General features: G+C 43.6%; 1 long non-coding RNA gene across 1 annotated transcript; it reads left to right on the top strand.

The window, feature by feature from the left end:
* The first annotated feature begins 21112 nt into the window (after positions 1 to 21112).
* LOC110578073 lies at positions 21113 to 46600 on the top strand. Its single transcript, XR_002480165.1, has 3 exons — positions 21113 to 21170; positions 46378 to 46407; positions 46589 to 46600. It is a non-coding gene; the product is annotated as an uncharacterized LOC110578073 (long non-coding RNA).
* The last annotated feature ends 25489 nt before the right edge of the window (positions 46601 to 72089 follow it).

Consider the following 72089-nt stretch of genomic DNA (forward strand, 5'->3'; position numbering starts at 1 on the left):
AAACTGAGTATAAGGAAAATCTCTGTACTAGCTTTACAATTCAACTACAAATATTAAGGTATTTCAAAATAAAAAGTTAACACCACCCCCCCACCCCCCCACCCACACACACATACACCTACAATACACTGCAGGTTCCACCTGAGAGTTTCTATTTCTGTAGGTGTGGAATGGGGCCTGAGAATTTACACTTCTCTACTCCCCAGACAGTGCCAATGCTGCTGGTCCAAGGGCAGAACTTGGAGAACTAGTGCCCCAGATCACTCAGATCCAGCCACAATGATCTCTGTGGTCCTCCTAGAACAGCCCCGCAGACTCCACACTGGGGCATCTGCACCTGCTTTTCTCTCTGCCTGAAATGCAACTCCCTTCAGAACAGGGCTTATGAAGTACCCTCCTCGCCTCCTCCAGGTGTCCATTCAATAGGGAAGACTGTTTACCCAGTTGAAAATGGTCAGCCTGTTCATGTCTTCTGCCCATTTCCTGACTGGATTATTTGTTTTCTACATGTTGAGTTTGATAAGATCTTGGATACCAGCCCTTTACCTGATATGTCATTTGCAAATATCTACTCCCATTCTGTAGGTTGCCTTTTAGTTTTGTTGACTGTTTCCTTTGCTGTGCAGAAGCTTTTTATCTTGATGAAGTCCCAATAGTTCATTTTTGCTTTTGTTTCCCTTGCTTTTAGAGACATGTCTTTTTTTTAATTTAATTTAATTTTGTTATGTTAGTCGCCATACATCATTAGTTTTTTTTATTATTATGTTATGTTAATCACCATACATTACATCATTAGTTTTTGATGTAGTGATCCATGATAGAGACATGTCTTGTATGAAGTTGCTGCGGCCGAGGTCACAGAGGTTGCTGTATGTGTTCTCCTCTAGGATTTTGATGGATTTCTGTCTCACATTTAGGTTTTTCATCCATTTTGAGTTTATCTTTGTGTATGGTGTAAGAGAATGATCCAGTTTCACTCTTCTGCATGTGGCTGCATGTCCAATTTTCCCAGCACCATTTGTTGAAGACACTGTCTTTTTTCCATTGGATATTCTTTCCTACTTTGTCAAAGATTAGCTCACCATAGAGTTGAGGGTCTACTTCTGGGGTCTCTGTTCTGTTCCATTGATCTATGTGCCTGTTTTTGTGCAAATACCAAGCTATCTTGATGACTACAGCATTGCAATACAGCTTGAAGTCGGGCGTCATGATGCCCCCAGCTTTGGTTTTCTTTTTCAACATTCCTCTGGCTATTTGGGGTCTTTTCTGGTTCCATGCAAATTTTAGGATTGTTTGTTCCAGCTCTGTGAAAAATGTCAATGGTATTTTGATAGGGATTGCATTGAATGTGTAGATTGCTCTGGGTAGCATTGACATCTTCACAATATTTGTTCTTCCAATCCATGAGCATGGAACGTTTTTCCATTTCTTTGCGTCTTCCTCAATTTCTTTCATGAGTATTTTATAGTTTTCTGAGTACAGATTCTTTGCCTCTTTGGTTAGATTTATTCCTAGGTATCTTCTGGTTTTGGGTGCAGTTGTAAATGGGATTGACTCCTTAATTTCTCTTTCTTCAGTCTCATTGTTAGCGTATAGAAATGCAACTGATTTCTGTGCATTTATTTTGTATCCTGTCACATTGCTGAATTGCTGTATGGGATCTAGCAATTTGGAGTGGAGTCTTTTGGGTTTTCCACTCCAAAGTATCATGTCATCTGCAGAGTGAGAGTTTGACTTCTTTCTTGCCAATTTGAATACCTTTTATTTCTTTTTGTTGTCTTGATTGCTGTTGCCAGGACTTCCAGTACTATGTTGAACAATAGCGGTGAGAGTGGGCATCCCTGTCATGTTCCTGAGCTTAGGGGAAAAGCTCTCAGTTTTTCCCCATTGAGAATGATATTTGCTGTGGGCTTTTCGTAGATGGATTTTATGATATTGAGGTATGTTCCCTCTATCCCTACACTCTGAAGAGTTTTAATCAAGAAAGGAAGCTGTATTTTGTCAAATGCTTTTTCTGCATCAATTGAGAGGATCATATGGTTCTTGTCTTTTATTAATGTGATCTATCACATTGATTGATTTGTGAATGTTGAACTACCTTTGCATCCCAGGAATAAGTTCCACTTGGTCATGGTGAATAATCTTTTTAATGTGTACAGCTGGATCCTATTGGCTAGTATCTTGGTGAGTATTTTGGGAAAAAAAAAAAAATCAGCCTACTCCTCCCCCCTAGGATCCCCTGTCCATCTTGGCTGCTTCCTTTTCTTCTCCACAGCCACTCACCACCATGTGACACACTATATATTCTGTTATTTGTATATTTTTCTGTCTCAAATCACCTCTGCCCAGAAATGTAAGCTCCACGAGGGTGGCTTCTCTGTCTCATTCTCTTCAGCACTTAGAACAGTGCCCCATCACAGTGTGAGCTCATTTATTAGATGAGCGAAGGGGTGAATATAGTAAAACAGTCCACGAGAAATGGCATAGCAGCATCCATGAGAGCTCAGATTCAAGAGTCTGAAAGATTTGGGCTCAAATACCTACTCAGCCCTATACAATTTGTTTCATCTTGGGCAAAATTCTTTCCTCAACAAAAATTGAAGGAAGTCCCAGTTATATTATCTCATAGGGAAATGTAAAAATTCAATGCCATAATACAGATAAAGCTCTCAGCACAGGGCTTTGCAGAATAATCTCTCAATAAACGTCAGCTAATAGTGTTTTTGCTCTACAAATTTGGTCTTTGTGATAATTCAAGCAGGGCCTTGGTTAAAATTCAATTTTTCATGGGAAACCAGTTCCTTACAGTTAGTGAAAAGTAAATAATGCTCCTATTGACTATTTGTGCCCCGCCCCGCCCTGTCCAAAGAAGACATACAGATGGCCCACAGATACATGAAATGATGCTCAACATCACTTATCATCAGGGAAATCAAAACTACAATGAGATATCACCACACACCTGTCAGAATGGCTAAAATCAACAACATAAGAAACAATAGGTATTAGTGAGGATGAGGAGAAAGGGGAACCCTCTTGCACTGTTGGTGGGAATGCAAATTGGCACAGCCACTCTCAATTTATTTATGAATGAGTAAATCATGTTCCATGTCTTGAAGTTCAGGTGGGGTTGTCTTTAGTCTTTTTTTTTTTCTTTTTTTATTATGTAATGTTAATCCCCATACATTACATCATTAGTTTTAGATGCAGTGTTCCATGATTCATTGTTTGTGCATAACACCCAGTGCTCCATGCAGAACGTGCCATCTTTAATACCCATCACCAGGCTAACCCATCCTCCCACACCCCCTCCCCTCTAGAACCCTCAGTTTGTTTCTCAGAGTCCATAGTCTCTCATGGTTCATCTCCCCCTGATTTCCCCTTCATTCTTCCCCTCCTGCTATCTTTTTTTTTTTTTTTTTTAACACATAATGTATTATTTGTTTCAGAGGTACAGGTCTGTGATTCAAGTCTTACACAATTCACAGTGCTCACCATAGCACATACCCTCCCCAATGTTTATCACCCAGCCCCCCCATCCCTCCCACCCCCCACCACTCCAGCAACCCTGTTTGTTTCCTGAGATTAAGAATTCCTCATATCAGTGAGGTCATATTACCTTTAGTCTTAACATAGCTTTTGTGTAGCTCCTTGCAATCTAACTAACAAGCACTTCCACATTACTTAACAGGTGCACCAGATAATCCATTTCATCTGAGGGCAGATGTATCAATTTGGACCTTCTTACCTTTCTCCACTATGCTCCTTCCAACATTCATATCTGGCCACCAACTCTTTAATAAAAGCTTCATCCATGGGTGGCACTGTGGTCAGCAACCTCAGAACAGGAAATGGTGAATAATAAACTGGCTACCATTGGCTTAATAACTGACAGTGGAAGACTTAGAGACATAAGTTTAGTAAAGAAAAGAAGTTGACTTGCAAGAAAGGAAGGGAGTCAGGCTTCACTAGAACTGGCTTTCCAAATATGAAACACAAAAGTATTTAAAGAACAAAACCACAAGATCATCAAGGTCACCAAGTATGCGTCAGTCTGTTCATGGTGGGGAAAAAGCAGCATTCTTGCATGATTATCATATGCAGAAAGGTTGTGACTATCTTCAGCTATCAACATTTCAAAAATCAGGAACACAGTTATTTTTGGTAGGAATCTCTGCTAATGTGGAAAGGCTCAAGGTTTCATTCATTTGGGGGACCAGAACAGGACACAATTTTTTATTACTTTCAGGGTGCAAAGTTTGTGTGTCTGCTTTCCCCCAACTGTGGAATATGTGGTGCGTGTGTATTAATAATTTTGACGAGGCAAGGTGTCAGCTTTGCTTTCAGAACATTTCCTTAGTTACAAAGTTCAACTGCTCAGGATACAGCCCTCATTCCTGCTGTTTTTAATGGGTTTCCTGTTCTCTTCAACTGACCACCCATTTAATTAACAGTAGCTGTCATTTACTGAGTGCCCACGAAATGCCAGGGACCAAGCTCACCCTTTCTGTGATAATAGCTAATATTTATTGAGCTTTACCCTGTTCCACACTCATCTATTCTAAACACTTTACATGTACTCTCTCACTCAATGTTACAACAACCCAAAAGCTAGGTGCTATTATAATCTCCATTTTACAGATTAGGACACTGAGGCACAAGAAAAGAAGCAACTTGCCTGTCGTCACACAGCAGGTAAGCAGAAAAGCTGAGATTTGAACCTGACCTCTGAGCCCCAGCTATGCTATGCTATGCTGCTCCTACTATACTTGCATATATTTTATTAAATCCTCACACAACCCTATGGTTTGGGCATTATTACCCTCAGGTCATAAATGAGCAACAGAGTTTCATTCATTTGCTAAAATTGTACGGAAAATGGCAGCAGGGATTTAAGTCTGGAATTTTTGTCTCCAAAATTTTCCAGTATACTCTCATGATGCCTGTCATGAGATACCCAGATTCCAGCTGGCTACTCTATGGCCTTTGGACAATCCACATGGGTTGGCCGGGTAATGTATGACTCACTTGGGCCCTCACTCCAGTGCTCAGATCCGTGAGATGGGTGGATTCCTTGAGCGTGTTGGGAGTAAGGATGAAGCACTTCTCTTTTCTTAAAAGAAATCATTATCTTCTCATGATCAGTTTCATATTTGGATTCAGTTTGGTCTTCACTAAGAGACTTCTGTGTGCCCAATCCTGCGTTACAGGTGTGTTTTGGGAGGTCAGGAAGAGAGGAGAGCTTTCCTCTAAGATATAGCTGCCTCCTTCATAGAACTCATGATTGGACTGAGCAAATAAAAATGACACTGAGACAGAGGTGTGTACCGAAGTGTGTGTTACTGATGGAAGGCTTTAGGGATTCACAAAAAGGGTGCTAGAGCACCTGACAGACTTGGGGCACGAGGACCTTAAAGGTCATGTGGAATCTGGATGTGAATGGGAAGATGTACCAGGCTTGGACAAAAAGGTTGAAAAGGAGGCCAGTGCAGAGATGTTTTTGGTAAAAGGGAAAGGGAAATTGGCATTTCCTGAGAACCTCTATATGTGCCAGATGCTGTTAGGCAGTCAATATATAATATTTCAGTGACTCCTCAAATTAGCCCTGCAAAGATGGATGGGGTTGCCTCCACTTTACAGATGAGAAAACAGAGGCTCAGAGAGATTAAATAATTTGGTTTTGGTCACACAGCTCCTAAGTCGTAGAGTGCAGTTCAAATTCACTCTTGACTGGGTGCCAAAATGCATGCTCTTCCCATACTGCTAGGATTTTATAGGATTTCCACCCTCCTGGGAGCAAAGATCTACACAGGCAGCTTGATTCTTATGATGGCTAATTTTATGTGTCAATGTGACTGGACCGCGGGATGCTCAGATATTTGGTTAGCTATTATTCAGAGAGTGTCTCTGAGGGTGTTTCTGGATGAGATTAACATTTGAACCGGTAGACTGAGTCAAGCAGATTGCCCTCCCAATGTGGGTGCCTCATCCAGTCTTTTGAAGGCTTGAATAGCACATAAAGGCTGAGAATTCATTCTTGCTGCCTGTCTTTGAGCTGGGACATCAGTCTTCTCCTATCCCTCGACTCGGGTTAGAATTACACCATCAGCTCTTCTGGCTCTCAGGCTTTTAGACTTGGACTGGAAGTACACCCACAGCTCTCCTGGGTCTCCAGCTTGCTGACTGCAGATCTTGGGACTCCTTGGCCTCCATAATGACATGAGCCAGACCTTTATTCTCTCTCTCTCTCTCCCCCACTTCCCTTTTCTCTCTCTCTCTTGATATATATATCCCCATTGGTTCTATCTCAAGACTACTACATTCCTTTCTAATTTCATGGCAAAGATACTCTGCTTCTGATGAGGCCCAAACCCGGGCCATGGCATGGTTTGGTCAGCTGCTCCCAGCAGAAGACAGAGAAGCAGGGCCTGGCAGCAGAGTCCTAACCCTAAGGATGTGGTTCTAGGAAAGTGTGAAGCTGGTGCTGCCCAGAGAATGCAGCCAACCTCTTGAAGCCTCTGGGGGTTACCATCAGTTTGATTCCACCAACTGTATGACAGGTAGACCCTGTGCTAGGGGAGTAGAGATACCAAAGTGAATGAGACACAAAGCTGGCCCTCATCTGGCTCACAGTTTGCTTTGCATGGATGGGCAAAGAGATCATTTCAGTACCACTTTACATGGGCTACTACTCCTTCAGCCAGGCAGCCTCTGCCTCCAGCCTCTGTAGGCTTGGCTTTGCCTGTAGAAAATCACCAGTTGCTGAGTGCCTGCTTTAGCGTGGTCTCTGGCATCCAGTCGTGTCTGTGTGATCTATGCTCTCATGACCTTGCAGGTTACAGCATGTCTCCCCAGTGGAATAGTCAGTCACATGAACCAGCATGTTGGAATAATTGTTCATTCCTGAATACATATGTTCAAATAGGGGACCACAAGCTAAGTATATCCTGAAGTGAAGATTCTTCTTATGTGCTTCATGCATTGAAATTCCATCAGTTTGCTAGAGCAACTCAGTCCTTGTTATTGCAAAATACGGTCATAATTAATGACAGCAATAAAAGCTATTAATTTTAAATATAAGACAGTTATCAAACCTTTCAAGTAGTAAAGAGCGTGATGCTAATCTAGATATTTTAAGGGGAATGGTCAGCTAGATAAGTTTAAAAATAAGTTAATAGCCTTTTTGAGCCAACAAATGTTCATAAAGTTTGAATACTAATATACGACAGAATAATCAAGATAACAGATTAGGTTAGAATGCAGATGCTTGTAGCATTACTTGGTATACTAGTGTTCATCACACTACTTAAATGGCCTTTAAGAATCAGATTTCATTTTTTTAAGATTTGTTTCCCGTTTAGGCCATGGGTCTTCTGAGAAAATGCTTTATTTAGAATGCTTCACTTCTTGTGAGGATGAGTTAAAAAAAAAATGACAATTTTGCCTCCTCAGACGGGAAGTATCTCCAAAAGCATATGAAGCAACGTTTATGATAAATCCTCTCCAACCCAGACATGAAGAATATACAAAACAGGAAGAAAAGAGTATGCAGGAGAACAGCGTGGTACTCAAACTACGTTTTGTTCTGGTGGGTCAAACCGTTAACAAAAGCGATTTTAAGGAAGTCCTCGGCAGCTCTGAGGCAGCAGAGCCTTCGCTTTGGTTAGTCCCTAGCAGAAGAGAAGGGCAGCTCCCAAGTGTGACACCCACATTGGTGTCAGCAGCCTCTCTACTGCCACCACCAGCCCGAGGGAGCCGTGTTCCTCCACTACCATTGTTGAGAAGGTCTCAAGTAGTCATCGTGGTGACAGCTGGAGAGCACAGCGCTGAGAATTTACTGGGCCACACTGTCATGCCAAACATTTAAAATTCAATGGCAAATATATATATATATTTTAAAGATTTTATTTATTTATTTGCGAGAGAGAGAATGAGAGACAGAGAGCATAAGAGGGAGGAGGGTCAGAGGGAGAAGCAGACTCCCCGCCGAGCAGGGAGCCCGATGCGGGACTCGATCCCGGGACTCCAGGATCATGACCTGAGCCGAAGGCAGTCGCTTAACCAACTGAGCCACCCAGGCGCCCCAATGGCAAATATTTTTAATAATAAAATGGAATAGTAAGTCAGTTGTTGATTGAACTTCAGATTTATGGTACAGACTGCTATGTTCCACTTTAGGTCCTCACTTATCTTGTCCCAGGCCGCGTGGCCGTCAGCTCTGCGAGGTTCTGACCAGTAAGTCCTGACCTACTTCTTGTAGGTGCAGCCCGATGGTGCCCAGCCTCAGTCCCATGCACGAGACTCTCACCTCGCCCCTGGATGCCTTGCTTAAGCACCCTGGAGCCCAGGGCAGATAATGCTCCCAGTGAGGGACCCTAACCAACTGACAATGGAAGCTGGTAAATCAATTCTCCTTTTCTTGTGCCACAGATAGTCCTGAGACTCAATTTATATGTCCTCAGAGGATGGTCCCACAGCAGTCAATAGCCAGTTACACTTAGCTTGTACTGATTCAATAATGCATCCTGCCCTCTGTTGATTTTTACAGATAGGTCAACAAGTTCTCTATATTCCTCCCCTCAGCAGACAGAGTTTCATTCTCCTCTATTTGAGTGTGGATTGGACTCAATACCTGCTTCTAGAAAACAGAAATCAGCAGAAGTCATGGGATGTCACTCTCAAGATGAGGTTATAAAAAAACTATGGCTTCCTTCTTGGGTTCTCTGTTCCTGGTGGAATTGTGTCTCTGCCCTCCCCGCACAAATTCACATGTTAAAGCCTTGGCCCCCAAGTACTTCAGAATGTGGCTAGATTTGGAGATAAGGTCTTTGAAGAAACAATTAAATGAAAAATGAAGCCATTAGGGTGGGCTCTGATACAATAGGACCAGTGTCCTTGTAAGAGGAGGAAGAGACACCAGGGATGTGTGTGCGCAGAGAAAACCATGTGAAGACACAGCTAGGAGGTGGCCATCTACAAGCTGAGAAGAGAGGTCTCAGGAGAAACCAACCCGGCAGACACCTTCATCTTGGACTTCCAGTCTCCAGAACTACAAGAAAAGAGTTTTTGAAGCCATCCAGTCTGTGGTCTGCTGTTATGGCAGCTGGAGCCAGCTAATACACCTTCCCTTTCTCCTTCAGATCGCTGACTCTGGGGGAAGCTGGCTGCCATGACACATGAGCAGCCCCACGGAGCCACCCCCATGGCCAGGAACTGAGGTCTCCTGACAGCAGACCCGTGGGTGAGCCCGGAAATCTTGGAGCCCCAGCTGATGGCGTGAAGAAAGCTCTGAGAGATCCTGTGCCAGAACTACCTGGCTAAGCTGCCCCTGGATTCCCGACTCACAGAAACTGTGTGAGACAGTAGTGTTCGTTGTTTTAAGCCACTGAGTTTGGGGTGACGTGTAACACAGCAACAGAAAATTAATGCCCCTCCTTTCCTGCCTCATTGCCCTTCCCTTTACCCCTATGCCCGGAGGTGGCCCCAGTACAATGGCATACTTGGCATGGACCCTCTGCCTCAGGTCCTGCTTACTGGGGGAACAGACTAAGACACTCCAAACTTTCATTCTGTGGTGGTCATAGTCTGCCCTGACCCTTGGCTCTGGTTGAATATTGCCTTTTAACATCTGACCATCTGGGATTTGGACAAAATGGGTATTTAGTGTACCTCTAAGGCATTTCATGATTCAAAGTGTATCAATAAGACACCTACTCTGGGCAGGGACTGTCTTAAACCTGAGATATGATAGCAAAAACAGACAGGCGCGTTTCCTCATGGGGAGGCCAGGAGTTGGGGGGCAGCCTTCAGTCAAATATGTCTGACCTGGTCATGGCAGCCCCTGAGGCTCCAGCCTCCCCCAGGCCCATGGCGTAGGTGCCTGGCAGAGTCAACCCTAGAACCTATGGTCCCTTCCTTCCAGCTCTTTTTAATGAAAGGACCACTCACACATGACACTGAAGACTTTAGTCCCTTGATTGTATAGTTATAGGTGCCTCTGTCTGCCTCTTCCACTTTTAGTAGGTGTTTGTTGAGAGTTGCTATTTGGGAGGCCAGGTGGGACAGTGGTTACAAGCAGAACTCAGGAATCAGGCTGCCCATCATGGCCCTTACTCACTAACTATGTGACTTGGGCAAGCCTCAGTTTGCTCATCTGTAAAATGGGGATAGTAAAATTAATAATAATAATAAGTAGGTCACACTTATTGAGCACTTACTGCATGCTAGGTCTATTTGAAGCACATTCCAGAAACTATTTTATTGAGATTCCATGGAAGGCCAATCCTCAGGGTGAGTCCTTGTATTGGCCCTATTTTAAAGATAATAGGACTTAACTCAGGGTGTTGAGTTGGGAGAATTCAATGAGTTAAAATTTGTAAAGCTCTTAGGGGCACGTGGTAAGGTACACATTAAAAGACATCTCTCCGCCCCCTTGCCCTCCCCTCCCCCCACTTCCCCACTGAGAGCTGGCTTCACTCAGATTCTTCTCTTCTTCTTGTGAGGAGTTTGAGCCCCTCCAAAGGTTGCAACATAGGGACTGTGAGTTGCCCAATGTTTTACAGCCTTGGTCTACTTCTCTGTGTCTGGCTCAGTACTGGGCACATAGTGGGAGCAGAGCATCATGTCTGGGCTGCACTTTTGGTGAAGAGTATGTGGCCCATGAAGCTTTTCTCAGATGTGCCTTTTTGCCCCTCAACTGACCCATGAAACCCAAGGGCTCTCCTGAATGATAAAGGCAGTGATCAGATTTGTTTTTCCTTCTGAGCCCAGCAAATGGCTTTTCAGTGTGTCTGTCCCAGGTGGCCGGGATGTCCAAAACCATGTGGCTGTGACTGAGTCTGCTGAAGCCCGAAGCTGGCTGGTGTTCCAACTACAAACACTGCACTCCCCTGGGAGCCCGGCCCAGCCACCTCTCAGGAATGCCTGCCTTCCCAGCGATGCTTGGTTTTGACTCAACAGTAGCAGAGCCCTGCCTTGGAGGACACTGGGTGTACCATTGATTGGAGCAAAAGTAATGGGCTGGTGAGCTGTCTGCGTGTCAAAGGATATTGGCTTCTTATAAGAATCCCTGCATGTGCCAGTCTCTTCTGAATGGGTCCCAGATGGAGCCCCACCATTCTGCTGTCCCCCAGAATCAGCAAGGCAGGCTTCACCCTCTCAGATGGGGCTACAGTTTGAGCATCTGTCTCCCCAGGGTTCTGGGCGAAATCCTTTTCAACCTGAATTCTTGTTGGTTGACAAACCATGTACTGTCATCCCTGATGGATAGAACTGAGAGAAAACCTACCACCTCATTAAGGGCACAGGTTAACTGAGGGTGATTGATTTTCCATAGCTCTGAGAAAGCTTACAAATCCTTTGTATAAACACTCGTTTGACAGTGAAAACAGTTTTCCCTTCCTCTGTTGAGGGCAGCAGACGAGTAAATATTGACAAATGGACAGGTTTACTTTCCTAAGAACCCTGAAGCAGGTAAATGGGACAGGGGAGAAATGCTTTGGTTGAGTCATTATCAACAGAGGGAAAACCATTCATTGGGCACCATCTTTGATGTGGTCTTTGGTGTGACAAGAGTTTTATGAGGCTGAGGGTGTAAGTTGGAACTCTGTAAGGCAGGGAAGGGTGTTCTGCCCTGACCAGGCAGCAAGATCATCTGGGCCTTTACACCCCCACCCCACCCCCAGATATTCTGATGTGGGAGGCCTGGGGTGGAGCCCTGGCATCCATCCGCATGTTTACAAAGCTCCCCAGTGGCTTTGATGTCAGTGGAGGCAGTGAGCCTCTCTTAAGAGAAAAATGTTTGTGCTTAGCATGACCCTTGATCCCCAGCCATCCCCCAAGTGTAGGCAAGGCAAAGATACTACCTTAAGCTAAAGCTTTCGAAATGTGCAGCTTGCACATTGCTGGGAAGAAAGCCCTATCAGGTATAAAGACAGAGGCCCAAGTTGACTTTCACAGACCCTCAGAATACAATCCAAATCCTGCCAGGCCCTCCTGTCCCTTGAATGATCCTGCCTTGCTTTGCTCTCCCTCGCTGGGGCACTTTAGGCTGACTGTTCCGACAGCCCCTTTCTCTCTGCCCCTCCACACACACAGTTCCCTCACCCCCAGAACTATCTCTGTCCTGCTCCCCATAAGGCCTTCTCCGAACCCCACCCCCAAATGGGTGCCCTGTTACTCTCTCTGCTCACACTCTGTTCCTTTCCTTATTGACCAACAAGCCTGGCTTTTTGTGTATTGCTTGTCTTCCCCATCAGACAATAGGTTCATGGGAGCAGGTATGTGGTTTTATTCCAGTGTTGAGGGACTCTCAGAGCCCCACAGAGTACCCAGCTCACCATCCACAGTCCCCACTCAATGTGGGTTTATTTGGTGACTGAAGAAACCCATGCAGAGCTGCATACACTCGCCATCTGCTCTCAGAGGAGCCCTGGGAACCACAGCTGATGTTTCACACTGGAAGCTGCTTTTCTAAGAAAGACCCATGGAAGGTCTGAAGATTGAGGCTGCATTCCTTCCTTCTTTCCTTTCTTCCTTCCTTCCCTCCCTCCCTCCCTCCTTCCTTCCTTCCTTCCTTCCTTCCTTCCTTCCTTCCTTCCTTCCTTCCTTCCTTCCTTCCTTCCTTTGTAAATGGCCCTCAAAGTCTCCTGGCATTTCTGTCTCCAGTTCTTTGGGGCTGCTCTCTCCTACTTTGCTCTAGGCTCCACTCATCTTCCCTTGCTCATGTTGCACTCCCCGTTTCCTTCTTTGGGGAAATCACAACCTGTGGGGAAAACCTCCCTCAAAGTTCTTTCCTTTTTTCCTTCATTTCTGCCTATCCCTTCTCTATGCTGTAGTCCCTCAGAGGGTAAGATGTTTTATGCTCAGGATAAATCCTGGAAGGAGTTGGAACCAAAGGCTCCCATTTCCCCAGCCACCCTTAGCAGCCTCAGCCTTCTGAATAGTCTTCCCAGGGGACTAGGGGTCCATGCCAGCAGGAGCCCCTGCAGATGATGTCTCCTTCACATACCCTCACCACTGAGTCCCACAGAAGAAAGATGAAAGCAGATTCACCTTCAAGGTCATTTGAGTCAGATTTTGGCCTCTCTTCTCAACTCAACACACACACACACACACACACACTTGCTCATACACACACTCTCCATTGGACAAAAAACAATTAATAGGAAAAAAGGGGAGAGTTTATTCTATCGTTAGATTGAAAAAATTGAAAATATAAACCAAGTGGCATTAACACTTCAAGGAAATAGCTTTTATTTATTTATTTATTTATTGTTTATTTATTTTTATTTATTTGACAGAGAGAGCACAAGTAGGCAGAGCAGCAGGCAGAGTGAGAGGAAGAAGCAGGCTCTCTGCTGAGCAGGGAGCCCGACGCAGGGCTCGATCCCAGGACCCTGGGAGCAGACACTTAATGACTGAGCCACCCAGGTGCCCCCAAGCAAATGGCTTTTAATTGCCGAATTAGGTTAGCATAGTAGCATGAGATGGCAGGAAGGACAGGAAGACAAGGAGTTTGGCATCAAACCTGATTTGTGTCCTGCCTCTGTTTGCTAGATTTTGGTAAATCACGTAACCTTTGATTTTTAGTGATATACTCTCAAAACTTGGAATAATTCCTAATTTTTCAGGATTAAATGATATTCTCAAAGTGAACATTTCTGGTACAGTATAAGAACATGGGCTAGGTAACATTGATGAGTGCGTACTATGTTCCAGGAGCTTTGCCTTTATTAACCCATTTAATGCTCACAACAGCCCGGTGGACGTTAGTCCCACTTTACAGAAGCGGAAATGGATGCACAGAGAGGTAGAGGAACATGCCAACAAGTAGGGATCCAGGACTTGTGCACAGAGGTTGGACCTTCGCTGTGTTTCCACGCTGCCCCTCTGTCAGGGAAGACAGCACTCTATGTATTCCCTTCAGCTCTTTCCTTGCATGGAAATGAGGGAAGAGATGGGAGCTATATCACTTTAAATCTTTCAGCATGAAACTGGCAGGTGAAAGCAGAAAGGTCTGTCCCAGGATTGCAAATATAAGTTGAGCCCGTGATGCCTTTTAAACTATTTTGCCGTAAGAGAAGTAGAGAATGTTTGAATTATAAGGGATGCCCTTGGACACGTAAGTTATTATTCCCCCTCTGCCAGAGGCCAACAGAAATGCCCTCCATTGGCATTTGGCCTGTGATGGGAGCTCCTACCTGTGGGGGCAGCCCGGTGTACTTGAGCTTCCTCATCCTTTAGACACGAGGCTGCTGTGGGTCACCGGAGCCCTCTGCACCTGGGGCCTGCACCTGGAAGTTGCCTTTCTCATCAGCAAATGCTAGAAGTTCAGACTTACACGAGTCAGCATTTCCAAACATTTATAGCTCTAGATATTTCCATTCATGCTCGCTTTACTAGGCATTTGCTGCCAGTGCCTAGGTCCAGGGATGACATTTTGATTGGGCAAAGCAGCTGGCCTCAGCTTAGCGTTTCCTGTCTTAGCCTCGTGTTTCCATTGCTCAGTTGCTGACTGTGGCAGTGTGGAGGGTTTGGGCGTCCAGACGACACCTCAGAGGGAGGATGTCTGCTTCTCCCCTTCCCGCCCCCAGGCTCTGAAGTCACTGACACCTTTGACACTATGCCTCATCTTTTGTAACTCTAAACTAAGTCCTTCAGACTCCAAAAGGCTAGGTTTTGATTATTTCATTCATTTCTCCATCCGTCATCCGTCCATCCATCCATCCGTCCATCCAGCCATCCATCCATCCATCATCCACTCATCATCCATTCATCATACACCCATCATAAGCACTTACCAAGCACCTATTGTGAGCCAATCCAATTCCGGGGACTCAGCAGTGACTCAGACACTCAGCTCAGGTCTCTAAGGGGTCACCATGTCACATCTGCCATCTTTTAGGTTGTACTTGCTCATGCATCATCTCCCTACCTCCCAAACTTCACGTACTCCCCATCTGCACAGATTCTGCCACATTCACATATAACTGGTATGATTATTTGCTTAATATTTTTCTTTAACCTAATCTAAAGAAATTTATTTAAATATAAATAATATAAAAAACCTTAAATAATTTATTTTGAATAAATGTATTTTGAAAGGAAGCTCTGTATCACTGGTAACATTATGCATTTGATCTTTGCGTATTTTCATAAAGAATAGAGTAAGCGCCTGCAAGGTACACCTGTGCATTACCTAAAACCATCCCAGGAACCACCAGTGGTCACTACACCACCCTGAGGAACTGAATTACTTCATGTTTCTCCTGTAAAATCACTCCGAAATAATTATGACGCCCATTTGCAGATGCAAACTCTCAAGTAGGGTGATTCTAAGGACAAACCGCTGGTAAGAGCCTGAAACACAGATCTCCTGGCTCCAAGTCCAGCAATCCAGGAGTTGAGGCCCATCAGAAGACTGTGAAATTAATTGTATTGGTTGCCACCAACATTTAAAAATTTTTTAAAAATTAAATAGAAAATAATAGAGTACAGACTATCTTAGAGTATATCACCCTAAGTGAGGTTAGGTATGGCTTTGTGAAGCTTGATCATGTAATAAAATGTGTATCTTTACTGTGGGGGTTAGGGTCAGACCCGTTTGAGAGTTACTGCTCTGCTTTGCCATGCTTTTCAAAAACGGGGCTACCTTGTAGGAACTACAGTGGGCAAGGACAGCTGCTTTACAAAATCCCAGGGCTGCCATTCGCATCATCATCAATCTGAGCCACTGCTTGCTTTTATAAAGAAAGTTTTATTGGAGCACAACCATGCCCGTTCATTTACATCTTGTCTATGGCTGCTTTCCCATTATATAAAAATGCATGATGTCCTATATTTTATCAAACTACCCTAGCTGTATCAGCAAAGCTGAGTAGTTGTGACGGAGGTCAAATGGCTCACCAGGCCAAATTATTTATTATTTGGGCAGAAAATGTCTGCCCATCCCTGATCTGCGTGAATGGCTCTCTCTGGAATTATGCAGTGCCCAGACTGTGCAGCTGTATGTGGCGGTACTGCAGCCAGCCACTGGCTCTTGGCAGCTGCACTTCCTTCCAACTTCTGATTCTTCCATTGCGTTTCAGTGTTTGCTTCCCTTCAGGGCTCCGAACCAAGGTTGTGTGAACAGAAAGAGCTGAGCTTTCCCTTGTAGGAGCTTTTCTGCTAATCTCTCCCAGAACTGCCCTTTATCCCTGCTCCTGGCTGCCCCCATCACCACTGCTACTCTTCCCAAGCCTCGGGCCCCCTAGGATATATGAATGGAAGCCTTTGGACCCTTTCTGTAATAAACCCTGAGTGACACCCTTAAAAAGAGGAGTGGGGTTTGGGAATAATGTGAAAAACTGTGAAATTCTCCCAGTGTGAGGGGCCCAGCCCAGTTTTGGACAGTGAATCATGGCCTTGGCCAAGATGTTCTCATTATAATCTCTGCTGACCTCCTTAGAGGAGTGAAAGCTGTTGCCTGCAAAAATAGGCAGCTTCTCAGCCTCCTCTGCCTCCATGGCCCTGCCTCCCTCCCTGGTGGTCTGATTCTGCACACTCCCTCTATTGCTCTGTCTTCTTCCTGAGCCACTGCTTATCTCAATTATTGGAGACAGGAGCCCAATCTGAAGCTTACCTATATACAAGAACTAGAATGATGGAAATGATAGCTCAGCCCCATTTTTATCTCCTTGTTATTTCCCTGAAGTGATACATTCAACCCTGGGGCCTCATGTCAAGGTGAACATCAGCCACTAGAATGGTCCAGAAGGAAGCCAGACTGTGGCCAAATGCCTGGACACTGGTTTAGGGGGCATGTTTGAGTGAATTGGGGTTTATAAAACATGAATGTTGGATGGACTGAATCTTTATTTATCATCATATATAGGTCCTTCATTTTATACTTGAGATCAAGGAATATAAAAAAAGGCACCCAAAATCAAAATTTTAAAAGGGGCTACATGGTCCACTGAGAACTTTGATGTGATGGCAGTTAGTCTCTCCACATCACCCTGGGAAGAAATTAATGAGCTTTCTTTGTTTTCCTTTTCTGGCTTTATCATCATTGTCCTTGACATCATCATCACCCTCAACATGGTGTGGTCTTCATAACTAACATTTATGGAGTGCTTGCTGTGGACTAGTCACTGCGGTAAGCACTTTACACATCTTTTTTTTTTTTTTTAAGATTTTTATTTATTTGACAGAGAGAGATACAGAGAGAGAGGGAACACAAGCAGGGGGAGTGGGAGAGGGAGAAGCAGGCTCCCCGCCGAGCGGGGAGCCCGATGCGGGGCTCTATCCCAGGACCCTGGGATCATGACCCAAGCCGAAGGCAGACGCCCAACGACTGAGCCACCCAGGCGCCCCAGCACTTTACACATCTTACCTTATTTAAACATCACAACCTTATGGGGTAGATATTATCCTTATTTCAGAGAGGTGGAAACTGAGGCATCGAAAAGTCGAGTCACATAGTAATATCAGACTAGTCCTTGACCACAAATTCGTTTGACTTTTGTGCCTTGCTTTTTTTCTGTTGTCTACTGCTGTTTTTTCTTGTGCCTGGAATGTGTCTGACACATAGTAAGTACTCAATAAATATTTGTGGCATGAATGAATGTATGGAACCAAATTTGGTGCTCTTAACCATTTTGCTGGTGGGTCTCAAACTTGGCTCACCATTAGAATTTCTTCCAGAGCTTTTCTGAATGCAAAGGCTACAGGACCCTCTGCAGATTCTGAGATGAGGCCCAGGAATCTGGTTTTTAATACATTTCCCACAAGATTCTGATGAAGCCAGCTCAGCCCCCAAGCTGCAGACAAAATTTGGCATCCACCACTGCCACGCTATACTGCCTCATGACAAATTTGCAATTTTTTAATACTTTTGCAGAACAAATAAAACCACAATTTATGTTTCACAATTCATGTGGCTGATCTCATGTCCTTCTGACAGACCTTTCACATTTAAGAATGTTACAAACTGCTTTCTTTTCTGGGATATCAGGACATAACATTGGATCTTGTAAGACAATTAGTCCTTCCCAATGTAGCCCCCAAAAGTCATAGCTATTTCTTATTCTCAGCCCAGTGACCTTTCTACTAAAGAAATTGGCCCCCTTATCCATTCTAGAGGAGAAAAGATCAGGGGGTAATTCAAGTGTTTTTAAATATGAGTGACTCTTAAGGAAGGGGAACTTGAATTATTCTAGTTACCCTTAGAGTAAACCTAAGACAGGGGCAGTCTTAAGTCTTGTTTTGCCAGGAGAGTTCCAATTTACTTCTATTGTCCTGGTATAATTATTAATAGCCCCCCTATTCAGTCTCAAACATAAATCTGGATTTGGACAATAAATAATACGGTCATTCTAACTAAGACCAGAAAGAAAAGAACTATAAGAAGATAAGTTTCTGTTCATTACAAGGAAAGAATCTCATGAGACATGAAAGATAAAACCCCCAAATCCCCCCAAATATGCCATCAGGCTGCCAGTTTCGGGAGTGAGTTTCCTGTTACTGGAGGTGTTAAAACAGAAGGCTCATGGCCATTTGCTGAGGATGATGGAAAAGAAGTCAGGCATCAGTGGATGACCTTGGAGGTCCCTTCTGACTAAATGTCAGAGGACAGCAGAGTCTGTGGTGCCTGAGCTGTTATAGGACCACGTGTCATGCCCACACCCACATGGAAAGAAGCTGGGAATAGCAGAGCTGGTCCCTCTTGGGTAGAAGGCCATCCCATGGTCAGCAAACACAAGATGTTTTCCCAGTACTGTAGAATTGGAGAAGGCTCAAGGTATTTAGGATTTGGCTCTTAACATTACACCCAATTTCCAAAGGCCTCTGCTGAACAGGCTGGGCAAATCCTCAGGCTGTGAGTGCACTAGATGGGGTTCCAATGGCCTCTGCTGAACAGGCTGGGCAAATCCTCAGGATGTGAGTGCACTAGATGGGGTTCCAATGGCCTCTGCTGAACAGGCTGGGCAAATCCTCAGGATGTGAGTGCACTAGATGGGGTTCCTTTTCTGGGAGCCAGAGCGACATCTGCTCCCATCCATCTTTGTGGAAAGTGTGGTAAGTTTAGGCCACCGCTCTGCTCCCCACCCCACCCACCCCCAGGTCACTGGGCAAATGTCCATTTGACTGACCTTTGGTGGAGTTTGACCCCGGTTCACGCTGAGTATCTCAGAGTTGTGAAAAGTGTTAGGGAGCTCCCCAGAATTCTTCAGGGGAGTTATCACTTTCCATCCTGCCCTGCTTCCTATTCCCTTACGTAGTCAGAAACTAAGGCACTGGCCTATGTGAATTTCCCCAAGATCACACAGAGCATTGGCTGTGGGGCCAGGGATCCAAACTCAAGATATCCGGGCGATGGGGTGAGGGTAAGGCTGACCGTAGTGCTACACATCTTTCCAGGTGGATCCAGAGGGGCAGAAGCAAACTGCAAATCCCTAGGCTGGGACACTGATTCTCTTCCTTCTCCTTCCTTTCAAAGTCAGTTTATCTTTCATTAGATTGGGAGAAAAATGAAGAACCCACTGGTAGCAGGAAGAAGCATGAGTCTTCTATGGTCAGACATCCCATGAGATTGATACTCAGTTACGGTGCATTTCCATTATTTTTCCATGGCAGAACATATGGCAGAGACTTGGGAATGCGCATGCCTGAAGCCAAGGTTCTCTCATGTTCCATAACTATGTTACTGGCAGGGCTGTTGTCACAGTAGTTGGCTGTGCCCCAGATCTCATATGAGGTGCATCTGTCCCACAAATCTTTATGCCAGTCTTCATCGAAAGGAGGGCACTGCCATGTGCTCTTAGAGTAATCTTGTCCAAAGTTCCTGGTTTGGTTGACAACATCCTGCTCAATACAATTTATGTCATAGCTTAAGATAGGATGGCTGATTTCTGCCAAGGAACCTGGTGGCAAGGACTGAAGGAACAAGTCTGCGACATCAAAATGATGTATAAGTTTCTGCCGTGTTTAGAACGCCGGAGCTCAACACAAGCACTCCCCACAGCCATCTTGGCCCCACATCTGCCCTTCAGCAGGGCTCCCTTCCAGCCCCCCATGTAGGGATGGGGCCCCTACTTCCAGTGACAGATGGTTTCCCCTCCAGATTCCTGGACCCTCCATCCTCCGGTTGGGACATTTTTTGCTCTTACAGAATTGAAGCTTCTAGTCCCCATGGCTGCACCAAGTTGGGAAAGAATGTAAAACAGGGTCAGAGTGCAGGTTCAGTTTTCGGACGGGAGTTGAAATGATGATCTGATTCTGTCTATTAAACACATACGTCACTGTTCTCACTCCTCAGAGTGAAATTTGAATGGCAGAAGAGAGAACAAACCACAGACTTGGAGTCTAACGTGCTTCCTAGTGTGGGGAGGTCTTTTACCTTAGCAGGTGACAGAATTAGGTTATTTTCTTCCACTGTAGATGACACTTTGTATTTTCAATATTTTATTGCTTTCTACTGATAAAAGGATTATATGCTCGTTGTAGAAAATTGAAAACTACAAAACATTATAAAGAAGCAAAAACAAAACCAAAACAACCATGCATATAATCCTGCAATTCAGAGTCAACCACGACTAATAACTTCACAAATAAATTTTGCCTTTTCAATGATATTTTTTCCTCATGCAAGTTGTGTTCTTAATGACTAAAAACTTGTTAATCTATATGCCACCTTTCTTCTGAACAATGCAAAGAACTTAGACTTTTTAACTCCATTTACTTCTTTCCAACCTATATACTACTGTTCTGTATTTTAATTATCTCTAAAAATATATGTTAAACCTCATGAGATGTTATTATTTTTCCTTTATATTCACTTAGTCTTGAATGTAAGTATTCACTTAGATTTACTCACATTTTTATTACTTTTGTGGCTCTTCAATTTTCCTGCATCTTTAACTTTCCTTAGGGGATCATTCCCCTGTCTGAATAATACACTTAAGAGTATTTTTAATAGTGCAAGTCTGTTGGTCCAAACTCTTAGTTTTGGTGTGAAATGGCTTTATGGATGATTTCCCAATGTTGAGAACTCTTGGCTGACCATTATTTTCTTTCAGTTCCAGTTGAGCTTATCCAGTTCCTTCGAGGTTATCATCACCCACTGTGCTCTGGTTTTCATCGTCACTATCAAGGAGTTGGCTGCTCATCTAACTGTTGATTCTTTGGAGGTAATCTTTTTTTCCTTCCAATTGTATTTCTGACCTTTTATTATGATGTCTCTAGATTTCTTTTTTAAAATCATACATTGAGTTTGTTTGAGCTTCTTGAATCTGTATATTGGTATTTCATCATTTTGGAAAGTTCTCAGCCATAAGTTCTCCAAATATTGCATCTGTCTTTTTCCATTCTTTTTCCCCTTGTGGGACTTCAATTAAACATGTGTTTGGCCTTCTTACTATGTTTTCTCTCTCATATTCTCTTATCCGTGCCTTTCATTTTTTTTTCTTTGTAATTGGCTCTGTATTGCAACCCTTACCACCACTCCTCTCATGTCTGCTGTGCCTGCTTCTCTTGTGGTTTATATGGCTTCCAAGAGGAAGTGCCATGCCAGTCCGTCTCGTGCTCTTTGCCTACTTGTTTGGTGAGAGTTTTGGTCTATGATTGGATTAAAAACTGGTTCTCATTTAGAGACAGGGAAGAAGAGTAAGAGTACAGTGACTAGGTATCTCTTAAAAGCATGCAACAGGAAGAGGGATCCCAGCTTATTTTCTGCTTAGAATGACTGTAGATGACAGGTAGATTTTAGCTTACATGCCAATCAGTTAATTGGTGGTGGCAACTGAAACATCGCTGACAAAGACTCAGAGGCTATATCTGAACTCAGTGGGAAGGAATGCTCTAATAAATTAGTGATGCCTGCCAGGGGCTTGGACAGGAGATGTAATGGCACTCACGCCATATATTTGCCATCTGTGACTCAGACCTTACATTTCTTAGCCAGAAATACGAAAGTTTTTGATGGAAACATGGTCTTCATGTATACCTTCAGGTAGACATGGTATTTGTGATGGTACTAATTTGTTGTTGATGTTCAAAATGTTGTCCACACCAATATCTGCATTTCATTAGCTCTTATTCATACTTTTATCCACCTCATCCTGACTTTTTCTCTCCGAATTTGCCCAAAACATTTTTCCTAAGGCCTCCAGTGCACTTCACATTGCTCAATCCAATGGACATGTGTCAGTCCTCATCTGATTTGACATTCTACCAGTAATCACAATCTTCAATACTTGTTCTTTTTGCCCTCGGGTGAGTCATTTAAACTTTCTAAGCCTTGATTCACTAATCTGTAAAATGGGGGTAAAAATAACCTATCTCCTACGATCCTGTGAGTGTTAGATAAAATCATACTTATAAAATATTTAGCAGAGTACCTGGCACATGGGTAAGTACTCAACAGCTGTTAACTATTGTTATTAATATAAATTCCTACTTCTTTTTTGAAACACTCTTGATCTTTACAGGCAAGTATTAAAAAACTCAACTCATAGTGGTTAAAATAATGAAGGGACTTATCAGTGCATTGAACTGAGAAGCTGGTAGGATGGGCTTTAGACAATGTTTGCAGCCCTGGCATTAAACTTCATTACCTGTCATTTCTACTCTACCTTCTGTGGGGTCTTCTCCATTACAAGGCTATGGTCCCTCATGAACAACAAGTTCCCAGAGATCATAGCCATCTAGCAGGAAAAGGGCTGGCTTCCACAGAAGTTATCCTAAAAAAACAGTTGGACCTCTCTCCCAGAAGCCCCCAGTACTCCCCGCTGAATCACATCCACTTAAACTGGATTATAAGCCCTGAGCCAGATTCTGGTCAGAGAGACATGGGATGAGGTGGTTGCCCATAGCCAATCAGGGTCCACAGCTGGGCTGGGGGTAGAGCTAGTGGGTGTGAGTGAGATGAATACCCAAATGCAAATTTATTTTTAATGTTATCAGAAGGAAGGGAAAATGGATCTTTGATGGCCCAAAGGAGCAAACATTATGGTTTACAGATGGCGACACCCCCAGTTTCCTTCCGAATCCTGATGTATATTTCTTTAGCCACACTGACTTTTCTGTACATAAATATTCCCTTATCCATCTTTCTCTTCCCATTAGTGAGTTCCTTGAAGGTAGGGTCCATGCCTTATTCATCTTTAGTTCCCCCACCCCTAACATAGATATTGGCATTTGGCAAATGAGCATCAAATACATCAATAAACACATAATTGAATGAGGAATGTTTCCTTCTTGCTTCATGGAAAAATCTATTCCCATAGCAGCAGGAACGGAATCCCAGCTAGAGACTAGAAGTCAATCTGTCTCTATAAATTCCAATCCCAATGCCCAGGATTTCCACCCAACAGATGCTTTTTGCATTGTGAAACACCCAAGCATGTGGGCTGCCTGAATTCACGTGTTTGCTCCATCCTTCATCACTCCATTTCCTGGGAAGAAGCAAGAGTCTGTGGGGGCCCCGTGCTAGCTGCACGTGTTTTCCGTTTCATGTTTCAGCCAATAAATGAGAGGGCTCTCTCATGGGCCACTTAACATGTATTACAGACATTTCCTCGGACACATGGTCTCTTCTCCTTCCTCTGGGAACCCAAAGCCTGAGTGATCTGCAGACCTCATAGGGATGGGGAGCTGGGCTTAGAACACCCAGTGGCTGAAGCTAGAGCATCTTTTATTTAACTATGTGACTTGGAGGTGAGCAGCCTGACCTCACATACATCACATTCCTATGTAGAGCACAGGTGGGTCTGCCTTGGGGCAGACAAGGTTGCACATCTGGCGGAGCTAACATCTGGATGACCGCACCCATGGAATGATGCTGGTATCAGCTGGGACTGGGCATTGGGACATTGTTTTTCTTCCTCCTCCTTTCATTTTACTTTGAAGATTTTAGCTCTTTCTGAAAATGAACAGGGACAATTTGAGCCGTGATGGAAGGGAGAATTGTCTCTCAGTGCTATTTCATCTTCCAGACTCATCGTTACTAGCCAAAGTAATATGAAATTAAAACAGAGGTTTGGCTGTCCACAGCAAGGAGCAGAAATCTAAGACTATAATACATAAAACACAACCTTTTACAGAAATAAAAATCTGCGCAAAGCCACAGAGCTCAGAAATAGCATTCGGTTCTTCTGCGAAACTACCACTATTTTTTCCTTGCCAGATCAAACCCCGGAGAGAACTGACTGCGTACTTGCTACTGTCCCTTCAAATGGAAAAAGAAGGGAACATAAAATAAGGAGAGTGAGCCCGATATTCTAAGAATAGAAAATACGGAGGTGTGGAAATTGTGGGGGGTCGGCCTAGAAGGGGAGAACTCAGAGGAAGAACAAGGTCAAAATGACAGTGGTGCCAGGCTCGCCTGGCAGTGGGGCTTATCTCAGGGGAGGCTTCCTTCCAGCCTTCGCAACTGGCTACATTTTGCCCCGGAAATCTCTTCACTTCATTCTAAAATAGAACTTGTGAAAGAGAAGTTTGAAGTAATTTCTACATGGCTGTTTTCTAAAAATCTCTTCTCTCCAACCAACGAATCTCAAACACTTTGCTGTAAGCAACAAAGTTGCAAATGTTATCGGATGTTTGTGCAAACCGTCCAAGCCTCCAGCGTTTATAAAAGCAAACTGGGAATATCCAAGAATAGTGTGTCTGTCTAGTAGCATGTCAGCATTTCCATTTTTGCCTAACTTTGGGACCACAGGTTAGGGATGTTGCTGCATCCATAAGTCTGTGTCACGTTGGAGCTCATGTCTCATTACTTAAAAAGTGTTCTGGAGAGAAAGATTGAGTTTCTAGCGCTTATAAAACTTGGGGCAGGGTTGAGCTTTGGAAATCTTGTCCAGAAATGGTTCAGTGGTTATTGAACGTACTGATCAATCAGAGCATATGTTAAGGATTTGATGGACTAACAAATATAAATCACTCAGCAGAGCACTTGGTAGACAATAGGAATTCAGTAACTTTTAGCTACTATTTTTATAATACAATTATGACTCCATTGACTGAAAATGCATGTGGGCCTTAAGCAATCTCATTTAACAGATACTATTCTTTTTTCCTTTTTTTTTTCTGTTTTGTAGTTTGTCTTTGGTCTCTGGCTTGTCTAACAGGCCAGTCTTTCATCTGATTGCCCATATTGACAATAGTGGTAATACTAGTTGCAATTTTTATGATTATTATTCTAGATAGATAGATAAATATTATGAAGGATAGAGGATGAAATTAGGCCTGGTCATTCATAAAAGAGGGATTTAAATATGTGACAAAATTCATCTTCTCTGGTAATCAATGAAATGCAGATTAAAACATGAAGATTCCAAATGGTAATTTTTAGTGTTCTCAAGCACTACCAGGAGGAGCAGAATTTGGCATAATTGATTTTTGGGAAAGCAATGTGACAATATAAATTAAGTGCCACAAATATGTATCTATTCATTGATCCACTTTTAAGAATTTATCTCCAACCTCCAGGAGGAAAATGGAATGCGGTCAAAGATTTAGATACAAAATGTCAATTGCCATGTGTATCTGTCAGGATCTTGTCAGGAAACAGCAGGCTCAAACTGAGTAACTGGAAGACAGTTTAATTCAAAGAGTGAAACAAACAAAAAGACAACAACTTACAAAGTTTGGACAGCGTGTGGAGAGATGACAAGGGACAGAGCAGGACTGTGGGGCCAGCCACGGAAATTCATGGATGCCAGCTGATGGCCAAGAAAAAAAGCAGGGAGTGAGGGGTTTCAGGAACCTGGAAGGAGATGCTACTTGGAGGGGGCCTCCATGTGACCAACCAGGGGAGCAAATGGCCCATCCCCACCCTCCTCCCAGCTGCTGGTCTCCTGCTGGCACCTCCCATTCTGAGTCCAAGCAAAGCCAACGGCAAAGGAACTCTGACAAAGTCCATATGGGCCCAGGGTGAACAGTGGCTCTGCAGAGACAACTGAAAAATATCCAGCACACTTTGCTATTTTTAAGAGCAAAAATAGAAGCTAATATAAATGTCCAACAATTAGGAAATGAGTCAATAAAGTGGTACATTTTGCAGCGGGATGTTACACAAGCCATTGAAATAATGCTTTTGAAGAAGGAACAACATAAGGAAATGTTTTCAATATAAAGTCAACAGAAGAAAACCAGGGTAGAAAATTATATATGACTCCAAATGTGAAAAAAAGAAACTACATATATGACCCATTGAACAAAGACTAGAGAGAACATGCCTAAACTTAAACTATGGCTATTTCTGATTTGGGGAATGATGGATCTTCTTCCTTTTTTTTTTTCCCAGTTATCTGAATTTTCTAAATTTTATATAAGTATATACTACTTACAATCAGAAAAAACATTATTCAAAATAACTGTCCTTTTGCCTTCTGCAGCTCCTAATCTAGTGGGACAGAAAGTTTCATTTCTAATGAATTACAGATAAACATAGTGAAAGAACAAAGGAGTAGCACACTGATTTCAACGGGCAGGCAGAATCCAGGAAACTTCCTGGATTAGATGGCATCAAAACCGAGCCTCGAGAAATGAGAAATAGTTCAACTGGTTGAGAAATGACAGAGGGGGAACCCAGGTGAGAGAACAATGAAAAACAAAGATTAAGAACTCTAGACAGTATAAATATCCAGGGCACAACCATAGATGGATGATTCTAGAGCAATATGCTGGCAAAATCAGAGGAACTTTTACAATATACCAACTTCTGTGTCCCTCTCCGGACATACGGTATTGGCATCTCTGCTGGGGAGGCCAAGACAGAGATTTTGAAAATGCTTCCAAGGTGATCCTAAGGCATGGCCAGGGTTTAGGAGCCTCGGTGGGCCATGTGTACAAGAGAGTATAGTGGGTCTGTGAAGTGGCTGCCAGCAATCTCTAGCTGTGTCCCCCTGCTGAGAACAAAGGGAGCCAGCAACCATCTTGTGAAGTGTGACCTTGCCCCATGACTACAGATGAGCAGGCTGGGGCGGGCCTGAACCTTTGGTGCTGAGGTGTAACTCTAAACTTGGCAGTGGGCAGCTTCCATCTGCTCTGTGAGCTGGAGGAGCAAAGGGGACGGAAGGAACAGAAGGAACGAGGCTAATATAAGGAAGAGAGAAGGAATGGGAAACTGAGAGGATCCTGCCACCTTCCAGTCCCTGGTTCCAGTACTTTCTGAGGTCCCACTGGATCCCTGGCCCAGAGTTCCCTGAGACCTCCTCTGTCCTTATAATAGAGCCTCGTTTGCAGTGCTGGCCTGGCTGGAACCGGCCTCTGTCACCTGCAGAGATAGGCAGGGCAAGCTGTATCCCCAGACACGACAACACTGCCTATTGCCAAGTCGCGGCGGGCGTCTCGGGAGCGTGGCTCTGTCACTACCTAACCAGCTAGTGCAGCCGTTCTCAAACTGGTTTTCTTTTTCTTTTTTTTTTTTTTTAAAGATTTTATTTATTTATTTGACAGAGAGAGAGATAGCGAGAGCAGGAACACAAGCAGGGGGAGTGGGAGAGGGAGAAGCAGGCTTCCCGCCGAGCAGGGAGCCCGATGTGGGACTCGATCCCAGGACCCTGGGATCATGACCTGAGCCGAAGGCAGACGCTTAACGACTGAGCCACCCAGGCACCCTCAAACTGGTTTTCTTAGAACAGTAGGCTCTGTGGAATTAAGGGGTGTCGCAGCACACACACGCACACACACACACGCACACACACACACACACATACACACAAGAGCCATTCTTGGTCAAGTAAGCTGGGACACCTCTGGACTAACAAAGTGAAACTGGTTTCTCAAAACAGAATACACTTTGAACTTAAACCATGTTATATGTCAGTTATACCTCAATAAAGCTATACAGGAAAAACAAAAACAAAAACACCTTTCAGGCTTCACCAGAAACAGAAGATAAAGGTTTCTTTCCTAGGGACTTCTTCTCAGAGCTTTTAGAAGCCTTGTGCATCGTGACTCCCTGACGGGGAGGAGAGAATGCAGTGTTGCTCATATTTATTTATTCTTTTGTTTGTTTGTTTGTTTTTTCCAAAACCACGTTTCAGAACTGGTTCATGGCCCATAAGAGCTAACTCATTCATTCATCTGTTTCGTCCTTCCATAAACATTTATTAGAGTAGCAAAAATAAGAACTATTTCTGAAAATGGCATGTTGTCTCGTGAGGAGGACACACCAGCCTCCTGGGAATGATGTGTGTGCATGTACATTTGTGTCCCTGTGTGTGTGCGCGTGCGTGCCCACATGTGTGTGCATGCTTATGTGCCTGGGGGTGTTTGCTAAGAAAGGAATAAAGAGAGGGAGAGCCAGGCAGAAAGGAAGACGGATCCTTGGCTTCAGTGCTGAGGTACACACTTCCAGATGCCCAGTGATAAAGACATCATCTCAATCTCCAAAATAGAATTACACTGTGTTGAGTAGACTCAGGCTGGTTGCTCTGATTAATCTGACTTCAGTTAAAAGAAACCTCCGGATCATTTATCCCCCAGTCCATCAGATGATACGGTGCGCCACAGCAGAACGTGCTTATGCCCAAGCTAATTTTTATTTTGTGACACTGGCCTCTTTCTGTAATCATATTCCATTTTCTTTCTTAAAAGGCCTTCATCAAAAGAGATTTCCCATATTAATGATGATAATGCTTTCATGGGGGAAAAGAAGGTGGAATGAACATTTGTAAAGCATCCCTTCCCAGCCATAGTAGGTGGAGCATTACACTTATTCTTTTTTTTTTTTTTTTGAAGATTTTATTTATTTATTTGACAGAGAGAGACACAGCGAGAGAGGGAACACAAGCAGGGGGAGTGGGAGAGGGAGAAGCAGGCCTCCCACTGAGCAGGGAGCCCGATGCGGGGCTCGATCCCAGGACCCCGGGATCGTGACTTGAGCCGAAGGCAGATGCTTAACAACTGAGCCACCCAGGCGCCCCCAGATACTTACTCTTATTTGAATCTCCCAGCGATGCGGTAAAGCGGGCAATTCTTTTTTTCTTTTTACTGATGAGAAAGTTCTGTGAAGGTGAGAACTCTAGGTCTTTTGCAGTCATTTGGTACCCGGCCTATTGTTGGGCCTCTGTAACATATTTATTGAATAAATGAATAAACGAAGGAGGAAACTGAACCTAAGAGTTGGCTCAGGATCACCCAGCTGGTCAATGTCTAAAGCCACATTTGAACTTAGGTCTGTCTGATTCCAAGGCCCTACTGGCTCCCTCGTCATCTTAGAACTGAACAAGATGCTTTTGTGTACATAATTTGCTTTAGTTCTACAACCCTGCAAGGTTGGGAGACCATGCAAAACCATTCTCATTTCCTAAATGAGGGCACTGGGGCTCAGAAAAATCAAGAAAGGTGTCTAGAATCACTCAGGTAGTAGAAGGAAGGTTCAAGACCCCATCCTAGGGCTTCTGATTCCCATCCCAGTGCTCTTTCAGCTACATCAGAGATTTTTGTTTTTGAAATCAAAGATGTTTTGAAAGTGGCTGGAGATTTCCCTCAGAATGAGGGGTGCTTGAGCTGATGTCCACAGGGCAGACACCTCACCACCCTCTCCTTAGATTTTATTCATCAGCCCCTACCGTCTCACATAATGCTCACACTAGTGGGGTGCCCGGACTGACACTGGGGAAGTCTCCTCAGCGGGAGGAGAGGAGGAGATTGCTCAGCCTTGTCCTCAGCTCCTCCATTTCACCTTTGGTCTCCATCAGGACAGCCGAATGAGCACCATCCCCTCCTGGCCATGCCACCTGCTGTCTTCAAGTTGCAAAGCCACTTCCTCCTGAGGCACGGGCATTTCTGTAGAGACCAACTCTGTTTTCCCATGAAAAATGTCCTTTAGAAGAGGATTTCTCCATCAGTCTCCACCGTAAGCACGGAGGCACACATTTCTCCAGAATCTTCTTTGCTGCAATTTGCCACTCTGCTGAGGGGGGCCCGGGATCTTCCTTCCCTTGGGACAGCGAGGGCCAGGCCCAGGCTCAGGCTGGAAGTTCTCGAGTCCATTGGCTGCGTTGTGGGGCAGAAATGGGTTACTTTTTACTTTTATCCTTTTCTGTTTTCATTTTTCATTTTGTTCCAAACTCATAATGTTTCTTTCAGCTTCTGTCCTCATGATGCCAACACTACCAGTGAAAAATGAATAATGACCTCAGAAAATCCCAGGGTTGTGCATTTCTAGACACAAAGCCAAAGAACTGGTCTGACTCAGATTTTGTTTCCCTCCACCAAGTGGAATAGTTTAGGCATTTTGGGAAGACAGGTTCTGGGGGCTACTAAAAGTGGTTAGAAAAAGGCTCTGTATATTAATAAATCTCTCTCCTGATGATATAAATAAATAAATAAATCTGCTCTCTCACCAGCACTATCTCTTGCTTTAGGCTCTGGGCATCTCTCTCCTGGAAATTTTGATAGGAGCTAGTTAGGGACTGAATTGTGACTCCCCTGAATTCACGTGTTGATGTCCTGGTCTCAGAATGTGACGTATCTAGAGATAGGGCCTTTAAAGAGGTCATTAAAATGAGGTGATATGGGTGGCCTTAATCCAATAAGGTGACCTTATAAGGAGAGGAGATTAGGATACAGACAGACACAGAGGAAAGACTCTGTAAGGACACCGGGAGAAGTCGGCCGTCCACAAGCCCAGGGGAGAGGCCTTTGGAGAAACCAACCTGCTGACACCTTGATCTCGGACTTCTAGCTCCAGAACTGTGAGAAAATCACTGTCTGTTGTCTGAGCCCCCAGTCTGTGGTGCTTTGTTATGGCGCCCAAGCAGACTTGACACAGGTGTTGGGATTGAGAAGGAGGCACTGCTGTCATTAACACAGACTGTGTAAGTGGCTTTGGAACTGGGGGATGGGTAGAGGCTGGAAGAGTTCTGAGGTTCGTGTTAGAAAAAGCCTAGATTGCCTTGAAGGGACCACTGGTAATCTACCAAACGAATACAGATTTATGATAATAATTACAATAATAAATTCCAGGATGTAGAAAAGAAGTAACTTTGGGGTCATTCTAAAGTTCCAGGCATTGTGCTAGATACCTTACATATGTTAGCTCATTTGTGCGTCATAATAATCCTACAAACTAGTGATATGTATAAATTATATGTATACATAAACCTTGATGTTTATATAAATATTTATGTATGGGGCACCTGGGTGGTTCAGTCGGTTGAGTGTCTGAGTCTTGGTTTCAGCTCAGGTCACCATCTCATGGGTCATGAGATGGAGCCCCACATCTGGCTCCCTGCTCAGAGGGGAGTCTGCTTAAAGATTCTCTCCTTCTTCCCCCACCCCCACTCTCTCTCTCTCAAATAAATTATTTTTATTTTATTTTATTTTATATAATATTTTATTTTATATAACATTTTATTCTCAAATAAATCTTTTAAAAATGAATACATATTTACATAAAGTTTGATTTATATAAATAAATATATTAATTAATATCTCCATATTATAGCTAACAACAACAAGCAACAAAACCAGTAAACATGTTACTAAGCTCTCTCCCTATACCAGGTACTGTTTGAGATTTTGATATTCTCTGCCTTTATTTTTACATACCACTGAATGGTAGATGATAAGACCACATCGTAGTTAAGAGCACAAGCCCTAGAGCCAGATACCAGAGTCCACATCACAGTTCTGCCACTTTGTTGTTGTGTGGCCTTGGGCAAGTTCCTTACCCTCCCTGAGCATCAGGCTCCTCATCTATAAAATAAGGATGATGGCAATGATATTAACACTTCTTACTCCATAGGGTTATTGGGATGGTTGAAATAGCTAATACAGAGGAAGTAGAGGTACCCAGGCTAGAGCCTGGCCATATATGTGTCAACGATTATGACACCTACTTGAAATATGGGGAAATTAAGACTCAGAGAAATAAGTTTACTCTGAGTTTGTTCTATGAAAGCTATTTTTAAAATTCTATTTAGTATGCTACTCTCTTTACCTAAAACCTTTGTTAATTCATTATTTTCTACAAAATGAAGTCCAGATTTCTTAGAATGGCCCATCTTCCCAGCCTCAGACCCTGCCGCTCTGCCAGTGCCCCTGTGCTGTAAATGTCCTAACACGGGTCCCTCATGACATGGCACATGCTTTCATAATGCTGGCTTCATACCAGCTCTTTCTGCTGCCTGAACTGCTCTTCTCTCAGCCCCATGGCCAATGCCTGGTCCTTCTTCTAGTTCTGAATCAATGGTCATTCATTCATTCATTCATTCATACAGTTACATGAGTGTCTACTTTGGATAAGGCACTTTTCTAGGCATTTGGGTACAGCAGTAAATAAGAAACATTCAGTGCCTTCTAAGCAGATAAGCCCATGGGGAGACAGACAAATAAGCAGGCCTCATGGGGCAGTGTGATAAAGACAGTGACAGAGTGGGCAGAGGAGGGGCACCTCGCAGAGCTGGGCTGTGCGTGCAATTTGTGAGACTGACCTTCCCTCCCCTAGGCCTTTCTCTACACCCGGGAGATAGATGGCCACACCACCAAAGAATATTTACCTGACCCTGTCGGATTGCCATTGTCCCTTTCTATGAATGGTGGATCCACAAGAAGAAAAACGTTTCACTTTTGTAAATATAAAAACACTTGTTCTGTGTTTCATTCTAAAGATAATGAACTATCCCTCACTTAAGAGAGACTTAGACATATCTTCACACACTGTGGCTTCATGGGGAAGGGAGGCAGATGATGATGGGACTGGATCAATCTTGAGCATCACATTTGCCCCAAGAGAGAAACTCACTCGAGGAAGGAAGTTGTCAAACTGAACAAGTAGCATGGAGTCTATGGTAGACTGATTGCAGAGATGGCCCTGCTTCTCCATCCTTCCTCCAGCCACACCCCTTTTTTTGCAAGGCAACTTTGCAGCCTCTCCCATCAGGAGGCAGAGCCTTGTATCTGGAATGCCCAGATTTGCTTTGGCCAATAGAATGTGTGGGGGTAACAGTTCCACTTTTAAGCCCAGGTCTCAGGAGGGCTCAAACACTTTTGCTCACTCTCTCAAACCATCCACTGGCATGTGAACAAGTCTGGGTTCGCCTGTGGAGAAAATTGAGAAACGCATGGAGGAGAGCCCATTCATCCTGGCCAAGTCCATCACAGACCAGCCAGTCAACCTCCAAACGTGAGAGAGCCCTGCCAAGATCAGCAGAACTGATCCACAGCTGACTATAAACGCATGAGTGGTTCCAGCCAAGACCAGAAGAACCACCCAGCTGATGCACGGACTCACAAGCAATAATAAAACCACCGTGTTTTGGAGAAAAGTGTTACACAGCATTATTGTGATGATAGATAACTGATACAGATGGAAAAGGGGATCAAATTTTCAGTGGAAACATTCTACAAACTATTAAAGTATAATAGAAAAAATATGTCTTGTTCATGAATTTAGGGACAGTGTTTTGCTTTGTTATAATGAAGAGCAGTTCACTTGTCAGGCATGCTTTGGAATGAAATTTGAAGTTGTACTTCTCTAAAGATATTCAAAATCCATATTTTGAAACACAGAGCAATGGGATTTTCCGATTTCCTCTCGCTAACGTAGTTTAATAACATACACTGTTTGCAATGTACCAATGTCCTCTGCAGTTCTGTCTTCCCACACATATGAGCTATGGTCACCTGCACAATCCATGAAAGACTGGGTTGAGAATTCTAGAAATAGGTGGCAAGATGGGGACTGGAAACCTGGTTTTCTTATTCCAAGGTCAATGTTCTACCCACCATTAGATTATTCTGTGTCTTCTTTCTCTTCTCTGGCCTACGAAATTTCTGGCCCATGAAATTTAGTAAGCTATACATCTTCTTTATTAAAATTTAATTGCAGTACATGGATTACTTCATTAAAAATTTCAAACACTATAGAATAGCATGACTAACATTTATGGAGCACTCACCATGTCATGGTCATTGTTACTAGTACTTTATATGCATTAACTATACAAATAATATAATCCTTACTGACCTATTATCATCCCTATGGAGACACAGAGAGGTTAGGTGACTTTCTCTAAGTGACATAATCAGAATAGAGCTTGGCTCTGAGCCAAGACAGTCTGCCTCCGGAGTCAGACTCTGAACCACTTACACACTGTTTTGTTATACGGAGTAAGAAACCATTTATATTTTATCTACTCATAAAGACCAGCTAATAAGTGAACCTCTAATAAGTACATTATTTACATGATTATTACAAGTTTCAGAATAAGTGAAATGAGCTAAATACCTAGCACTTCTTAGGCATCTGATGAATGTTAGTTCCCCACTTCCCCACCCTATGTAAGTGATGGACGTCATTCCTTCATCTATGCCAAGCACATTGGTGAGCACTCTCTGTGCCACTGAGGCACTGGGTCTGTTAATCGATCAAGGCAAAGTCATTGTCCTTCAGAAGCTCCCAGTTTAGAGGAGGAGGCAGACGGCTTAAGACAGCAGGGCTTTCTAGGGGCACCTTGGGGGGCACAGAGAAAAGACGAATGAACGCTGCTCCTGAGTTTCCGGGCACTTTGCAGAGCGGGTCTTGAAGGCTGATTCAGGGTTCTATGGTATAAAGAACTAGAACTTAGGAAAGGAGAGGTTTTTTTGGGGTTTTTTCCCCTAATTTTTTATTGTTATGTTAATCACCATACATTACATCATTAGTCTTTGATGTAGTGTTCCATGATTCATTGTGTGCGTATAAAACTCAGTGCTCCATTCAATACGTGCCCTCTTTAATACCCATCACCAGGCTAACCCATCCTCCCACCCCCTTCCCCTCTAGAACCCTCAGTTTGTTTTTCAGAGTCCATCGTCTCTCATGGTTCGTCTACCCCTCCGATTTCCCCCGCTTCATTCTTCCCCTCCTGCTATCTTCTTCTTCTTTTTTTTTTCTTAACATATATTGCATTATTTGTTTCAGAGATACAGGTCTGTGATTCAACAGTCTTACACAATTCACAGCACTCACCGTAGCACATACCCTCCCCAGTGTCTATCACCCAGCCCCCCCATCCCTCCCACCCCCCACCACTCCAGCAACCCTCAGTTTGTTTCCTGAGATTAAGAATTCCTCATATCAGTGAGGTCATATGATACATGTCTTTCTCTGATTGACTTATTTCGCTCAGCATAATACCCTCCAGTTCCATCCACGTCGTTGCAAATGGCAAGGTCTCATTCCTTCATAATAAGGAAAGGAGAGGTTTTAAGTGTAGGTGGGAATGGTAGTTAATAGACGTTTATAGGACATACTGTGTGCCAGACACTGGTCTAGGTGAGGTATATCTATATCTATCTACCTATTTTAATCCATTAGATTCATCTATAGAGAGTTTAAGTAATCTACCTATTTTAATCCATTAGATTCATCTATAGAGAGTTTAAGTAATCTACCTATTTTAATCCATTAGATTCATCTATAGAGAGTTTAAGTAATCTATCCAGAGTCGCAAAGCTCGTAGGTGGCAGGGCCGGGATTTGAACCCGGTGCAGTGTGGCTCTAGAGTCTGTGCTGTCCAATTACCTCTGAAGAGCTAGAACAGTTAGGAGACTTGGATCACTTGGAACCAAGCAGGTCCAGGCCCTTCTAGTCCATATATGTCCACCATCCAAAAGGAGCTCAGGATCTACCACTGGACTCTGCGCCTCGTTGTGACTAAGTGGAGGAAGAGGAGCAAGCAGGAGGCTCGTGCTCACCGCTCTGCTGAGAACAGCAGGAGCCCCACTTCTGTGCAGAGCTCCGGCCTGTTCTAGGAAAATCACCAGGCAAAGGAGATGAGGCAGAAAGCCTCATTGGGCTAACGGACCCTTTGCAATCGGGATTCCTTGGAAAACTTTCACATGACGTTAGGCTATCCCGGCAGTGCCTGCACTTGAGAGTCTTACCGTGATCTCCATAAATCACTCATAATTCATGCAGGGCTGTGTTGAATGGTTCACGTTAAGCCGGACGTCTAAAGCTGGAGTCTAAAGAGATTTGGGCAAACTGGAGATATATCAAAAATGCAAGAGAAAGGACAAACATAGATGTATTTGGTTCTCTTTTTCCCAGTCGCCCTTGGTCCAGTGATTCCTGGTTTTCATTTGCTTTGTAAAGTGTGTTCAAGGGACAACTAAGTAGGGAGCCATCAAAGCTGGCCCTGCTGTGAAAAAGCAAAATTCTCCCAAAATGAAGTAGAGAGTCCCAGGAGGGCAGAGGTAGCTGCCCAAAGTTCCCTCCCCTCTGCCAAGAAAGTCACTCTGTTTCTTCTTTAGTGGGTGGTCATCAGGCAGCACTAAGCTATGAGTGAGTATTTATTCCTGGGCACGGACACACCTCTTCCTCTCTTGGAGAAGCACTGGGTCAACCTACCAGGGAGTTAAAGTGGGTTTGGGTTTTCTTGTTGCTGTGGTTACTCTCCCTGCCACAGGCTCAGATTTGCCCTGTGATGCTGCTGCCTGCGGCTGACCAGGGGCCTGGTGTGGAGTGTTTCCTCTGGTCCCTGCTCTACCCTGATTCCCAGCAGGTCTGCACCCCCGTGTCCAGAGGGGCTTGGTGTCGGTCTGCTCTGGCTGCCATAACAAAGTACCATAGACAGGGGGGCTTAAATATCAGACACTGATTTTCTCACCGTTCTGGCAAATGGAAGTTCAAGGTCAAGGTGCTGGCAGGGTAGGCGTCTGGTGAGACTGCTTCCTTGGCTTGCAGATGGCGACCTATTCTCTGTGTGTTTACTTGGCCTTTCCTTGGTGAATGTACTGGAAAGGAGTGGGGGGAGAGAGAGAGAGAGAGCAAGAATGCTCTGATGTCTCTTCTTATAAGTTCACCAACCAGTCCTATCAGATCAGAGACCCACCCTTATGACCTCACTTAACCTTAATTACTTCTTTAAAGGTCCCAGCTCCAAATATAGCCAAAGTCAGGTTTAGGGCTTTGACATAGGAATTTTGGGGAGACACAAACATTCAGTCCATAACACCCTGGGCTCTCCCAGTGCTGCTCCTTCTCCTGTGTAGGCTTCTAGTAGAGGCCTGGGTTTCTCTGACGCCCTGGCCCAGCCTTCACCGTTTTCAGTCCTCACATGCCTGGACCTCGGGAGAGGGGCCTTTCAGCATCCCTGTCCCTCCATTCTATGGCAGCTAAACTCTGCCTTGGGTCTGTGGTTGATCTTGGGCAGGAAGAATTTCCTATCCTCTTTACTGGGTCGAACAGCATCCCCCACAATTTATGTCCACCTGGAACCTCCAGATGGGACCTTATTGGGATATAGAATCTTTGCAGATGTAATCAGTTCAGAGGGGGCTACACTGGATTCGGGTGGGTCCTAAAGCCAATGACTAGTGCCTTTATAAGAGAAAGGAGAGGGAGATACGCAGAGGGAAGAGAGCCTTGTGAATGAGGAAGCAGAGACTGGAAGGATGTGTCTAAAAGCCAAGGAACTCCAAGGATTTCTGGCAACCACCAGAAGCTGAGAGAGAGGCATCAGCCAGATTCTCCCTCCCAACCTCCAGAAGGAAGCAAACCTGCAGACACCTCGATTTCAGACTTCTGGCTTCCAGAACTGTGAGAGAATACATTTCTATTGCTGAAGCCACCCAGATTATGGCGCTTTGTTACTGCAGCCCAAAGAGTCAAATACACTCTCCTCCAGTTGTAGCTGATTTCTGCTTGGTGCCAGTTCACCATCCTGGACCTGAGGGAGCTTCCAGTTCTTCCCCCAAGGGCAGAGGGTTTTGCTTCCATCTCTGTCCCAGAACAGTGGATTTATGTCTGGGCCTTGTGGACAAGAGGTTTGCTGCTCTTCCCTTGGCACCTTAAGGCTTTGCTTTTTGAGGAGAAGGATCTGGGAAAGCAGCAGGGCTTTGTGTCTGTCCCTTCCTGCCACTTCTGGGCTCTCCAGCCTCCGGCCTGTCACTCGTGTTTCTCTTGAGCACACAGTGGAGTAAAGCTTGAGAGCAAGCACCATCTCCCTCTGTGTCTGGGCTCCTTGCTTTCCCAAACTCACTCACATGCTAGCCCACACTGGCCTTTAAGAAGTCGTTAACATCTTAGCTGATTAAGTCCCACCCACTTGAACAGCGACTGCCACTTTCTCTCATGTTCCACCAAAGGTGAGGCGGTCGTGCGTCCTGTGTCTCCTCAGAATGGTTTGCCCCTTATTGGAATGCAGTTTACTATGTAACTTTGCAATCTCAGCTCTCTGATAGTCTCAAGAAAAGTGATGACTTTATAAGTCATCCAGCATTTTCTTCCCCTTCATGGTGGGATCAATGTTCTCTTGGGGTTTTCATCATTCTAAGTAGAAATGGAATTCCTTAACTAATATTTGTCCTAAATACACGTTAGTGCAATTTCTCAAGGGCCTAGATTTGACTCTTGGCTCTAAAACTCACTAGCTCTGGGACCGTGGGGAAGTTGCCTACTTTTGCTGAAACTTGGTTTCCTCAAGGTTAAAATGAAAGCTTGACACAAGTCCCATTCGGTTCTCATAGCCATTATTTTAAAAGAAGGTTCTGGAGCAATCCCACAGAGTGAACTCTTCTTAGTTTTGCCTTATTTTAATGTCAGATTTTCAGAGTACCTTGTCTTGATTGGATAAAATGTGGTTTTTGTTTGTTTTTTCCAAGATTGGTTGGGAAAGTGGGTGGGTAGGAAGATTCTCCCTCTTCAGATTGCTGGTTTTGTTGGGCTTCTAGTCATAGGGAAGGTGTAGCCTTTGAAACAGACAGACCATAAAGCTTACATACTTCTTGAACCTACCATAGTAATTAAAGAACTTATTTTAAACTTATTTTTATTGTATTTCTAGCATGTAGGAAAAGTTGTATTGGCACCAGGTAAAGCAAAATCTGTCAACAGGGAGTTTTTCATTTTCTGTTACTCCTGAGACCCTCAGGCACTTGATGTGGTCCCTGCAATGCCAGGGCCCTGGTGTGAATGTTGGAGATAAGGAGACAGTTTCTCCAAGCAGATGCCACAGCCCCCCTCATCTGGCTTAAATAGTTTTTAAAGGGTTTCTGTCTTGGGGACATGCCAAACCCGGGCTCCTCCCTAAAATAAAGCAGCCCATGTGAGCTGGGGCTGTTTACAGAATGTCTGCAGCCTTTTGGCCTGCAAGGATTTACTGTGGTTGTTGTTACTTGGAAGAGAACAGTTCTTCTAAGAGTCCTTGTGAGGCTTCACGAGGGACTGCAGGAGAAATGAGAAAAATCACGTAAGAAGGTGCAACAGGACTTTTTTTTTTTTCCAGTTATGCCACTAAAAGAAATATGTAAGTTGGGAAAATCATTTCATTTATGTGTTCATTTGTTTATTCAACACATATTTACTGGCTAGCTATTACGTGCCAGGTACTATGCCAAATGCTTGAGGCACTACAGTTAACAACAAAGATAAGGGCTTTGTACCCATGAAGCTTGTAGCCTAGTTGGGAAGGAATTAACTAGATGTTTACATAAAATAATATTTTAAATTATATTTGGGATAAATACTGGTAATAAGAAGTACAAGTCTAGAGGATTAGAAAAGGCTTCCCTGGTGAAGTGATGCTTTGACTTAGATTTGAAGTATACGTAAGCACTGAATAAACTTTTCAGAGGGAAGAAGAGGATATTTCAATTAAAGAAAAGCATGTGCAAAGGCCCTGAGGCAGGAAGGAGTTTGGAAAAACCAACCTATACAAGAAAAATGACCTACAAAAACTTACGTTTGGGGAGTCCTCTCAAATGCACAAATTGGCTCTAAATATTATAAAGCCTACAGGAAGGCAAATCCTGTTCATGCATGTAGTGCTTCCAATCAGTATTATATTCTTCATTCTTTTTTTAAAAAAAGATTGTATTTATTTATTTGAGAGAGAGAGAGAGCATGAGCAGGGTGAGAGCTAGAGGGAGAGGGAAAAACAGACTTCCAGCTGAGCAGGGACCCCGATGCGGAACTTGATACCAGGACCCTGGGATCATGACCTGAGACGAAGGCAGACACTTAACTGACTGAGCCACCCAGGTGCCCCTATTCTTTTTTTTTTTTTAAAGATTTTATTTATTTATTCATGAGAGACACAGAGAGAGACAGAGGCAGAGGGAGAAGCAGGCTCCCTGCGGAGCAGGGAACCCGATGCGGGACTCGATCCCAGGACCCTGGGATCATGACCTGAGCCGAAGGCAGACGCTTAACCGACTGAGCCACCCAGGCGTCCCTAGGTGCCCCTATTCTTCATTCATTCTTAAATAAGAACAGGCAAATAAGGATATCCAGACCTTTAAGAAAGTCCTTTAATATGAAATTCAGAAACACAAGAAAAAATCAAGAGGAACTTGGTAGAAAAATCTCATTCTCAGGGAGCAGAAAGAAATTTTAAAATAAAACAACGCTATACTAAAACATTCAGAGAAATACACGAAGTTTTTGCATCCATGACAAAAGGACAAGTTAGTATAAAAAAATAATACGTAGAAAAATAAGACAGAAAGGGCTCTTGGAAATTAAAATTATGATAGTTGGAATGAAAAAATAGTAGAAGGGTTGGAAATTAAAGTTGGGGATATCTTCTAGAATATATGAAAAGTCAAAAGGATAGAAAAGATAAGGAACTCATTCTATCAGACCTGGAGTTTCAATGGTCTACTAAAAGGAGGTCCAAAAAGATACAACAGAGAAGAAGAGAAAGGAAATTATTAAGGAAATAGCATAGAAAAAGATCTTATGGACATGCAGAAAGAATCATAACACTCCTATTGAAAGGTGGAATCTATTTCTCTATCCCCTGAGTCTAAGCTGGGTCTGACTTGCTTTATCCAATAGAATGTGGCAGAGGTTCTGAGCCTAGGCCTTGAGAAGCTGTGTATTTCCATGCTTGCTCTTGGGATCACTGCTAACCTCTGCTAACCATATGAGCAAGACTGGCTACACTGAGGGAGGATGAGAGGTAATATGAGGCACAGCCGAGTCCAGCCTATATCAGCTGAGCCTGACCAGATCATTAGAACTGCCCAGCAGAACCCAGAGCAATTCATTATCAATAACTAAATTTTGGGGTGATATCCATGCAACAAAAGTTGGCACAATGAGTGTCTAGACTACAGAGTTTTACCAAGGGCCCATCCCAATAAGTGAATTAAAGGCTCACACAAAGACACATCATTATGAAATTTCAGATCATTATGAGATAAGAGAAAATCCTAAAGGAAAAGCAGATCACATTAAAAAAGAACAGAAAAGAGAATGGCATTGAAATTCTTAATAGCAACACTAGATGCTGGAAGATACTAGGGCAATAATACCTCTCAAGTCTGAAGGGAAAAATATTTCCAATCTACATGTTTTCTATCTAAACAAGACATATTAATCCTCTATTGCTGCCATAACAAATCATCACAAACTTAGCAGCTTAGAACAATACAAATTTATTACCTCACAGTTTTGGAGATCAGATGTATGGCAGTATTGACTGGTAATTCAGGTTTGGGTCTTGCAAGGCTGAAATCCCTGTGTTCACCGGGTTGTGTTCCTTTCTGAAAGCTCTAGATTGAGAACTCTCTTCCAGTCTCATTCAGATTGTTGACAGAATTAAGTTCCTGTCAGTTTTAGGACAGAGATCCCCACTTATTCACTGGCTGTTGACCAGAGAGGCCTTTGTCAGCTTCAAGAGGCTGCCAGCATTCCTTGGTTCATGGCTTCCTTGCTTGGTCTTCAGAGCCAGCATTGCTTCACCAAGTCCTTCTTACTTCAAATCTCTCTAATGGTCTCCTCTGCCTCATCTCCCTTCCTTTTAGCTAGAGAAAAGTCCCTGATTTTATGGACTCATGTGGTTATATGACACCCATCTGGATAGTCTAAAATATTTTCCCCATCTCGAGATCCATAATCTTCATGACATCTGTAAATTCCCTCTTGTTGTGTTATATAACATATACACAGATTCTGGAGATTAGGGTGTGGACATTTTGGGGGGATTATTATTCTGCCTACCAAGCTGTGAAGTAAGTGTAAACCTAGAATAAAGAAATTGTATCAAAATGTAGCTTCCTATCTTCTGCTTCTCAGAGAGCTATTAGGAGATGGCCTTTGCAAACAAGGTAGTAAAAAAAAAAAAAAAGAATGATTTTTAGGACCAGAAGTAAGATGGCGGTGATGGAAGCCTCCAGACAAAAACTCTGTGGCAGGCCTAGGTAAGAAATGTATGAAAAGCCTCACTGAATAGGGTGGGGGAAAGGTACAGAGCTAAGTAACTGGAAATGAGTGGGTCTGTAAGATTAAAGGCAAAGGAAACAGCACATAAGAACTCTACTCTAGTTGATAAAGTTGAGTCCCATACTGGTACAGTTAATAATACTGAAACCACCATACACATATCCTCGAAGTGGACAATTAAGTAAGTGGATGACAGATGCCAGGAACCAGGTTTCTCACTGTTGGAGTAGGAGATTACAGATAAGTGAGGGCCTGGATCCATCCATGTAGTACTGGATGAGAGTTGGATATGTCAGTAAGAACTCATCTTTAGCTTTGTATAGGTACAGGTGGTTACATATAGAAACATCTACAGATATATATCTACACACTGGTTAGTTATATACACATGTATCTCCTTGTTCTATCAGCTGAGTCTAGAAACAGTGACAATCTGATGACAATGAGCACACTTCATGACCAGATCTTAGTTTCTAATACCATTCTTCAGTAAAAGGAATCAAGGCTCCCTGGAGAAAAGGTTGATTCTAAGACTGTGGAAAGAAATGTATAAGATGATCATGGAGCATCTTATAGTGCCAGAGAATAAGAAAGTGCTCAAAGACATACAAAGCCCACAATTATAAATAATAAAGGTATGTCAAAGGTTTACAGGAGAATTGAAGTTCACCCACAGTTGTTTGGAGCCACAAAATAATTAAGGAAGTAAAAGTAGGATTGCATTATAACCCAAAGTATTAAAAAATTCCATGAGTCAATACTGATAGAAATAAATGATTGAATAAATAAGTGGAGGAAAATAGACAAATCTCCTATGCAGAAAAATTCTAAATAATTTATGTAGATACTCCATCCTCGAAGTGATAGAGCATAACTTCCCACTTCATAAGTGTGGGCTGCACATAGTGGCTTTCCTCCAAAGGATAGAGTATGGAAAAGGGAAAGGGGGCGCCTGGGTGGCTCAGTTGGTTAAGCGACTGCCTTTGGCTCAGGTCATGATCCTGGAGTCCCGGGATCGAGTCCCACATCGGGCTCCCTGCTCAGCAGGGAGTCTGCTTCTCCCTCTGACCCTCCTCCCTCTCATGCTCTCTGTCTCTCATTGTCTCTCTCGCAAATAAATAAAATCTTAAAAAAAAAAAAAAAAGAAAAGGGAAAGAAAATACTAACTTTACTGCGGAGAAAGCAGACAAGCCAGGTGATAAAGGTTAAGTTCAATGTTAATAAGTCATATTGATAGTACATACCCTTGATAAGATGTGATGAAAATAGCACGTTGTCTCTGTGGTCTTTCTTGCCGAAAACCTAGAGCCCCAGTCAAATGATGAGAAAAATATCAGACAATATTGAGGGACATTCTATGAATATCTGACTAATACTCTTCAAAACCATGAAGGTTATCAGAAACAAGGAAAGTCTGAGAAACCATCACAGCCCAGAGGAACCTAAGGAGACATGTCCACTAATCGTAATGTGGTGTCGTAGATGGGGCCCTGGCTCAGAAAATAAAAGCATTAGATAAAAACGAAAGGAATCTGAATAAAGTATGGACTTTAATTAAGAATGTATTAATATTGGTTCATTAGTTGTGAAAAATGTACCCTACTGATATAAGGTGTTAATGATAGAGGAAACTGGGTGCGAGGTATATGGAAATTTTCTGTAATATCTTTACGATAATTTTGTAAATTTAAAACTTCTAAGTGAAAAAAGTTGATTAAAAAAGGAGAGATTAGAACATATTGTGACACACTGCAGTAGTAAGGATAATTATTATTTAATGAAAATTTTGTTCTTGCAACTATAAATAGACATGTAGACACACACTAGGTCTTGATGTAAATTCTTTTCTTGCTGGGAATTATAAAAAGTTTGGAAAACACTGGATCAGAGGATGGCTCTTGGCTTTAATATTTCTTAAAGTTATTCATTTTAAGTTGTTGATGAGAGGTTTCATTTGTCTAGTCAGCAATCACTCAGTGATTAATCACCATGTCCAGAGTACTGTGCTTCCTACCAAAAGGGATGTCACAGATGAACAAGACACAGCATTTCATCTGTTAGAGACAGAAGCAGAAAAACAAATACAGTGTCAGACAAAAGCCTGTGAAATAAATGCTAGACAGAGGTTTATAAAAATGCCATGAAAGCATAGAGGACAGAGGAGTAAGAGTTGACTCAGAGGGTCGGGAAAGGCTGGAGAGGAACTGGCATTTTAGTTAGACTTTTAAAAAAATAATGAGAATCACTAATGTTTGCTGAGCACTTCCTATGTTGCCAGAGTCTTTGCAAGAACATCACAAGGATCATCTGATTTTATCCTCACACATCCTTCTGGCTAGGCGCTAGTTTCACTCCCACTTTACAGAAGAACAAACTGAAGCTTTAAAAAGGTAAAGGAATTGCGCAAGATGCACAGCTGTGAATTGGTGGGCTGAGATCTGTGCCATGTCCTGTGCCTTGGAATTGCATACCCCACCCATCCCAGCTCTAGCCCTTCCCTTCCCTACTCTCTTTTCCTCTAGCTACAGAGTGTGGTTTAAGATTTCCATTCCCTTAAAATAGTGTCCTTTGTTGCCTTTGCTCCAACCACCCATCTCCCCTCTGAAACACTCCTACATAACCTTCATAGCCCAGCTCAACTGCTACCTCCTTTGTGTAGAGATCCTTCATTCCGGTCTCTTCCAGCAGAATCCACTGCTCCTTTGCTTCTATAAAGCTTTTGTTGAAAAACCTGTCTCCTCCACCTCTACCCCACTCATGACTCTGCTGGTCATCTTTCTCTTTGTGTTTCTGCCTCCCAGGAGAGTGTGTGGCACACTGTGGTCGCCCAGTAAATGAGAAGAGAAGGAGGAAGGAATTGTACGATTTCCATGAGTAAATAGGAGAGACAGGCGTCCCAAGCTGAGAACAAGACAAGTAAACGTGGAGAAGTGGGGGGGTGGAGTGGTCTTGCGGTGATAGGGTGTCATGTGCCCAGATGTATGGCTAATTTATGCCAGCCTGGGGCCAGATTGTGCCAAACTGGGATGCTTTGCCAGGAAGCCAGGGCTTTATTCTGTAGATAATAGTGACCCATGGAGGGGTTTTGGAGTTGAGGGACAAGATTTGAATTGAGTGACACACTATTTAATTCTGTTTTCTCACCTTTGAAGAGGTTGGAGGACAAGAGGAAATATGAAAACTAATATTTATTGTATACCCATTATATTTGAGGCACTGTTCTAAAATCTTTATATAAATCCTCTCATTAATTCTCAAGAAATCCAATACACCAGCTATTTTCCCTGGTTTTACGATTGAGAAGATGAAGCTCAACAGGTTAAGGCACACCGTTGAGAAATGGCAGATCCTGGAGCTGAACTCGAGTTTGCCTGATTCCAAAGCTTATGTTTCCCACCACAGAATCCTGCCTCCTTAAAAAACTCTTAGAGCCCCTCCTCTTCCTCTCGAAACCTTCTCCTTGTCCCCTGACCTACTTATCTCTGCCCTTTCCCTCCTGTTTCCCTGGACCTAAGTGGCAACTGGCTGGGGAGCAGGTGACCAGATCCCTAGCAGTACGATCACAGTGATGGTTTTATTTCACACCCTCCGTTGGCCTGAGCCGGAGCAGGCCAGTGGGGGGACTAGCCATGTGCACCATCCCTGGATGCTGCAGATGACCTTGACTTCTGGGATCTTCAGGCCAGCACGGGCATCTGGCCATGTGCACCATCCCTGGATGCTGCAGATGACCTTGACTTCTGGGAATCTTTCTAACTTTTTGAAGGAGACCTTCCCTCTAGCTAATGAGTCACACAAGATAAGAGGTTACCCATTTTAGCTGCTTGGGCGTCTGCTGATTTGAAGCTTCTTTTTGGATGTACTTTTTGTAACTTTCTTTCTAAAACACTTTTCTTCCAAGTCCCTCAGACTAACCAATAGCACAGAAGGAGTTATGAACTGGAAAAAAAAAAAGAAATGCAGCCTTTCCTTTCTTGATAATGGTATTAGAATTCTGGCATTCAGCTCCAAGCTTCCCCGAAGTGTTTAAGCAATGTATGCTTTTTGTGTGCTTGTGATTAAAATATGATGTACCTTAAAAGCCATTCCAGCCTCTTGTGATGTGGTCATAAAAATTATTTCAGCATTAAATACCTCATTCCCATCATGTCAGCTTTGAGACCACTGCTAGATGAATCACTGAAGAAATGAAGCTCTTAGCAAAATATTTTTCTTTCTGATTGCAGGGCCGAGGCTTATTCGATTAAAGGATGAAGGTAAATTGATCAAATATGTGGACATTTGGAGTTTATTTGTATCGCTGTGGAGCAAATTTTGAAATGCAGCGATCTGATTAGATTTTCCTCTCTGAGGTTCCCTGGTCAAGAGGGAGCACCGCTGGAAAAGGGCTGATGGCCTGGCCATGTGGGTGAATGACTGGCCACTGTCCATTTCCAGCTCTCCTGAAGCTACTGTGGTCCGGGGAGCTCATGTCAGCATCAGGAAAGCCCCCACCCCCCACCCCCCGCCTTGAATGGAGCACCAGCAATTCCACTGACGAGCTGACCTGGAAGCTTTCACAGAGTTGATAAGAAGACACTTGGCTTTGCAGACTCAACCTGCACAGCGCATTTCCCCTTAAAATGCCTCCTTTCAACTTAGGGTCCTGCAGCCTGTCCCTCTTTCCCACCTCTGCCTCCCTCGCTGTCCTGTCACCCAGGTGGCTGAGGTTTCAAGAAAATGCGAAGAGACTGGGAAAAAGCTGGGGGATGTGGGGGCCACAAAAGCCACCTTGGTTTTAATTTCCCCTGTGTTCTTCATCCTAACCCCAGCTGGCTTCCAGAGGCTTCTGTGGCCGGCGGAGTGGCCAGACGCCTCCCTGCTCTGAAATCCCAATATTCATTAAACTTTTGTTTTGAAATCTTACTAACAACAACAAGAATAAATAGTAAAAGCAATTAGGTGTGTTCTTTGTGCCCAGAGCGCACGGAGGTCTTACATTCCTTGCCTCGATCTCCACAACCACCTGCGAGGTGAGTGCTGTTATTCTTACAGATACAGGGTCACTGAGGTTCAGCAAGTTTAGGTAACCAGCACAGGTAGTAGAACTTGGATTTGACCCATGCATTTTGGACTCTGGGCCCTCGGTATGTAATCACTGCTTTAAACTGCTGCCCACATACTACAAATGTAATATTTTATTGGTAAAAGTCAGATGATGCAAACATGTGGAATGTGGGAAGTTAAATGTGCATTCCCCCCCCACCACCAATTTCTACCTTCCAGTACATTCCAGCCTGGATGGCTGGGCCCCATTTTCTCTTCTCTCAGCCTTACTGGACAACGATCCTATGAAGGCGCCCAGATTTTATAAGGAACCAAGCTATCAGGGGGCAGGTAATCTTCCCCCGGCATACAACATGCACCATCCCAATGGCCAGCTGACCTATAAGGCTGTGAAGTCCCTGGGGGCGAGTACAGGGACCCTCAGAAATAACGTAATGGTAAAGAGCATGGGCCTTGGGGTGAGTTCACTCAGGTGTGAATCTGGCTCTGCCACTTATTGATTGTGTGGTCTTGGTCAGCTTTCCTACTCTCAGAGGCCCAGTTTGCTCATCTATAAAATGGGATTGATGATGCCCATACCTCAAGGATGTTTAGAGATGGGATAGCTATGTGCTAAGCCTGCAGTGCCTAGCGGGGAGCAGATGATCAGTAAGGACTGTAGTCAGGTCCAAGTGTGGGAGGGGCTAATAATTCAGGCCGGAGGGATGTGGGAAGGGCTTGGCGTGGTCAACTTTTTAAGCTTTGGGCCTGGGGCTTCTACTTCCCTCATCCCAGGCACCCAGCAGGGTGTTCTGCCCACTGAAGGGCACATCTGAAACGCTTGCTGACTTGTAACAACTAAGCAATGGAGAGGTCTGGGACTAGCTCTGGGAACTTGAGCCTTGGGACAACCAGGAAAACACTATGAAATGTCCTGAAAATATCTATCAGTAGAGTTGATAAACATAACCAGAGGAAATTCCTTGTCGGCATGAACAACAAGGTTCAGTGGAGGATGGACTTTTCTGAGGACTCTCTTGTGCAAGTGGTTTACAAACAAAAGAAGGGATGGATGGATGCAGTGGGGCCCTGGGCAGAAATGCCAGGTTGATGATGGAAGAGGCCAAACCATTTACAAAAATAGCAGTATTTCTTGCACAATCAGCCTCTGAAAATGCATCAGCAAGCACGAAGCGGCTTTCACAGCCAGAGACACACTGGAAGCTGCTCATCTCATTATGTGCCCCAGTCCTACCCAGACCAACGCGAGCAAAGAAGCTTGTGGCCTGTCTCTGAGTCAGTCCTGAGAGGCAGCCCGAAGTGAATGAAAACCCCTCCAGTTCCCCTATCTAAAGGATGTGGCGGGCCAAGAGCCAGAATGTATTATTAGACTGGAATGTTTCAGTCTCTAAGTTTAACCAGCTGGAGTTCTCTATAAAGTACCATCCTATTAACACTTTTGTATTGAAGAATTCGCCATTTAGTGGGATTTGATTATGGGCAGGACTCCATGTCCTTGGCTTGGCTCCTTCTGTACAGTACGCCACCCACCCCCGCTGGGCCCTTCACAGCGCTTGTCAGCTGGAGGGCAGCCCACAGGCTCACTTGCGGAGCAAGGATCGCCACGGACTTGACCCCTCTTTGAGGTGACACTGCTAATGTCCTTGGGACTCGTGGCAGGCCAAGAGAGGAGAAAGTGCCAGGAAAGGGGGAGAGAGAAGGAGAGAAAGTTTGAATTAGGATGTGAGGGAAATAGTATTTGCAATGGAACCACACGTGGAGGCAGGTTTCAAGTCCACACATCTATCTTTCTGTGCCTGAGGACAGATACTTACTGATACCAGCTTTAGCCAAGAACTCAAGTCACATGAACACCTCCGTGCTTGACTTCACTTTAATATGAAAATTCTTTCTTCCTCTTCTTTTCGATAAACAAAAAGAGATGGGATCCATTTTTATGGAATCCAAAGTGGAAATTGGAACGATGAAAGACAGCCTAATATTACATAGTATAATCCTATTTTAGGCGTGTGCAATATACCCCCACACACATTTCAAAAATCTTGAAGGATTTATATTAAAGTGCTAACAGTGTGCACCTCTACATGGAAAAATTCGACATGTTTTAAGTGCATGTTCTTTTTTTTTCTGTTCTTACTAAAAGACTTTTTGTAAGTGACCATAAACTGCTCTCCTAATTGGAAAATATTTTTTTAATTTATAAGCCTGAAAAGCTGATCTATGAAACTGATTGAACTATTTATTCCTCTGAAATGCGTGAAAGGCAGGGGTGATTGATGCCAAGGGTGGAGGTTAAGTCAATGTACTCAATCACTGAGGGAAATGAAAAACCTTCTGGGAATGGTTCCTTTTAACTGTTCAGTGTGCTGATGCAATGTTTGACAATGTCACACACTCTGTAGTTTCTCCCCCGCAACATTTTTTCTGATGTATAAACTGAATTTGACATAGCCTTCCACTTAGATCGTAACGGATCTTTTAAAAAAATTGATCACGTAGTATTCATTGTTTTTACCAAGTGATCAAAGCCATAATACCAAATGTAGGTAAACTGTGCTTAACATCTGGTACATGTTGCATGAATGAGTGGATGAATGGATAAGGAGACAAAGACAATAAAGGACATAGTCCTTGCCCTGAAGGAATTCACAACTTAGGTGAAATCATAGAATCCAGTTCATGAAACAACTGAGGGATAGAATAAAAAGGAGAGTTTCAGCAGGACAGATGGAGAAGGAGTTAGCATTTATTAAATGCTGTCTATCAAGGAACACCACATCAAAAACTAATGATGTAATGTATGGTGATTAACATAACAATAAAAAAATTTTTTAAATGCTGTCTAAGTGCACATTGGGCTAAATGCTTCCTACGTGGGACCCCAGGACCCCATTTCATCCCTCAACCTTGTTATGGAGGAGGTCATATTTTTTCCACTGACGAATGAAGAACCAGTGTTCAGAGAGGTGAATTAGTTCCTAAAGGAACTAGGAAAGAAACTTAGGGTCTCTGGACCCCAAATCAATGTTGGATCTGCTCTAACCCAATGCCCCCTCCACGCATGGTCTCATGTAAGTGAAGAAATTACAGCGAAGGTATGTGGCATCCAGTCAGACCTGAGAGGAGAGAGCCCAAGGGGCGGAACCTACCAGGAATGCACCCCGTGCTGATGGTGCTGCCTGGCCCTTGGAGCCTATCCATCTAACTTCCACGTGCCCACTCGAGCCTTCTCAGTCCTCATCCCGAACTGTTCAGCCCAGCTCATGCCGTGCCTCACATCCGCACCTGCTCCAGACAGTTTCTGATCTTTTAGTTGCACCTTCCTCTGGGGGTCCCCTTGTATCTGACATTCTGCTGCATTTCTCCCACATCCTACTTTGGCTGCTTCCTACTCCACAATTCAGCAGCTCCCTCCTATTGTGCTTCCTTGGAGGGTTAAAGGAAATAACTAACACCAAGCCATGTGCACAATGTCCAGGATATGATAGGCTTTCAGTGAGTGTGAAGGCTTGTGATTGCAGGACATGATGTCACCCAATGGTTAGGAACTCGAGGCCTAGAGTCACCTGCACGCAAACCCAAGTGTTTGCTCTATCATTTGACTAGCCTCTCCATCCATTGTCTGAGTAGCTTTTGACCTGGGGCAAGTCACCAAACCTGAGCTTCATTTTCCTTATCTGGAAAATAGGGATAATGGTAACACTTTTCTTAGAGAGTGGTTGGAAAATTAAATGAGAAAATACATGTGAAGCACTTAGCACAATGCCAGTCACAGAGTAAAGGATGGATAAATGGTATCATCAAAGGGGCGCCTGGGTGGCTCAGTCGGTTACTTTGGCTCAGGTCATGATCTCAGGGGGTCCTGGGACCGAAGCTCAGTGGGAGTCAGCTTGTCCCTCTGACCTTCCCCCTGCTCCTGCTAGCCCTCTCTTTCTCTCTCTCAAATAAATTTAAAATAACAACAACAGTATCATCGTTAATGGCATTAGTAATTGTATAGTTACCATGGTTACAGAACTGTCTGGAAAATTGCAGGTCCAGGGCCCTGTGACTCAGCAAAGACCCTTGTGAGTAACCCTTTCAATCATAGGCTTACGTGACATGACAAGCAGTAACTAGACTCGTAGAACTCAAGACCAAAAACATTGAGTGGATTCTGCACGTTGGAACACAGAGGAGGAAAGATAGAAGAGCAAGAGTGGGCATGATGGTCTGTGGGGCAAGATACAGTCAGACATTGAAGGAATTTCCGGTGGAAGTGTTCTAGAAAGAAAACGATGCTTCATTTCATTCCTCCTTTTGTTCATTCAGTAAACATATACTATGAGTTGTTTGGAATCCAAAAATAAATAGGACAGTTCTTGTAGCTTTCCACCTAACTAGGGACCTATTTTCCTAATGAGATCACCTAATACCATGTACCCTGCTGCAGTCAGGGAATAGAGAAAGGGCCATCCCATACTGAAAGGCTAAAGCATACATTTGAAACATTCTGATTTAAAAAACTAGATAAACACATTCCTAGGAACATACTTATACCGTGGCTTATAAGGATTTGTCTCACGTGGTCTTGTGCACAGAGTCATCAAAAGTTTGTAGCTAATTGCAGGATAAGTTCCAAGCTTTAAGGAGATTCCACCGGCAGTGTTTCCTGTTGACTGAATCCTCAGCTCTCCAGACGGCTCCGTCTCTGTCTATAGAACACTCTGTGTACATCATGACTTCACCTTTACTCATGACTGATTGACCAGAAAACTCTCTTTTCCCCAATCCTTTTGGTCCTCAGTAAATATTTACAGATCATTAGATGGTGGCTCCTGGAATGCATAACAGATGGCTGGAAAGCTCACCAGCAGGATTAGTAGATCTGGGTCACCAGCTTTTTTCTACCCCTCGCATGCTTTTGAAAGTAAGGTTCTCTCTGCTTAACCAACATGGCTGCCATCATGTTCCTGTTGAGAGGTCCTGGGCTCTGTGATGATAGCCTCTAGAAGATCTACACACTAAGTTCCAGTGTGAGGGCTGGTGACCCTGGCCCACCCTGCCTCAGCTTTCCGGTCAGGGGCTGTCTGTGGTGAGCAGAGTCCACACTTTCAAATGCACTGAGCGTGCTCATTGATGTCGTCCCAGCTTTGTCCATGCCAAACTTTGGCACTGTCAAACTTTGGGTTAGGGAAACATAGCAGATGATGGGGAGCCAAGAAACAAAGCAAGTCCAGCCCTGAATGTGGTTCAGATCCAAAAGGACAAAGGGGCAAGTCAGAGAGACTATGCTGCAGAATCAAGGTTGGTGTCCTTCCCAGACCCCTACCACCACTCCTCCTCTGCTGGTAAGGAGGCTGCTTCCTCCACCAGAGAGGGGACCTGGCTAAACAGGAGATGCCAGCCCTGACAGGGGTGGGACCAGGAGGAGAGCCTGGACCTAAGACTGCGGGACACAGCTGGAAGTCATGCTCCTCATGCTCAGGGGCTCCCAGAGACCAGGCTGAATCCTTGCTCAGCTTCCCTCCCCTGCCCTATCCTGTTTCTTTCCCATTCCTTTCCCCCAGAACACTCCCTCAATAAGTCATTTTTCGCAAGAATCCCCACCTTAGGCTGTGCTGCTAGAGGACTCTCCCTGGGACAGGCACCCAGTCCAGGGGCAAAGTGGAAGATACATTTTTAGGAAAATAATTTAGTTGGGAGGTTACATGTGTGTCATGGAGCAAGAATTGTCTGGGGCGGCGGGAGCTTGCTGGCACTCTCCCGGACCTTTGCTGACCGCAGCTCCACAAGCCACGCTTCTCAGGAACATGCTCAAAGGGCCAATGTGAGGCCTGCATTCAGCTGGTAACATTTTTAAGCTGGACTTGAACAAAAAGATAGAAATAAATAAGACAGCTACCATTGCATCGTCCAAAACAAAACAAACTGCTCTGTGCATTCTGGTGTATTTCTTTCAGGATTTTTACCGCACACAATTGTAATCACATTGCACATATAATTTAGTGGCCTGATTTTTTACTTAATATTAAATGTCACCATTTTTATTCAGTTATTCAAATGTCTGAAGCTTCCTGTTACGCACATCATGATCTGCCTATCAATGGCCTTACTGTTGGCCAGTTACAGAGAGCTTGGACTGTATTTTGGATTATACCTTTAGGATGGATTCCCGTAAGTGAAATAATTGGGTCAAAAGCATGCATAGTTTAAGGCTTATAAGCCATATTTATTTTCCTAAGGGTTCATATACTGACCATTTCACCAACAATGTATGTGTTTATCACTCCTACTTCTCATCCCTAGTGTGATTTAAAATTGTTTTTCTATTGTCATGATGAAGTATCATTTCCATATCATTTTAATTTACATTTCATCACTTGCTTATAATTTTGGGCATTTCCCCAGGTTATGTTTACCAGTTATATATCTCCTCTTGTCGGTGTTAATATGGATCCTTTGGCCATCTAGCTTTTAGGACCTCACATTCTTCTTATCAGTGTATATGAACTCTTTATGCTCCCAAGATATTGACACTTTTGGCATATGTCTTCCAAATATTTGATCCCATTTCTCTTACTCTAGGTTTTTTAGTATTTTCTTTAAGTATGCAGGCATATTGTATTTTTGTTCACTTAAATCTATTCAGATTTTCCTTTGTGATTTATTGCTATTATTTTTAAACTTAGTAACTTAGTCACAAAACCATTTTGGCTTTTAAAAGACTATAAACACTAAAATGTTAACAGATGTTGATTTTCTCAGAATTAAAGGCTGTTTGATTTTTCCTTTTTTCTCTCTTTTTCTTGTTTTCTAAGTGTTCTGCAATGAATTAATTTTCTGTAATAAGGGAAATTTTTTGTGTATTTCCTACATTTTTTAACATTAAGTTTATTTTAGGGCAAGATGAATTGTTTGAACCTTCCAGGGATTTGTCGTTGGCAATGTTTAAATTAGCAACTGCTATATGACAAACCAGCCTAAAACCCAGTGGCTTAAAACAACAGTCATTTCTTATTATAACTCCTGTGTCTGTGGGTCATCTGGGGGGTGGAGGATATTAGCTGGGCTCTCGAAGGTGTCTGCAATGGACGGTGGGCTCAGGGGAGTAGAGTTTGCCTGGAGCTGTAAGCTGGGGCAGCTCAACTTCACTGGCCCTTCTGGGGACCTACCTGCTAGCTCAGGCATCTTCCTCACTTGGCAGTGGTAGAAGCTGATGAGGGTGACTTTAAACACAAAGCCCCCTGAGACCTAGGCACACCCTGATTTCTCCCTCATTCTTTTAACCAAAGCAACTCGTATGGAATAGGGAAATTTACCCTGCTTTTATGGGAAGAACTCCAAAGTCATACAACAGAAGAATTGAATTGGGTTTGATAATGCATCAGTCTACTACAGGCAAGAATAGATTGTCTCTCTTGACTTACGTTTACAAAGTGACGTCTATTTATATCTGGTTTGGCTTATCAATAAAAAAAATTGTGAGGTTTTTTTATTAAATGGTCCAATATAGATTAATGTAGAATCCTCCCTAAATATTTCACAAAGGGCAACACCCAGTTCCAGACCAATCAATCAATTAAAGAAGTAAAATAATAAAGCAATCTGTGGTTCAGACATCAGGCTCCAAGGAACTTGGAGAAGGCATGAGCAAACTGGTCAGGCAGGGGGGTGGGGGGCATCTCAAAATGCCCCACTTATGGATAAGCAGCCACTGGGGCATCTTGGCATAGAAACAAATGGGCCCCAGGGAGAGGCTTTCTTTTGTGCCTTCAGACTGTGAACAGCCGTCAAGAGCCGCAGGCTCTGATCACAGCAAAGAAATGGGAGCAGGCAGGTGCAGTGACAAAAGCAATTCCTCAGAGGCTCATCCATATGGATGTCAGACATCTGAGACGGCAGGTGCGCAAGGACAAAGGGGGGCGACGCAGGAAGCTCCGGCCTGTGCCCCTCTGCCCGCCCCTGTCCCTGTGGCCTAGTTCGGGCCAGATTTAACAGAGACATTGTCTCTCTCACCCCCATGGGGACCCGCTGGCTAGGAGACCATCAGAAGAGTGGCAAAGAGAGCACCGTTAGCGTTCCTGTACATTCCCGAAGCTGGTGTAGTTGGTAAAGACCTCGCAGACACTTCATTCCGTGTAAACTTCACAGTAACCCTCAAATGTGGAGTAACGTTTATTCCCTTTTATGCTGAAGGACATGAAAGCTCAGGATGGTCGTTGTTAAACTGCCGTAAGCCAGACGGAGAAAACAGGTTGGGTCCCCATAGTTGAAACTCTGCAAGTCCTTTCTGTGGGGAAAAAAAGAAGCGACATGGTTGTGGTCCAAGAATCATAGTCAAGCAGGTGTAACTTCCTCGGGGTCCAGCCAGAAGTGGACTCAGGGACATGAAGGAGGATGACACCAGAGAGCAGAAGGGGCTCCCAAGAGAGCCCTGAGCTCTTGACTCTCCTCTTTCCAAGGGAGCAGGTGGGGGCCCTGCACCAGGTGGAGGGTTGAGAGGAACAAACTGACCTGATTTCAAGGCCTGGCCATTCTCTTCCCTCCTCTCCAAAGCACCCGCTCAGAGCTGGGGTCAAAGGTCTAATCGTATTTCTTGCTGATCCTTTCAGAGCACTAATGGGCTACTTGAAGAACCCCGTTGCTAAAAGCCCTACTGCTTTTAGAAAGCTGAGCTTTTAAAGAAGAGCGGTTTGTTAAGTGGGCACTCTGGAATTCTCCATTTATACGAAAAGGATGTTTGATACTCAAGAGGGTATTTGTCACCGGGGGGAAAGGTTAAGTCAATTATTTTGTCTGGAGATGAAAAAGATGGAGAGTCAGCTTAATAACAGGTTTCAGGTCTACAAGGGGCTGTTCTGGGAAGATGGTGACCACCTGTCACCATCCCAGAAGAAGAATTGGGCTTTTGTTGGGGAAAGAAGATCTAAGTGAGGTGGATGGAAAGACCACCTGACCATGGCACTGACCACTCCTGCTTCTGCAGACTAGCAGCGGGCTCTCCCTCCCCGACGGCGGCTCCTGAGGAACGGAGGTTGTGGCTGATGATCCTGAGAGGCTCTTCTTGGGTTTCATGACTGAGGTTTGCTGCCGTGAGTTAAAATTGGGAGAGTGAAAGCCAAGGAGTGCAAAGACCCACGTGTGGGTCCTGATTGCGGCTTCTTTGTTGAGTGTAAGAGACTTGGTTTCCCTGTACCTGGTTCCTCGTCTGTGTGATTGGCTTACCCATGCCCCTGCTGCTCTCCAATCACAGAGTCATGAGATGGACCGCGATGATGCATGTGAGAGTGCAAACCGCACGGCGCTGAGCAAATGGAAGACATTATTTTCCTGGAATAAATGCTGATTATTTTTCAAGTCTAGTGTGCACTAGAATTTTTCTTCCTGCTTTGGAGAAAGTTGCCAGATGGCTTTGAACCCAACCTTGACATGATGTGCCAGTTATTTAGCGCTCAAGCCTTTCTTGGCACGCTGCTCCTTGAGCAAGTCCTGCTTTGCTCCTGCTCCCGGCTGTTCACAAAACTGTCTTTGAGGAGGAAGGGGGCCTCCCAGAGCATCTTCTAAACCAACTTCCAGTACACACTGGTTTCCCTTTTATAGGTGGTGGTTCTGCTTCTCCCGGAATGCCTCTGATGATGGGGAAGCTCAGGCTTCCATTTTTAAAGCTATTCCACTTTTTAAAACTTCAGATAGTTAACGATTCATTTTTCCTTATATGAAGCCCCAGTCAATTTCCCTGGAGGAGAGGGAAGAGGTATAGATGCTGGTGAGATGGATGATGTACACTTCAGAGACAAGGAGTCACGGAGGATGGTGGTTCACAGGAGAAAACATGCCCTTCCAAAGCAGATGGCTGCCACGCTTACAGATGACAGCCCTGTAGGAATGTGGGCCCAGACTTCCCAGATCCAGGGCTGTGCTTGGCACTGGGGTAGCTTCACTCATGTGGAGTGTCCACTGTCACCCTTGAAAGGAGGCTGTACTTTATTTTGTTAAATACCAAAATTAGAAATTGAAATTGAATCATTAAAAAAAAAGTTTAATAACCTTTTACTTTTCAGAAAGAGGAGGAACAGGTAGCTACCTCTCTCTACAGAGTGCCTCTCCCTCACCTCAAATGCAGACCATGGGGTGGCAGCCCCAGTTACTCTCCCAAAGGATGGTGTTTTTACATCCCTCCAATTTTTAAGAGACAATCGAATCGTACTCTTCATTTTTATGCAAAATGTCAAGGTTTTGAAGTTAGCTTTATGTCAAAGATTTTATAAAGACTGCATTAACCACACAAAATATTCTCTGGGTGGTGAATGTGGCCCATAGAACACCAGTCTGCATTCTCTGCTGCCCTCGATTTGCCACTTCTGTCTTGGTTCTTCTCTTGAGGACCAAATGGAAACAATCCATTCTCTGCTCTGCAAGACGGGCCTCAGATATTTGAAGACATCTGTGTATCTTCTCTGGTATTTTCATCACCAGGGTAACGATTATTAGCATTGTTTTGCTTCCCTGTTTTTCAAAACTTTCAGCCTTGTCACCATGTCCTCAGGCTTAGGACCCTTCAAAGTAGATTATTAGAAGAAAGGCACTCATCTGCTCATATCCATATTTGCAAGGCAGAGCTGTCACATTTACGAAAGAGGTCCTTTGTTAAGGACCAGATTCAAATCACACGATTCAGGTTTTTTTGTTTGTTTGTTTGCTAGCCTTAAATTACCCATGCTCGATATATTCTTTGGAAGTGAGGGAGTCTCTAGACATATACCTTCAGGGTTTAATTTGTTTACTGATGTCATTGAAAACAGAGCAGCAACATAAATTGGGCAACTGATTTTTTTTAAAAAATGAGAATTTGGGGCTCGTAGAGCTGAAAGAGAACTTGCACACCATCTCGTTAGCCCAAAGGTGGCAAATTAGTTTCACGTGAAGGGCCAACTCACATGGGAGTGATGTGTTAGGAGAGAGTCTGGAGATAAAAGACCAGGAAAAGGCAAGAGGAAAGGGGCCACATGTGTGTCACCTACTTGCCCTTCCTGATATTTTACAGGTAAGGAGACTGAGGCCAAGAGCAATATTTTGACAACTCAACTGAAGCCAAACTCAGGCTAGGGACTATGTCTCCTGACTTCTCAGATCTCTGCTTCCTGGTGTGATATTTCTAGACTACATTCATGAAGCCCTCTGGGTACTCTCCAGAGAGGTGCCTCAGGGGTCTCTGGGAAAGTTCAGGCTGTTCCAGTTGGGTACCTAAACTCTCTTCCACACTTCAACCAGCAAAGAGCTCCACCTCCTCTTCCTCTTCTTCTTTGGAGTTTTTGTTTAAGAATTTGTTGGGAAGGGGCGCCTGGGTGGCTCAGTTGGTTAAGCATCTGCCTTCAGCTCACGTCATGGTCTCAGGGTCCTGGGATCGAGCCCCTCACTGGGATCCCTGCTCAGCCGGGAGTCTGCTTCTCCTTCTGCCCCTCCCCCTGCTCGTGCTCTCTCCCTCTCTCTCTCTCTCTTTCACAAAAATAAATAAAGAAAATATTTTTTTTAAAAAAGAATTTGTTGGGGAAAAAAGGGCTCATTGGTTAAAGAAACATTGGAGAATCAGTGCATTTTACTATGTTATTTTCCATATTTTGTAATTGACTGATGAGTTAATTAATCAATTAATTCAGATGTCTTTTATTCAGCAATTACTATTTAGAAATCACTTTGCCAGGCCCTGCTGGGAATTAAAGAAAGGAGTCCCCTCTCAAAGAGTATACAATTTACTTGGAGGTCAGACATATGAATAGCCATTTATTGTAAAATAATATGTAATTGCATTGAGGGAGCACAGAAGAAGGAGTTATGACTTGGCTGCTGGGAATCAGGATTCTTCATGGAGGAGGCAGCCTTTGAACTTAGCCTTGAAGGATGAGCATCATCTGTGTTGATTTTGGGTCTCCTGGTTCAGAGCCCATTGGAATGGCACTACAATATGGAGCCACTGCCTGAAAAAAGAGAGGTACAAAGGTAGTGGAAGTGCATGCTGAGAGTGGAGTTTAAGGGACCTGAGGACTCCCTGTAGCTCAGCCTGGACTCACAAGGTGGTATTTTCTGATGCCCATCACATGCCTTAGATGGATTTGCCCTTATGAAACATTAATGTAATGGACCCATCTGTATTCTGAATTGATTTAGTAACTTAAAACTATCACCACTATCAGGTTGGCCAATAAATCTTATCTTGTTAACAGGAGTTCTTATAAGATACAGCAAAGTTTTATAAATAAAATGGTTGGAAATGGTAATAAAAGCTGTGGCATGTACTCTTGGTTGGTGGTCCCAGAGATCCCTTCCCTAACCACTACCTTCCCTGCTGTCTTCATCTAGAGAAGCAGCAAAAGGCAAATAGTCCCTTTATCAGCCACTAGTGCAGTTATGGTTGACAACATGACCTCGTTCTGGCAGATGACACAGGAAGAAATGTTGGCTAGAAGTTTCAATGTGAATTAGAACCAGAGTCTAGTCCTTTGACTCCTTTCCTGCTGGCATGATGATATAAGGCCTGGAGGAACAGTAACCATCTGGTGACCCTGAGCAACAGCCACAAGATGAAAAGCAAAGGACTAAGGATGTACAGTAAAAGCATAAGAACTGTTTGACACCTTAAAGTCTTCTTTAAACAGCAGTCCAGAATCTATCCACCCTTAAGCATTTCATTATGTAAGAAAATGATATCCTATTTGTTTAGCTCATGTATGTATCAGGCTAGACTAACTGCTATAAAAATAACATCCCAAATTTCAGTGTCTTAACATAATAATTGTCGGTATCCTGCTCAAACAAAATCCAATGAAGCTTTTCTTAGGTGGATGCTGTTCCAGGAAATTGTTCTTCACTTGGTGATTCAGGGATTCAGCCTCCTAGCTTGGGATGCTGCCATCTTGAGCTTGTGACCTCCAAGATCATTGCTGAAGGAGATGAGATGTGGGTAAAGCTTTCTTAACCTTCTTGGCTGGGAAGTGACACACCTCATTTCAGTTCATATTCTAATGGTTTGTCAGTAGAAATATGGTGCTACCTGAATGCAAGGCAAATGAGAAATGGAGTCCCTGCCTAGAAATCTGCTTCCCAACTCTGTGCTACGGAAGGGAACCCAAAACTTTAATGGTAGCTAGCTCCCTCTGCCATAATCACTCTTAGTAGATTTTCTATTACTTGCACTCAAAGGCATTTTTGATTTAACAGCAGAATACAGGCAATACTTACGGCAAAACCTCATTCAGGGCACTGGACCTGGAATCAAGTGGCCTTCATAATAGATGGAAGCCACTTTCCTTACTCTTTTATTAGGAAGGTAAGAGTTATACAGGAACCAGTCATCTGTAATTATCAGTAATATTTTAAGAAGTACATGGCATCTAGTGTAAGCTCAGTAACAACATGGGAGTTGAGTGAATTCAAAGGAAAGGGCATCTCAATATGAATAGTTCTCCAGGGAATGTTTCTTGGGCAGAGCCCACTGGAAAAAGAAGGGTAATACCTTACACTTTCCATGAGATTCTGATTCCTTAAAACAAATGTATTCATCCCATGTAATTATCTACCCCATAAACACTATTATACATTCCAAAAGTAAGCATGGTATGGGTGGCAGTACTAAGATTATAGATACTAAATGAGTAAGATATAATCCCTGCTCTTAAAACACTCAAAGTGTATGATGAGAGACACATAAACCAAGCGTTTCTATGCTTGCCAAAACCATGGGAGCTTAGAAGAATAAACAAGGTGCGGGGTGGAGGAAGGCATAAAAAAGGAGGGAACTTGGTAAGCGGGGCCTTGGAGAAAGTTCAGGAAATTTTCAGTGATGGAAGAAGGGAAGGAATTTCGGGCAAAACAAATGGCATTACCAGAGGCACAGAGGTGCACAGATTCATGGTAAATTCAGAGAGTAGTGAGTAATTGACACTGGATGTGTATGGGGGAAGGAGGGATGGTGGGAGATGGCATTTGAAAAGAGGCTGGGCCATATGATCAAAGACCTTGAAAGTGTTCAAGCTTCAAGATTCAGCTACAAGTTAGAAAACACATGAAGAAGGCTTTTGGGTAACTTACACAAGGACTTGAGCAAGGCAACCTCAGAGCTGGTTCAGTAGCTCAGTGAGGGTCACCAAAATGTTCACCTCATTTTGTTTTTTTTTTGCTCAGAATACCAGTGACATTTCCTAGGGTGACCAACTGTCCCAGTTATCTTGGCACTGAGGGGGTTCCCAGGATTTATGACTTTTAGTGCTAAAAGAAGGAAAATCTCAGGCAAACAGGGACGTTAGTGATCTTAATGCCTCCCCTCTCAGTCACAAGATGGCTGTCACAGTCTCAAGCATCACAGAGAAAACAGGCCATCTTTTTTATATACTTCTCTCTTACCAGGAAGAAAGTAGTCTTTCCCTAAAGCCTGAGTAGACTTTCTTTCATATCTCAAGAACTGGGTCATATGCCTACCCTTAGTCCAAAGAAGAATGAGATCATGGTAGATGACTTACAGCAATCATAGTCTGTCCCCTAGTTTGGGCACATTGTGCAGACCTTAAACTGGATTCTGCTGGTATGGAAGAGAAACGACTTGTGGGTGGCTAACTCACAGTACATGCCACAAATGCTATGCCAGAGATTTTGGAATTTATTCTGAAGGCAGTGGGATGTCGTCAACATTTATAAGCAGAAGGCAAGAGGCCATCACTTAATGTTTTAAGCTTGGAAGCAATATCAGAACTGAATTTGGAACAAGAGTGAGAGAAGAGAGATTTGTTAGCAGGTTACTCCAAGAATCCAGACATACGATGATAAGATTTGAATTAGGACTGTGACTACAGTTATGTAAATGAAGGGATGGATTTGAAGGAGGTGACAGGACATTCATCTCACTTGATGTGAATGAAAACCTTGCACAATGCACTGGTCGGGCTGTGATTGTCCCCATTTGTGTATGAGACAATACTTGCACAGGTATTAGAGGTGACACGGCCAAGTTGCTCTCAGAGGCCCATCACCTGCCTACCAAAGCTAACCTCCTATGCTCCCGGAGTGGGATTTCTCCCCTTGCCCAGATCTTGGACATGTTCTACACCAGCTGGCTTGCTCTCCTGGGGCCCCCGTATCTACCTGGCACCAGGTGGGTGTCAGACTGGGCAGAAAGCCCTCATTCTTTGTAGTTAGACAGCTTTGTAGATGATGACTGCAGTGGGATGTGTTGATTAATCAAATCTGCCTCAGCAGACACGAGCAGTAATGTAGACTTGAGGGAAGAACGTGAGGTTGGCAATATAAGTTCAAGGATTTGCCTCCCACTCCTGGGAATAGTCTTGCATTATTGTACACATGGTTTGCAAGTGAAATCTGCTAATTTCCCAAAGACCTCTGTTACTGGAAAATTAACCCAGTGGGAAATCTAGTCTGGGGTGATGCATTCTCCCTGGTGAGTCATGAAAAGGGCTATGAGGGAACTGTTTGGTGAATGGTGACTTTGGTGGCACTGTTGAATGAAAAGAGTTGTTGTGACAAGAATTAGCATATATTATGTCTGTGTCACAGCACCCTGTTACTTTCCCTGTAGGTCTAGGCTCATATGGCAAGTAGACATTCATAAATGTGATTTCTAAGTTTTTGTCCACCTACCCATAGAGGGACAGGGTGATGCCTCGTTTGCTTGCCACTCTATTTCCAGAGGCTAGCCGAGTAGTTGGCACGTAGTATATGCTCCATAAATATTTGTTGGATTAATTTTTTATTAAATGACTGCTCCGTGTCAGTTACTACATCAGCTCTTTGAAACCTTTCCAAATCCCTATAACATAGACAATGAAAGTGAAACTATTTCTATTTTATAGACAATAAAACTGAGAATCAGAGCTGTAGAGTGAGTTAACCGTGGTCATACATTTAGTGAGTGTAGGGTCAGCTACGACTTGAACCCGAGGCTGTCTCCAGATCCCATGCTGTTTTTCCTCTGAATGCTGTTTGGATTTTCATTTCATGTAATGATATTTTTCAATGCAGAGAAACTCAGCGTTGCTTTATCTCTGCCCCACACTTTATAGATGAGAGTCTCTAGGCCCAGAGAAGCCAAGCATCTTGTCCAAGTTAAATTAGTGCTCAAGTCAAATGTAGCTCAGCATTGTTTTCAACCGACCTTGATGTTCCTTTAACATAAGGAAAGCACTAATTCAGAAGGAGCCAGAGCTTGTGGGTTGGATTTGACCTATCTCTACAGCATTGCTGGATGTCTGCATTGCAGAAAGTCATGAAAAATCTCATCCAATGCAAGTTTCAAAATCTACATGGTTGTTTTCTGATACTCGGCTTTCACTGCATAGGCTGCCTTTTGAATGAAGGAAAGGCAAGCCTCAAGCTTTTGGAAAGCTACTGCAAGTTTGCTGCTGAACACTTCCAGGTTTGGATGCAATCTAGACTCTGGTAAAGTACTTAAGCTAATAAAGGCCTAACACTTCTTCCAGACTCCTTACAAGCGCCTCACTGGCTCAGCGTGCACAAACCCACAAGAGAATGCTGTGTCCGTGGCTCGGACAGCCCCACACATGTGATTCGGGAGGTCGCACTGCTCCAAGACCAGAACCCTTTGCCCTGCCCACCCCCATCCTATCCTGCCACATTCTTCCCCAACATGCTACCTAAGTCTCTTCTTCAAACATTCCTTTGTATGTCCTTGAGTTTCAACCTGGGAAGTATATTACCTGCATGACATTAAGCTTGCCATTCAGCTGAAAAGCACTGAGAAAACCTCAGGTTCAATTTGCTGTTTGCTCGTTTTGTACTTCCTGAGCTGGGCTTCTTCTCCATGCTAGGGGCTGTGCCAGGCCCATGGTGCCAGACACATGTGAGGAACACTCAGCTCCTGCCTGCGGGGCCTTTGTCATCGAGTGGGGGAAGGAGTCACACCATAGACCCGAGATGGTCTTGTGTCATTTCTTTGTAACTCACTGGGCTTTGTCCTCTGTGGTGCTGTGCTGGTGTTGTCCTCTGGCTAAAAGTAAGATGACTGCCCCAATCCACACGTGACAACCCCCAGGGGACAAGAAAGCATCTTTCTCAGTAGCTCTCCCTTATAAACAACAATTTCCTTTTCCAGAAGTCTGAACAAAATATTCCCTTGGTCTCAGTGGCCCAACTTGGGACACATGTCCATTTCTGAGCCAATCCCAGAAGCTGAGAGATAGCATGGGATGATGGACGCAGACCTAATTTCCTTAAAAAAAAGAGGGGTATCTTTTCCTTGCAACCCAAAAAGCCAGAACTTGCTAGTAAAAGCGATTTCATTTTTCATTTTTAGATTTCTACCAAAGCATTGTTGCTTTATTCAACTGATTCCCCACAGTCCCCATTTACATGTCACCATCATCGTCATTGTCATCATCTGGAAGGTGGATGTATTAAACAAATGAATCACAAAGGAGAAAATCTATGACAATCGCATGATAGATTTCTTGCTAATAGATAATTCACAATTCCTCATTTCCGTTCCTTTTGGACTTTATCCTAAAGGCAATGGGATGTCATCAAACATTTCTAAGCAAGAGGTGATAGATTGGCTCTCATTTATATTCCAGTGACTCACGCGGGTCAAATCTGATGGGAAGCCAAAGTAATTATGACACCTTCATGGGACAGCAGCTTAAATCTGTGTGAGGCAGGTTGTCTTGAATAGGCCTGCCTTCTAGATGAGTGGACCAATCCAGGCTTGCAAAGATGGCCTGAACATGCTGCCCTCGTTGGCAGTAACCCTCTCCGTAGGCCCAGCAGCCTCGGACTGCTGACCATTGGCGACTCACCCAGTGCAAGGCAAGAGATGGCCACAGGTCACATCTCTGCACCAAAAGGAAAGGGAACACCTCTCTCACACTCTTCAGGGTGTTGGGGTTGAGATTTTGAGTAGCCAAGTAAGATTCAACAATGCTTGTCTTGGCTAGGACAGGGCAGAGGCTATGAAGGGGACTCAGGCACTTGAGAAACACGTCTTCTTCATGGACCTATCCTACCCCTCAGCCAGCTCCCCACACACCCACATCTATCGGAATGAGCCTCTGAGTGCTATACCTACTAAGCAAAAGTTCCTAATGTGAGGACTTCCCCAATTATATTTTAGTGGCTAGACCCACTGTTGGGATAAATTAAATTTTAACTAAGCAATTATTTCAAAATGTTCAATTTTCTAGAGATCAGTATGAGGTCCATAAAAGCTTGTGTACCGACTACTTTAAAGTACTCATCTGACCCAAAGAAGAATGCTGGGTGTCAGAAAAAGCCTGAGTTTAAGTAGGTGTTCCCAACTTCCTAAATTTGTGACTTTCAAAGTAAGTCACTTCTACTTTCTAAGCCTTCGGTTTCCTTAGCTGTGAAATGAAAACAAGACTTCTTCTCACTTCAAGAATTCAAAGAGATAAAAAATCTGAAACTCGTATGAGTCATGACTTTTATTCATCTGAGAGGCCCACTTTTCTCCTCTGCAGGTCTCTGTTTTCTTACTTGTGAAATGGAAATAATATAATCTGACTTACTTGCTATAGAGTCAACAAGCCAAGAAATGCAGAAGCCTTTTGTGAACTGTAAAGCCTGATGCGCTCCCAAGCACTTGGTTACCAGGTTGATGCTCTGGGGGACCAATCCAAGGTACACCCATAGCCCAGGAGTTGGGAGTTGGCAGGGAAGAGGAATGCTCTTGAGAATTAGCCTGACCAAGAAGCCAGGTGCTCTCTTTCTTCCTAAAACTAATTTACACTGCAAAGATTCTCTGTTTGGAGCAAAATCTTGAGGGCCACGGTCTTCCAGGCTTATTCAACTATAGCTGTGGGGCCTCCACAAATTGTTCTCACATGCCTCCTCTTCTCAGTCAGGGATTTTAGTCAGCTGAAGTTGGTCAATGGTGTTTTCTTTTCTGCTAATGTTTTTTTATTCTTTTCTAAAGAAAAATAAATAAATAAAAGAACACAATATTTAAAAATTCAAGTCAAAGTCTCCCCTCCCTTCAAGACTTCCTGTCCATAACTGAAGCCATCTTCCTAAAATTAGCAAAGCATTCCTTTTGCCACAAAACAACAGTCCCTTAAAAAAAAAAAAAAAGGCTATTTCCTTTTTGGATAGGGATTTGTGTGAGAGGATCGGACAGGGGAAAAAAATGAGCTTTCATCCAGCTTCAGCAGTAGCTTCCCCATTTGTCCAGACTTGGCCTGCTCTTGGGATTATATGACATTCATTCAGGCAAGGTCTGCTCAGAGACAGAAACTGAGATCAGATGAAGCCTGATGCTTTAATTCTGTTACTCTCAAGCTTGAGTGGTCCAGTACAGTCTCCTGGGAGGCTTGTTAAAACACAGACTGCTGGGTCCCAACCCCAGAATTTCTGGTCGGAAGGTCTAGGGTGCCCGAGAAATTGCATTCCTAACAAGTCCCCAGGTGATGTTGATGTTGCTGGTCCAGGGACCGTACTTGGGGACCACAGCTCTGAGTTAACAGTTTTCAGTTCCCAGCAAAGTTTTGAGAGAAGAATCCACTGTGGCCAGAACCACCGTGACTGGTGGTTGACTTCCAGTTTCCTCATGTTGGAAGGCGTAGCTGCAAAATCTGGGTGTTTGCTTTCCATCCTCCTGTGGCCCTCTCAGCCCAGGCAGGGTGCTCTTGGGTCGCTCTCTGGCTGGTCTCCTGTGTCCCTGTTTCTGTTATGTTTCATGGGAGGCTCAGATCTTTTATTTCCTCTTAAGAGGCTGTGTGAGAATTGTTGGGGAAACAACGCAGTTTTTGGTATCAGGTGAACTTGTGTATGAAACCAGGCTCCTTTGTTTGCTGGATATGTGATCCCGAGCAAGTGAAATAACTTCCCTGAGTCCGTTTACTTGTCATCAAATATGAATAATAATAATACTCTATTGTAGTGGTCTACATACCTGGCTAAGTTCCCTCTCCTCTCCCAAATCTATTGGTAAATAACATCTCTACCCAACCAGTTGTCCAAAGACCCCTAGGAGCCATTTTGGCACCTCTCTCTCTCTTTCTCACTTCCTATATCCAACCAACCACCATGTCCTGTCCACTCTACTTTCAAAATGTACCTTGGTCCTGAATACTCCTCTCCATTTCCCTTGTCCCCACCACCCCCCACCATGCCCACCAAGCTATCATGAATCCAAACTTGACAACAAAAAATAATTTTTGATACATCTTATCAGTTCCCAGTTCATGTAGGCTAAAATATAAAGTCCATAGCATGGGCTACAAAAGGCCTACAAAGTCTTCTGGCCCTGCTGATTACTAGATGAGCACCTATTTCATGTTACTTTGACTCTCTGAGGTGCACCCAGCAGAGCTGGTCTTGGGATCCTTGAATATGTCAAGTACTTTCCTGCCTCAGGGCCTTTCTACAAATTTTGAAGGACATTTCTTGACACAGGGACATATTAAAATATGAAAAGAATATGGGACTCATATGTCCACTCCATGTACATGGAAATAGAGAAGACTAGATGGAAATAATCAAAAATATTTACAACAGTTATCTCTTGGTGATAAAGTCCATTTTTATATAATATCATTACAATTTTGTTTCCATATTTTTATAATAAATTGGTTTACTGTTATTCTCTCTTTATATATATATATATATATATATATATATAATAAAAATGTAAAAAGAAATGGTGAAGATTTAAATTTACTTTTTAGAAAACTTGGCTTTGATGAGAAAAGCCGTGGCTTATGTTTCTTAGGACAAGAAATGGTGAAGTGAGAAGATTGATTCTGAGCTGGAAGTCTGAGGTGGTGGTTCTAAAATCTGATTATGACTTCTCTCCTCAGTTCAATATTAAAGTTGAATAAGCTGGACCCATCACCTTTTTAGCAGAAGGCTGTAAGTGCAAATAGTGATATAACCTCTTATTCAGCCTCTCAAAGACAAGTGAAATCCAAGCATCAGTCTCAGCTGATGAAGTAAACTCACCTGCTACTTTACCTTTTGTACATTTCCTTCTCTCCTCCCATCCCTGCTTGTCCCCTGCCTTCTCCCTCCCTGTCCGTCTTTCTTTGTCTCCCTTCTATTCCCTCATCTCTTTCTGCATATCCCTCACCTCCCTTTCTTTTCTTCTTGCAACAAACACTTGATGACTGCCTTTCATGAGCCAGAAGAGAGACAAGATCATCCTCCCAGTAATTCAGCCTCCCAGTACACAGAGAACGGTATCAACAGACTTGTTAAAATATCCTATTTTACTTAATATTTTATACTTTTATCCTCTGTCTCCTTCCAGAGAAGATTTTAGTCCTGGATGCATTAAATACACCAGGGGCAGGTAAATATCACTGTGTCTCCTGAGAACAACATATTTGCTGAATACATTTATTTTGTCTGTAGTTAGAGAGTAAAATAAGCTGCTTTAAGTTTAATTTCATTTATGATCCCTGATGGCTTACCATCATTCATAAATAAAAAAGAAGGTATAAAATTAGTAGTAGAAGTAAAAGAGGAAGGAGGGGAAGAAGGAAGGAATTTGTAGCAAGGAAATAATAGGGATCCACTGCTGAAATTGACAAAGTATGTTACAAAAAGACCTTTCCCTTGTTATGACTGACTACAAACTCAGCTCCAATTTTTTAGTGGCCAATAAAAGGGGAAGGAGGTTAATAAAGACAGTTACATGATTCATCAAACATGTGAGATAAAAACTGACCTGTTTTTCAGCGGTAGAACTATGCTTAGTGTGGAAAGGAGAAAGAACCCCAACTCTGGATGTAATGAGCGAGGTCATCCACAGCAACCTGACAGAGGACATGATGTTAAATTCTGTAGGCCTGTCACTTCCTCAGTGTGGGCTGATGCCAGCACAGCTAAGGCCCTCATGTGGTACAGCTCAGGTCCCCAGCATCCTGCTAATCTGGCTTCATTTGTGACAGATTTCAGAACTGGAAGAACAAACAGTTGAAATCCATCTCTTAGGGGATTTCTATTGCCTTAAGCCCTGATATATGTACTTATTTTTTCATTCGATAACACTTACTGGGTACGGAACACACACCAGACATTGTGCTACATGCCGTAGCCACTGAATCAGTTCTTGGTGGTGAGCAACATGGACTTAGTTAGCCGTGACTTATCCACAAAAGAGAGTAAGGTCATTTGAGGCATCCTTTCATCTATACATCTAACCTTCCATTCAATCATTTGTTCTCACTGCAAATATTTATTGAGATCCTGCTGTATGTCGGGCACTGTGCTAAGTGCTAGGGTCAGAAAGATGAACAAGACAGGTTCCTGCCTTCAAAGAGCCATTGCCTAATGAGGGAGAAAGATCCTGTTCAGCCTGGTGCTATAGTGAGACTAGGTACCAAGTACTATGTGTGCTCAGAGATGAAAAAATGGACACAGAAGTGATTTTTTCCAGGAATGAAGCCCCAGAGAAAGGACTTCTGTGACTGGTAACTTGCATTAGGTAGAGTAGGATGGTGGTGAAGGCAGGGATGAAGTGAACAAGAGTATAGAAAGGAGTGAGGGCAGCTTAGAATGCAGGAATTAGCAGCTGAGCCCTGGAGATGGGTGAATTTGGGCTTGAGAATGGCTCTGCCATTCAGGAGATTTGGATACGGGGCCTGAGTGGGATCCAATGCAACCATATGGAGCCCTGAGGGTCAGGAGAGGTAATGTTTGTGCAGTACTTAACACAACACCCAATTCAAAGTACCCACTCCATACTCTCTACCTGTGTTGTCATTTGGTCCTATCTGCTTTGCCTAGGAATGTATTGTTTAAATATCACATGGGATTTGGATACTTGATGCTTGAGCAGAGGCCATGAGGACAGAAATCGACTTGATTTTAGAAGTACTGGAGTCGAGGTGATGAAAGGTCAATAAAGTGGGGATTGTGGCCAGAGGGTCACCTGGCCTTTCTGCATCCTCAGACCCAGCACATGCTCTGGCAATGAGAGCCAAGTGCTCTCTTCTGTCTAGAGTGTTGGGAGCCTGTCTTTCTCAGAACAGAGCTTTTGTGCAGTGTGGGTGGTCTACAATCCTAGGACTTATTTTCAAATGCAGCCTCATCAATCTACTTTGGTGGTTTGTATCTCAAATATTGATCTCCTTGGGGAAAATGAGTCAGCTCAGTGTAAATTTTTTTTGTAACCTTTGACCATGATGAATTTTAAAGAATGCTACTCTCTTTACCAAGCTTTCTGAATTGAGAAAATAGATCATCTATGTATATGTAATAGTAATAATAATAATATCTATTATTAATATTAATTATATAAGGTATAATTAATATAATATTAAGAATATATGATATTATATATTACATATAATACAGTAATAATAATATCTAACTTCTTGGGCACCTATTCTGTGCCGGGAACTTTTTTTTTTTTTATTTGAGAGAGAGCGAGAGAGAGATCATGAGCAGGGAGGAGGAGTAGAGGGGGAGGCAGACTCCCCGCCGAGCAGGGAGCCCGATGCGGGACTCGATCCCAGGACCCTGGGATCATGACCTGAGCCGAAGGCAGACGCTTAACGACTGAGCCACCCAGGTGCCCATGTGCCGGGAACTTTTATATATTATTCATTTAATTCTTGCAGTATCTCTCTAAAGGGGATTTTTTGGATGCACAGACTGAGGTGCAAGAGTGCTAAGTCACTTGCTCAAGGTCACACTTTGGGCTGGGATTAAATTTAGACAGTCTGACTGGTGGCTAGCTCTTAATTGTTAGGCCTTGGTGTATCTCTGTCTCTACCTATATATGTGTATCTATCTGTATGTATATTTGTATATAGATAGATAGATCTGTATCCACCTGTCTAGAATTAAATGAATGTTTGTAAAGCTCACTACAGTGCCTACTACATGGAGGGGCTCTACAAGGGGCAGCTGTTATCAGCAGTAGTCTATGTAGTTATGTCTGTGAATGTGTTTATTTCCTGGCCACAGGCTCTGTAAAACGGTGGTGAGGGCAACAGACTCCAGGGCCGGAGCTGCCTGAGCTCAAATCCCACCTCCACCACTGATTATATATGTGATCTCGAGTGAATTCTCTTTGTGCCCTCATGTGTAAAATGGACAGAATACTTACCTGTGGCTGTTGCAATGATTAAATGAAGACAACGTTCACACTCATGTAAGTGTGTGCCACCATTACTATATAATTGGTGCGAACCCAAATGTGGGAACCAAGCCTCTCCAAGGGGGTCAAGCGGATGCTCCTTCAGTGGCCAAAGGAACTCAGTGCCCACTGGAACTGGGGCATAAACTTGTCGATTTTGGTGGGTCTCACACATGTTCTGGCTCACATTGAGAAATGAGGGTAAGTCATTTCAATGTGGGCCCTTCCCCCCCCCACACCCCATGGGAAAGAGAAGTGTCAGGCCAGCCGTGCAGGTCACTGGGTACAGATGCCCCCAGCCTTTGAAGACCTGAGACGATGGGAATTGAAAGGACAGGCGCCCCACTGGGCAACGGTTCAGCTAAAAGTTCACATTGCTGCACATTTGAGAACTTCCTGACCAGCCGCCCTAGTGTCAAAGGGATCTGAACTTCTGCTTGTCTCCAGCCCTGACATGGAATCGTGAGCGAATGCTTGCGTTCACAAGACAGCGCAAGGCATCAATGAGCTGATTATGTCAAGACATCTGAAGACAAAGCAAAATGAACTTCAAAAGACTTAGGAAGGCCTGGAATCCCCTTTCAGAAGTCAGCAAGTTCAGTTGTTGCTAAAATTCCCATATTGGGCTCACATTTTGTCTTTGAAATTACAGCTCAGATGGCAAATAAAATTCTTTACTGTATTTACACTTCTGATGAAACAGTTTCACCCTTGACTCTTGTTTAAAAAGATATTTATCGTTTTCGTGGAGAAGGCTTCCCTTTTGAATGCCGTTTCTACATTTATACTATA

Source organism: Neomonachus schauinslandi, chromosome 5 (assembly GCF_002201575.2).
Source record: "Neomonachus schauinslandi chromosome 5, ASM220157v2, whole genome shotgun sequence".
Lineage (NCBI taxonomy): Eukaryota > Metazoa > Chordata > Mammalia > Carnivora > Phocidae > Neomonachus > Neomonachus schauinslandi.